Source organism: Podarcis liolepis (genome assembly GCF_965112155.1).
Source record: "Podarcis liolepis genome assembly, chromosome: 3".
NCBI classification, from domain to species: Eukaryota; Metazoa; Chordata; class Lepidosauria; order Squamata; family Lacertidae; genus Podarcis; species Podarcis liolepis.
This window is the reverse complement of record NC_139557.1, coordinates 968,111-1,039,212: the sequence shown is the minus strand read 5'-3', so window position 1 is coordinate 1,039,212 and position 71,102 is coordinate 968,111. Positions and strand designations below refer to the sequence as shown.

The 71,102-nt window shown below is 46.7% G+C and overlaps 2 protein-coding genes across 10 annotated transcripts in view; both read right to left on the bottom strand.

Annotated features, from left to right (window-relative positions):
- SPATS1 (spermatogenesis associated serine rich 1) overlaps positions 1-20,611 on the bottom strand; it is a 24,591-nt gene extending 3,980 nt beyond the window's left edge. Inside the window, exons 1-6 of the mRNA XM_083495100.1 lie at positions 20,588-20,611; positions 13,754-13,938; positions 13,536-13,660; positions 4,705-4,866; positions 2,674-2,800; positions 1,007-1,069 (exon numbers count right to left, since the gene is read on the bottom strand). Coding sequence (XP_083351226.1) covers positions 1,007-1,069; positions 2,674-2,800; positions 4,705-4,866; positions 13,536-13,660; positions 13,754-13,938; positions 20,588-20,593 — 668 coding nt within the window. The 5' untranslated portion in view covers positions 20,594-20,611. The remainder of the gene's footprint in view (positions 1-1,006; positions 1,070-2,673; positions 2,801-4,704; positions 4,867-13,535; positions 13,661-13,753; positions 13,939-20,587) is intronic.
- Positions 20,612-24,431: 3,820 nt separating this feature from the next.
- On the bottom strand, positions 24,432-58,862 carry EVA1A (eva-1 homolog A, regulator of programmed cell death). 9 transcript variants are annotated; one of them, XR_014523929.1, is made up of 4 exons: positions 33,504-37,604; positions 32,242-33,168; positions 25,135-25,267; positions 24,432-25,041 (listed from the first exon to the last, which is right to left on the bottom strand). XR_014523929.1 is itself a non-coding variant. In XM_083495090.1 (4 exons), the coding sequence occupies exons 1-4, from the start codon at positions 58,194-58,196 to the stop codon at positions 24,909-24,911; spliced, it is 636 nt and encodes a 211-aa protein (XP_083351216.1). In that variant the 5' UTR covers positions 58,197-58,424; the 3' UTR covers positions 24,432-24,908. The 9 variants fall into 9 exon arrangements, 4 of the variants coding, with proteins under 4 accessions (XP_083351216.1, XP_083351217.1, XP_083351214.1 ...); XM_083495090.1 differs by lacking the exons at positions 32,242-33,168; positions 33,504-37,604 and adding exons at positions 47,776-47,940; positions 57,992-58,424; XR_014523930.1 differs by lacking the exons at positions 32,242-33,168; positions 33,504-37,604 and adding an exon at positions 31,874-32,021.
- Between the last annotated feature and the right edge of the window lie 12,240 nt (positions 58,863-71,102).

Genomic DNA, 71,102 nt, shown 5'->3' with positions numbered 1-71,102 from the left:
AGCAAAGTGGTACTGAGCTCATTGCATGGCTGGTGGATCAGATGAGGGGCCACACACCACCCAAAGTCACTCTGGGACACCCATCTCCAACTGCTGGCCCCACCCCCACCCCCGTCTGCTGAAAGACACCCCATGCCTGAGCCTAAGTTCCACCAAGACATGTAAACAATAAAGTTGTGGCCATTTGAATTCCAGATGGTTGTTTGCCAGAGTCTGTACTCTCACACTTTGCCTTGGAATGAGAGCAGGGAGGCACTGCCTGGTCCTTCTATCTGGCTGTTGAATACTAGGTTTTAATACACTAGTTTTTGGTTTTAGGATACTGAATACTTGCTTTTAATACTTTTGCTAATTTCCTTTGTTAGTTGGACTTCAAGATATAAATAAATCACCAACTGAATCACATACAGTACAAAAAAGTAAATAGTTACTTTCTTAGTTTTTCGTTGCAAGATTAACAGCTGGCTTGACCTCTTCATGTCATGCTTAAAATAAGCTCTTAAAAAATCTATTTACTAGAGTTGCAAGTGACTCTTAAGTGCTTCACCAAAAGCCCCTGGATGCTCTGTGACTTAGTTCTACAGATAAACGTCTGAACCAGGACAGAGGCATATCAAGTTCCCTTGCTGCCCTCTAGCTAGGGGCGGAGGCTAAAGTTTGCATTTAAAGGTGAATCTACTGAATTCACACTTTCCAATGAGAACCAAAACTCAGTCATTATGCAAATTTTGTACTTTCCCAAATTTTGCAATTCTCCAACCAACCCATGCATTATATTAGGAGAAATTGCTTGTGAAAATGTGTATATTAGTTGAAACTGCATATGAAACTGTGTTTATTAGGATAAATTAACATAAAGCGCTGAATGAAAAATGAGAAGCAGAGAGAACTGAAATTGGCATATCCTTCCCTATTCTCCAAGGGTAGGATTACTTTGTTTGTTTTAAAGCATAAAACAATAAAAGCATACAATGGCAGAGTATTAAATGAAATACTAGATACATACCAAGGAACTCCTGGCAAGTGCTGGAGAGGAATAAACGTATCTGACTGCTTTATATACTTGGAACTATTAAAAAGAAAAGAAAAGCCATTTGGACTTAGGGAACAGACACATCATTGATTTTGATTTGATTTGGTTTGGCATTACATGTGCAAAATCCTAATGCAGTTGCTATGAGGTGCAAGTTCTTTCAATAATAGAACCCACATTTCTTGTTCAAGACTATAGAAGATATATGGATTTGTTTTTTCTTGATAATAAAATGAGTTCACTTGTAAAAATTGCCTCTGAGCTTCTACAAGTTTGGAAATTTCTCTATATAAATCTATGGCTTTTTGCTTTGGTTCCAGAAAGTCACATACAGGTCACATAGACATCAAATATTTCTCACAATATATGTACTTAGGAAGACTGCAGATTGTTTTTTAGAAATCTCTATTGAAAATAGCAAAACAATAGCATAAATCCTAGCAGCCACATGAAACGTCATTATCGCAAAATCTCTAGCTTCTTAAAGGGTTTTGATGACCAAGAGTGGCACAAAAGGCACGTGTTAATGCCCATAAGACAACTGTCGTTCTGATGGCAGGAAATCTGCGTTAAACAGTGTAAAGACAGATCTGTGTCTCCTTTGGGAAGACAAAGATTTACAGGAGCAGTCTGGCAATATTTTATTCCATTATCAAGCTGTAATTTCCTCTCCAAGATCCTCTTCCCATTGTAACCTTAAGTTTATGAAAGACTTGTGTATTAACATCTAACATTAAGCTATGCATTTTTGAAATGAAACTTTTGCTATGCTGAACAGGGTCTAGAATAAAGGATTCAAAACAATAGCTTGGGCCTTAATAGAGATGTAGGTCATAAAGTATGATATGTGGTGGGGTTGCACTCCAGTGACCTCTTGCCTGCTCTGTAGTTGAGGCCCACTTAGAGCCATAGGCCGAGTATAAAAGGTTGGCATGAAAAACAAGCACTGTGTTTTCCAAGGTGGAAGATACAGATATTTGTCTAAAGAAAAAGGATGGTGAAGCAGTAGTCACAAAAGGGAGAGACTTGAAGAAAGTCTAGATCAAGGTGGAGAACCTCCATCCTGCAGCCATAGTTACAGCTGGTATGGGTCCCAATTTGGGTTGCAAAGGCACACCTGACACTGTGCGTCACCATGTGCTGGACAGGAAGGGATTCAGCAGCCAAGGAACAATTTGGAGTCTTAGAATTATGTCATTTTATTGAGATCAATATTTTAGTCATGTTGGACTCAGGTGCTGTATCTTATTGCATTTGTAGTTTTGTATATGATTCACTTTTTATTAATGTGTGTACGGTCATACCTTGGTTGTCGAATAGAATCCGTTCCGGAAGTCCGTTTGACTTCTAAAAACGTTCAAAAACCAAAGCGCAGCTGCTGATTAGCTGCAGGAGCTTCCTGCGCTCAGACGGAAGCTGCATCGGATGTTTGGCTTCCAAAGAACGTTAGCAAACTGGAACACTCACTTCTGGGTTTGTGGCGTTCAGGAGCCGAAATGTTTGAGTCACAAGGCGTTTGAGAACCAAGGTACGACTGTATATTGTTTAGAGAGATTTATTGCTTAATTGTGTCACTTTAAATGTGGAATGTGATGGTCACTGTTATCATCAGCCATCACAGGGCTGAGTGTGGAACTTGCCTGCCAAAGTTCACTGGAGGCAGGGTTGGTCCCAGTTTGTGGAAGTCTTTGCTTTGTTCTGGATAGGCATAAGGGTGGTCTCCCAGTGTCACCAATGGAATACCATTTCTGGAGGCCTCTTCAGTCACTGTGATGACAAATAAAAACACAACTAGATAGGACACGGGGGACAAAAGTTTAGTTTCTACCATTTGAACCATAGAAAAAGATCCATTTGAGTCATGCACATAGATAACATTAATTTAAAGCTATGTATGCCACTATAACCCCTTCATGGATCCCTGCCTTGTTGTGGCGAAGGGGCTTGAATAACCCCAAGAAGCTCTGAGCCATGCCGTGCAGGACCACCCAAGACGGACAGGTCATAGCCGAGAGTTTAGACTAAATGTGATCCAACTGGAGATGGAACTGGCAAACCACTCCAGTATTTTGCCAAGAAAACTCCATGGACATAAAAAAGGAGACGCTTTGAGAAGGAAGCGAGTTTCCAAGACATGCTCTGGTTCATAGGGTCACGGAGTGTCGAGCACAACTAAGACGACTAAACAACAAATGCCACTATAAACCTAAAACCACTTTCTTAAATTTTAAATAGAAGCATCTGCAGTGAAATTTATGGTGAAATCTACACACATATAAAAACGCTGTGAAAATGTTTTTTTTAAAAAAAAAAAGTTTTGAAAAATACATTGAATTTGGCATAGGTCACTGTCGCCGTTTAGTGTCACATTTGTATGTATTGCACTTTACAACACATTTAAAATGTTTTATTTGCAGCTGTGTAGATGAGTCCACAGTCACACTCTTGAAATGCTACAATTCTGACCCATGATGCATGCTGTCCTTCTTTAGGAGAGGGTCGGGGGGGGGGGGCAAGGCAGTTGCTCTTGTGTGATCTCTTAGTGGCCTTTGATATCTTTGATATCTTGGTGGCATTGGATCTGCAACCAATCAGGGCAAGGAATAACACGGAACTAGGCAACAAGTGGCAGGTTTTTGGAAACCTTTCAGTAAACATTTCAGGCCCGCCTTCTTGATCACAAAAATATTCAAGCCAAAGCATTAACATATCTATACCCCCATTTTCACAGAGTATAAAGCACCTCACACAACTGAAAACAAAATTTAAAATAACGTGAATAAACAAAAAGCAATGTTAAAAGAGCAACAGATTTTCAGAGCCTTGGAGGCAGGGGGCAAGGCTATAGGTATGGGGGAAAATGATAATCATCTATACCAGGGGTGACTAACCAAGGACTTGAAAGTGGCACCCAGTCCCCTAAGAGATGTTGTGGCCCCTGAACCATCAACATTTCTCATTTGAAGATGGCTTTATTCTAACAAGTGTTGAGTGCTCCGGTGGATCCACAGCGGTGACAATATGCTGTCAAATGGATGTGGGTGGGTGTTCACTTCCAACCCCATTTAAAAATCACTAAAATGTTTTAAACTATTTTTTAAAAAATGCTTTTAAAAAATGCTCATTGTTCCCACGTCTCCCATTGCGATATTGTGATTCCAGAGGTTATATACGTGTGTGTGTGTGTGTGTGTGTGTGTGTGTGTGTAATGGCACCCACCCCCCCACCCCCCGCACATGCACACTGTAATGCCAGTCAGCTTTGTGGCTTCCCAAGGAGCCCCAAAGTGGTACCGTTTGAAATGTTTTAAATTATCTGTCTATATTTACAGACCACTCTTGTGGGCCCTGATGCAATTTGGTGATAACAAAATGTTTTGTGACATCCCTCCCCTCATTCCTCCTTTTTTAAAATGGCAAATTTGGGGCACACACACTTTGACATCCCCACTTTCAGCTGTAGCTCACAGAGATTTGACCTCAGTGCAGTTTTTGGCCTGAAAAGTTGAGTGACCTATACATTGAAAAATGAAAAGGAGACAAAACTCACATGTGGCTGATTCCACCTTGGAAAATGTGGATGAAAACATGAGAACTGAACCTCATAGTTTTGGTAGCCCAAAACTTTAAGATATTAAGATAAAGAATTAAAAGAGGTTTCTGTGGTGTTACCATATTTTTTCTTTCCAAAGCACATTTCCACTGTCCTTTCAGATGTTGTGGTTTTGCTTCTGAGGTGTACACCCTCAAAGAAACACTTTTTCCCAGTGTGATAAGTGTGACCAAAGGAACTTGGATAAAATGTCCATTCTGTGTCTGAATCCTCATTATCTCCTAAAGAAGAGAGAGAAATTGTAAGAATGGCTGAGCTTTCTTTTCTTTTTATCTATTTATAGTAATTTGAAAAATAAAGAACAATTCAACATTTCAAATTCAACATTTAGTCATTCAGCCTAGGACTCCATGGTTCCCCCAAAATTCCAACTCCTGCTGCGTATTATACCGGTAATTATTCTAAGTCTTCACTTCTTCCTAAAAAATCCCTCCAACGCCCTCCAACGATCTCAAACGCCTTGGCTCCCGAACAAATCGGCTCCCAAACAGTCAAAACCCGGAAGTGAATGTTCTGGTTTTTCGAACGATTTTTGGAAGCCGAATATCCAGCGTGGCTTCTGTGGCTTCCGATTGGCTGCAAGATGCTCCTACAGCCAATCAGAAGCTGCGCCTTGGTTTTTGAATGGTTCCAGGAGTCGAACGGACTCCCAGAACGAGAAACAAGGTACGGCTGTACTTTGCACTGCTGCCTTTTCTCAAATCCTACTTGCGTTTTATCAGGTTTCCATGGAGTTTTCCAGTAATCTATTGCAAATGTATACATGGTTGCCATGAGGTAGACGACATCACATACTCTTCTGCTGATTTGCCCCCTGTACACAACGCCTAGAGGGAAATTTATATTTCTGATTCTTAATTGGCTTCCAGGTTGATCCACACAGGAAGTGCCTGTTGAACTCCTAGCAGATTAATAATAATAATAATAATAATAATAATAATAATAATACAGTGGTGCCTCGCAAGACGAAAATAATTCGTTCCACGAATCTTTTCGTCTTGCGATGTTTTTCGTCTTGCGAAGCACGGTCCGTCGCAACTGCGCCTCTTCAAGCGGCTTTTAAAAAAAGCGCAAGACGTTTTCGTCTTGCGAAGCAAGCCCATAGGGAAATTCATCTAGCGAAGCAACGCAAAACCGAAAAACCCTTTCGTCTAGCGAGTTTTTCGTCTTGCGATGCATTCGTCTTGCGGGGCACCACTGTACTTTATTTATACCCTGCCCATCTGGCTGGGCTTCCCCAGCCACTCTGGGTGGCTTCCAACAAAATATTAAAATACAGTAATGCATCAAACATTAAAAGGTTCCCTAAACAGGGCTGCCTTCAGATGTCTTCTAAAAGTTTGGTAGTTGTTGTTCTCTTTGACATCTGGTGGGAGGGCGTTCCACAGGGCGGGTGCCACCACCGAGAAGGCCCTCTGCCTGGTTCCCTGTAACTTGGCTTCTCGCAGGGAGGAAACTGCCAGAAGGCCCTCGGCTCTGGACCTCAGTGTCTGGGTAAAACGACGGAGATGGAGACGCACCATGTGGCCAAATTTGTGAATTTATTTTTATGTTGTAAATTGTTACAGGTTGCGTTGTACGATTTTAGATGAAAGTTTCCTTTGTCATCTATTGTAAAGGCCTTTGGCTATAAACAATAAAATTGATCGAATGAGCTTTTAAATAATCCACAAACATTTTTCAGTCCTCCTTAAAGTCTGTCTCTTTTTTATCTCCAATTTAACAAGTCAAACTTGCCAGTTCTACATATTCTGTCAATTTCAGCTGCCATTTTTCTCTAGTAGGTAGCACCTCTTGACGTCATTTTTGAGCTTACAATATTTGCACTTCCGTTATTGCATAAAGAAATTGATTCACCTGTTTTGGAGCAACATCTGTTCCAGTTATCCCTAATAAAAAGGCCTCTGGTCTTTTTGGGACAGTTAGTTTAAGTATCTTTTTTATCTCATTATAGATCAGCTCCCAAACGTCTTTAGCCACTTTACATGTCCACCACATGTGGGAAAATAAACCTTCTTTACACTTCCAACAGACATCTGGTGCTGATTTAGACATCTTTGCCAATTAATATGGTGTTAGTGTTGGGATATTTCCGTTCCACCTTAAAAGGGAGCAGGCTTTTGTAAGCAACAGAGTCTGCGCATGTCCTATTCACAGGATGTTTATGCTTGCTGTTTTTCCTTTCGTTTTCTCAGTCGGCCAGAGATGCTGACACAGAACGGTCACGTTTTCTTTTGTTCTGTTAAACGCTAATAAAGTCTGTAAATTATGCTCTTCTGCGGTGCAAGCTTTTGGCTGTGCTTCTGCTGATAAAGAGGGTGCACCAAGCCCTGGAATGTGGCTAGGAATTTCTAAGGCTTTGTGCCCCTAACTGTTGGATCTGCGTGACTACGGGAGGCCGATGGAATCTCCGAACTCCGGCTTGGGGGCCATGATGGACGTTATCTCCCTGGCAGTTTCCCAACAACAAGGTTATGGGCCCAGATTCACGGCACCTACAGGAGAGTAAAGCTGCAACAGACTGCGTTTAAGAGGTATGGTGGGAAAAGCGAAAGAAATGAGGGAGGCATTTGGCTTTTCTGTTTTACCTCTTTGATCTCCGGCAAGGCTTAATTGGCCTGGGAGCTGAGCCAAAAAGGCTTCGTGATTAATGGCTGCCAAGATAAGGAGTCTTTCAAGTTAAAAGAGACTCGCGGCTCAAGTAAAAGGCTGAGATGGATCTCTTACAGACCTCAGAAACTGCTCCGTGTCCTAAGTTGGATGGGCAGAATTATGAACCCTGGGCAAAATGGTGTGAGAGTTTACTGCGTCAGTTTGGGGTGTGGCATGTTGTTTCTGAAACCCCCCCAGTTCCTCTGACAGAGAAATGGAGATCAGCTGATTCGAGAGCGATGGACATAATAGTCCTATCCGTATCTCTTGAGGAAATTAAGATGCTGGCTGGCAACACCACTGCACGTGCAATGTGGTATGCTTTGATGAAAGCTCACAAAGCAAAAATCCCAGCCCAGAGTTTGACTGCATCGGAGGTCCTAGCTGTTTCCCAGAATGCGATTGAGTGCAGGGATGCTGAGGGCACCGGTTGCAAGCTGCAGGGGGAGCTGACCGTCACGTCGTCCCAGGCAGCATTCCAGCCTCCAGAGGGAGCCAAGGAGTCGGCAGCTGAGAGCTCTGGTTCTCGTGAGAACCAAGGTCATCGCCTTTGCAGAGGCCGGAAAGGCAAAGGTAAACAGATGCCTACAGATGGCCAGGAGCAGAGGGAGGGTGAAGAGCCCGCGCAAGGGGAAAACAAAGCATTGTTTGCTGGCACGGCTTCACCAAAGGCTACAGGCACGTCTGCTGGCCAGGAGCAGCAGGGGGGCAAGCTGCAAAAGCCCAAACCGCTGGAAAACAAGGGTTTGCTTGCTGTAAAGACTGCTCCAACTGCCAAAGGCAGGTTTATTGTGGACTCAGGTGCCAGCCGCCACGTTTCCAAGGACAGGCATCTCTTTATCTCCTTCAAGCCTCAGGAAGGTGAGATCCACCTGGCTGATGGAAGGACGTTGCAAATTGCAGGAGAAGGGACTGTGAAACTTGCAAGTTTGCACACAACCATCAGCGGTGTACTATATGTTCCAGGCGCTGCAAGCAACTTGTTGAGCGTCCCACAGCTTACTGGGCGTGGTTTTCAGATTTCCTTCAAGAGGAGCGTCTGTGTCATCAGTAAAGGCAAAGAGGACTATTTGCATGCAAAGTTTATGGATGGTTTGTTCCATATAACTTATGAGGACACTGCTGTTGTGTCAAATGCTGATTCTTGTTGTGTTGCACAAACTAACAAAGTTCTTCATGCAGGTTGCATTCATGATGCGCATCGAAGGTTTTGTCACCTCTCTTGGAAGGCACTGGCCAAGATGCCAGAGGTGGTTGAGGGTTTGAACATCAAACCTTGTAAATTTCACATGAAATGTGTATCTTGTGCAGAGAACAAGGTGAAGGTTGCTCCAAAAGGCAAGGAGTCTAGCAGGCAGGCTTCCAAACCCTACCAGCTAGTGCATGCGGACCTGGTTGGTCCACTTGCGCCCTCTATAGGAGGAGCAAGGTACTTCATGATTCTGATTGATTCTTTTTCCAGGTACATTCATGTGTATTTGCTTGAACAGAAATCGCAAGCGTTTCCAAAGTTTAAGGCATTCTGTGCTTGGTTGGAGAATGTGCACGGTAAACGTATTTCTTGTTTTTTTACTGATCGGGGCGGGGAGTTTACTTCTCAGCAGTTTGAAGCTTTCCTGACTGAGAAGGGAATCCAGCATGACATGTCAACGCCCAGATCGCCATGGATGAATGGGCTTGCGGAGAGAGCAAATCAGACATTGCTGCAAGGAATCAAGACCTTGTTGCATGATGCCAATCTCCCTGATAAGTTTTGGGGGGAGGCTCTGGGGAATTTGGTTTACACCGTTAATCGCAGATTGTCATCACCCATTGGTTGTACCCCCTATGAGAAGATGTTTGGTAAGAAACCCAACACCAAACACATGAAAATATTTGGTTCGGACATGTGGGTACGCACACAACAAACCAACAAGCTTGGGAAGCGTGGGGCACATGGTTTGTTCATGGGGTACGAAAAAGGTGCATACAGGGTATGGATGACTAACTCTAAGTCCATTAAGTTCACAAGGAGTGTTGAGTACAATCCTAAGTGGGGGGAAAATGTGGGAATTTTCCAGTGTTACCCAGAAGAGGATGAAGGTGCTGTCAAGCAAGCAGCTAAAGCTGAGGAAGCTGCTGCTGATGATGAGGATGAGGATGATGATGAGGATGAGGATGATGATGATCAGAGTTCGGATTCCAGTTCAGTGGGCGGCGCTGCTGCTGCTGCTGCTGGTGTCAGTGACAGTGACGACACAGCAGACTACCAGAGCGCAAAAGCCTCAGTCAGACCATCTGATGCGTCTGACAATGAACTGGAAGAACCACTGTTCACCATTGGTCACTTTTCTCCTAAGAAAGAGGAGATGAGTCCAGAAGACTTGCGTCTAGTACGCAGATCTGAAAGGGCGACCAAGGGCAGACCTCCAAAGAGGTATGCTGATGAGTTTGCTAAGACAGCAACTGCTGTTCTTAGTAGCTCAGAGAAGGTATGGGAACCTTCAAGCTTCAAAGAGGTTCAGGAGTTGACCTCTAAAGATGCTGAGCCTTGGCTTAATGCCATGAAGGCTGAAGTTGATTCCTTGAACAGGAACCAAACTTGGGAATTGGTACCGGTAGTCCCAGGAATGAGACTGGTTGGCAGCAAATGGGTCTTCAAGGCTAAGACAGACCAGAATGGCAAGGTAGTCAGACACAAAGCCAGATTGGTTGCCAGAGGTTTTTCACAGGTACCAGGACAGGATTACCACGAGACCTACTCACCCACAGTCAAATATGAGAGCATTCGGCTGATGCTCAAGGTCGCTGCGGAGGAGAAACTGCATGTTTCCCACCACGACATTAATACAGCTTTTTTGTACGGGATTTTGGGGGAGGAGCTGTTCATGCTTCCACCTGATGGGATGGAGATACAGAAGGGTATGGTCTGTAAACTGCGGAAATTCTTATATGGTCTCAAGCAGAGTGCCAGGTGTTGGAACACAAAACTCACTGAGACATTGCTTTCTCTAGGTTTTCACCAGGGCAAAGCTGATCCATGTGTGTTTGTCAAGGAGGAGGGGCAAAACAAACTGTATTGTTTATGTTTTGTTGATGATCTTCTGATGTTTTGGAAGAATCAGGCTTTTTACCAAAGCACCCTAGCTCAACTGAAGGAGCACTTTGACATGAAGGATCTTGGTGAGGTATCCAACTATCTTTCTCTGCAGGTGGAGAAGGACCAAGCAGGTAATTTTCTGGTACACCAAACACAGAAAATTGCTGATGTATTAACCAGGTTGAATTTGGTTGATGCAAACCCAGCAGACACACCGATGGTGACAGGTTACCAGGTAGACAGTACTGCTGAAGCGTTTTCTGACACAACGCTATACAGATGCATTCTAGGCAAGCTGAATTTCATTGCCAGATGTTCAAGACCTGACATAGCTGTAAGCTGTAATCTGCTTAGCAGACATGCCAACAATCCTACGGTTCAGGATTGGAAAGCTCTGAAGCGCATAGCCCGCTATTTGAAAGGGACTATGCACTACAGACTGAGGTTCACCAGTCAGAAGACTGGAGGTCTTGAAATCTTTGCAGATGCAAGTTTTGGAAGTGACACCACGGATGGTACAAGCACTTCTGGAGTATGCTACATGTACAACCACTGCCTGTTTGACTGGTTGTGCAAGAAGCAAACAACAGTGAGCCTAAGTTCCTGTGAAGCAGAACTCAATGCTCTGTCATTTTCACTCATGGATTGTGAATGGTTGATGCAACTGTTTAAGGACATCGGGGTTTCTGTGAAATGTCCTATACAAGTGTATCAAGACAATAGATCTTGTTTGGCTTTGCTGAACTCGGAGAGTTGCAAGCAGAGAACCAAGTACTTGCAGATTAAGCTACATCGTGCAAGAGAGTGTATTCAGAAAGGACTGATTCAGGTGTCCTACATGGCAGGAAATGAAATTCCTGCTGATCTGTTGTCTAAGGTTGTTAACAAAGAACAACTTAAGGTTTATGTACAAAGGTTGCAATTGGGTGAACCACAGGTACAACAGGTTACACGGAAAGGGGGAGGATGTTAGGATATTTCCGTTCCACCTTAAAAGGGAGCAGGCTTTTGTAAGCAACAGAGTCTGCGCATGTCCTATTCACAGGATGTTTATGCTTGCTGTTTTTCCTTTCGTTTTCTCAGTCGGCCAGAGATGCTGACACAGAACGGTCACGTTTTCTTTTGTTCTGTTAAACGCTAATAAAGTCTGTAAATTATGCTCTTCTGCGGTGCAAGCTTTTGGCTGTGCTTCTGCTGATAAAGAGGGTGCACCAAGCCCTGGAATGTGGCTAGGAATTTCTAAGGCTTTGTGCCCCTAACTGTTGGATCTGCGTGACTACGGGAGGCCGATGGAATCTCCGAACTCCGGCTTGGGGGCCATGATGGACGTTATCTCCCTGGCAGTTTCCCAACAGTTAGGTACCACCTGTATATCATTTTCAGGAAGGTGGGCAAACCATACTAAGACCATGGACTTGCTCCAGGGCATGGGAATTGGGGCCACGGTCTTATAGGACCAAGTCCAGAGAGGGGCATTGGGAGAGGGCCTCTCAGCTATTTAATACCTTTATGAAGCTGCTGGGAGCTTTATCAGCAGTTTGGGGGCAAGGTGCCATCAGCTTGCTGATGACCCACACATGAATCAGGAGAGACCATGCACTCCCTGGACACAGGGGTGAAATGGGTGAGGAAAAACCAGCTGAGCTTGAATCCTGGCAAGACAGAGACACAATGGTTGAGTAGCTCCCATGTCTGAGAAACTGGTCAGTTGCCTGCCCTGGACAGGGTTGCAGTTTGGGGGTGCTTCTGGCACCATTTCTGTCCCTGAAGACTCAGGCAGCTTCATTGGCTAGAAGAGCCTTTTATCAGCTGCAACTGGTTGGGCAGCTGTGGCCATTCCTGGACCCGGAAAGTCTTACAACAGTACTTCATGCATTGGTTATTTCAAGACTGGATGACTGCAGTGCACATCATGTTGGGCTGCCCTTGCACCTGATCCAGAAGCACAATTGCTGATAGGAGTGAGGCCTTGTCTGTGTATGTCACCTGTGCTCAGAGAGCTGCCCTGGCTGCTGGTTTGCTACTGGGCCAAATTCAAGGTAAAGTCCATAACAACTTGGGACCAATGTAGCTTCGAGATCCCCTCACTCTACAGTGCCACTTTGATTGGCAGAATTGGCACTAAAACAGGTGCCAGATGACACACACCTGTTCTGCATTTGTAAGAACTCACTCATTTCATACAGCAGCAGCTGCACTCTGGAACTCCCTACCTGTTGAGGGAGTTTGCTGTACAGATACTCGTTTTGGCTCCTGCTAAAAACATCATTGTTTAGACAAGCTGACCCAGATGCTTAGAAAGTTGAGGTAGCTTTCAACTTCAATACATAACATTAACTTGTGTATTAAGCCAAGGGTAGGCAACCTAAGACCCGGGGGCCGGATGTGGCCCAATCGCCTTCTCAATCCGGCCTGCGGACGGTCCGGGAATCAGCGTGTTTTTACATGAGTAGAATGTGTGCTTTTATTTAAAATGCATCTCTGGGTTCTTTGTGGGGCATAGGAATTCATTCATTCATTTATTTTTCAAAATATAGTCCGGCCCACCACATGGTCTGAGGGACGATGGACCGGCCCACGGCTGAACAAGGTTGCGGAACCCTGCTTTAAGCCCAAATCCAATTTGTCGTGGCCAGTGGCTAGTACAAGAAAGTTATTTGGATTTGGCTCTAAGTATGGTTGTGATTTTTTCTTGATTTTATTGTCTGAACAAAGAAACACTTTGAGGTATCTTACAATCAAGCGGTGTATACATTTCCTGAAACAAATAAGATGTAGACTAGGAATTAATTCTCTGAGAGGGGGAGACGTGGAATCAAGGACCCCAAATCACCAGCAATTTCCCACACAGGCCACCACTGTAATGCTGCCCTCAACGGTCATGTCGCCTCCTGTGTTTTGGCTTCCACAAGGTGCTGGAGGAAGCCGGTGACAAATGTATTTGCCATTCCAGCCTGCTAGGCCTGCAGTCAGGGGCCCTGCAATGCCTCTGGGGAGCAGCCGTGAAGAGGGGTGTCGCAGTGCCATCTGGGAGTCATTTGCGCGTGAGCTGCTTGGACCTTTGTGCACATTGGGGTGGCTTTATGACTGGAGACCTTGGCAGAAACCTCTATGCAAACTGCCAGCATTTCATGGCACTATTTCTTCAGCGTTACTCACGAGAGGACTTCTTCTGCAGTTGGACCTCTGCAAATTGGTCACTTTCTTTTACCAGATTTGCTTTAGGTGGAGGTTCACTGGAATGCTTAGGAGAGGCAGAAGAGGAATTTTGAGAAGGATCATGCCTGACAAAAACAAAATGGAAGGAAAGGATCACTTACTTATTAGTTGTCAGAATAAACCAATACTGGCTGAATATGTATGCATCTGGAACCTACCCGGAGGGATCTGCTTCTTGGGAGGGCTTACAGGATGCGTCTGGATTTTCTTGCCTGCCATCGTGATGGAGGGATGTTAATATTGTGTCTTGTTTCTGGGGCTCAGTGGATTTTCTTGTTGCGTTGCTTAGTTCTGGAAGGCAAGCAGCAATAAATAAACTTCCTCTGAAGTCAGCTGAAGATGCCTAGACACATGGCAAATAAACAAAAAAACACTTCTGACTTTGCAGGATCCTGGTATTATACTTGCAGGAAGAAAACACCCTTTTGTGGAAACATACAAGACTACAGCTCTTTAGCCATGCCTTGACCAATTGAATCATAGAATCATAGAATCATAGAGTTGGAAGAGACCACAAGGGCCATCGAGTCCAACCCCCTGCCAAGCAGGAAACACCATCAGAGCACTTCTGACATATGGTTGTCAAGCCTCTGCTTAAAGACCTCCAAAGCAGGAGACTCCACCACACTCCTTGGCAGCAAATTCCACTGTCAAACAGCTCTTACTGTCAGGAAGTTCTTCCTAATGTTTAGGTGGAATCTTCTTTCTTGTAGCTTGGATCCATTGCTCCGTGTCCGCTTCTCTGGAGCAGCAGAAAACAACCTTTCTCCCTCCTCCATATGACATCCTTTTATATATTTGAACATGGCTATCATATCACCCCTTAACCACCTCTTCTCCAGGCTAAACATGCCCAGCTCCCTTAGCCGTTCCTCATAAGGCATTGTTTCCAGGCCTTTGACCATTTTGGTTGCCCTCCTCTGGACACGTTCCAGTTTGTCAGTGTCCTTCTTGAATTGTGGTGCCCAGAACTGGACACAGTACTCCAGGTGTGGTCTGACCAGAGCAGAATACAGTGGCACTATTACTTCCCTTGATCTAGATGCTATACTCCTATTGATGCAGCCCAGAATTGCATTGGCTTTTTTAGCTGCCGCGTCACACTGTTGGCTCATGTCAAGTTTGTGGTCAACCAAGACTCCTAGATCCTTTTCACATGTACTGCTCTCAAGCCAGGTGTCCCCCATCTTGTATTTGTGCCTCTCATTTTTTTTGCCCAAGTGCAATACTTTACATTTCTCCCTGTTAAAGTTCATCTTGTTTGTTTTGGCCCAGTTCTCTAATCTGTCAAGGTCGTTTTGAAGTGTGATCCTGTCCTCTGGGGTGTTAGCCACCCCTCCCAGTTTGGTGTCATCTGCAAATTTGATCAGGATGCCCTTGAGTCCATCATCCAAGTCGTTGATAAAGATGTTGAATAAGACCGGGCCCAAGACAGAACCCTGTGGCACCCCACTAGTCACTCTTCTCCAGGAAGAAGAGGAACCATTGATGAGCACCCTTTGGGTTCGGTCAGTCAGCCAGTTACAAATCCACTGAGTGGTAGCATAGTCAGGACCGCATTTTACCAGCTTCTTTACAAGAATGTCATGGGGCACCTTGTCAAATGCCTTGCTGAAATCAAGGTAGGCTACATCCACTGCGTTCCCTTCATCTACCAGGCTTGTAATTCTGTCAAAAAACAAGATCAGGTTAGTCTGACATGACTTATTTCTCAGAAATCCATGCTGACTATTGGTGATCACAGCATTCCTTTCTAGGTGCTCACAGACTGTTCGCTTAATGATCTGCTCCAGAATCTTCCCTGGTATTGATGTCAGACTGACTGGGCGGTAATTATTTGGGTCCTCTCTTTTCCCCTTTTTGAAAATAGGGACAACATTTGCCCTCCTCCAGTCTGCCGGGACTTCGTCTGTTCTCCAGGAATTCTCAAAGATGACTGCCAGTGGTTCTGAGATCACATCTGCCAGTTCTTTTAATACTCTTGGATGCAGTTCATCTGGCCCTGGAGACTTGAATACATCTAAACTAGCCAAGTATTCTTGTACTATCTCCTTAGTTATTCTGGGCTGTGTTTCCTTTGCTGAATCATTTGCTCCAAATTCTTCAGGTCGGGCATTGTTTTCTTTATCGGAGAAGACTGAGGCAAAGAAGGCATCGAGGAGTTCAGCCCTTTCTGTGTCCCCTGTTTGCATTTCACCGTCTTCTCCTCTGAGTGACCCCACTGTTTCTTTGTTCTTCCTTTTGCTACGGACATACCCATAAAAGCCATTTTTGTTGCTTTTAACCTCTCTAGCAAGCCTGAGTTCATTCTGTGCTTTAGCTTTTCTGACTTTGTGTCTACATGTGCTGGCTATTTGTTTGAATTCCTCTTTGGTGGTTTCCCCCCTTTTCCATTTTTCGTACACATCCTTTTTTAATCTTAACTCAGTTAAAAGTTCTTTAGATAGCCACCCTGGCTTCTTTAGGCACCTTCCATGTTTCCGTCTCATTGGTATTGCCTGACGTTGTGCTTTTACTATCTCCCTCTTAACAAACTCCCAGCCATCATGAACTCCCTTTCCTTTTAGTATTACTGTCCATGGGATCTCACCCAGCACTTCCCTAAGTTTTATGAAGTCGGCTTTCTTAAAGTCAAGAAATTGAGTCCTAGTATGCTTGGCTGCTCCTTTCCGCTGTATAGTAAACTTCAGAAGAGCATGATCACTCGCGCCTAATGATCCTTCCACTTCTACCCCACTAACCAGGTCATCAACATTGGTTAGGACCAGATCTAAAATGGCTGTTCCTCTTGTTGCTTCTCCCACTTTCTGGACAATGAAGTTGTCTGCAAGGCCAGTGAGGAATCTGTTTGACCTTATGCTCTTGGCTGAGTTTGACATCCAACAAATATCCGGGTAATTGAAGTCCCCCATTACTACTACATTACTACATTACTCTGTTATTCTTCTCTCCCTTAATTTTGACCCAAATGCTTTCACTTTGGCTTTGAGGTTCTAAATCTTGGATCTCTTCACAGGTATACACATCCCTGACATATAACGCCACTCCTCCTCCTTTCTTGTCTGGTCTGTTTCTCTGAAATAGATTGTATCCCCCCATTATTACATTCCAATCGTGGGACTTATCCCACCAGGTTTCAGTGATGCCTATTATGTCATATTTAGTTTGCTGTACCAAGAGCTCAAGCTCATCTTGTTTATTTCCCATGCTTTGCGCATTAGTGTACAGACATTGAAGTCCATTAATCATTCCCCCGTGTCTCTTATTTAAGGATTTTTTCCTCCCACCACTAGTTCTGCATGCTGTTTGCTCCATTTGGTCTATGACATTTGGATGATCATCTTCATCAATTGATAGACTCCTACCTTCAGGAGCACTGTCTCCCTCCCCCACATTAGTCAGTTTAAAGCCCTCCTGATGAGGTTTCTGAGATTTTTGGCAAAAACATTTCTCCCAACCGTTGTGAGGTGCAGCCCATCACTTGCTAGAAGTCCATCTTCAAGAAACTGCAGTCCGTGATCTAAGAATCCAAACCGTTCCTGTTTACAACATCTGCGAAGCCAGCTGTTCACTTCCACTATTTTTCCCTCTCTCCCTGGGCCACGTCGTTCAACTGGGAGGACAGATGAGATGACAATTTGTGCATTTAGTTGCTTCAATTTCCTGCCGAGAGCCTCGTAGTCTCTTTTGATCTTCTGGAGGCTATTGCTTGCAGTGTCATTGGTTCCCACATGAACCAAGAGGAAGGGGTATTTGTCAGTGGGTTTTATGATTCCTTGCAGTCGTTCAGTTACATCTTGGATCTTAGCCCCGGGGAGACAGCACACTTCCCGAGACATCTTGTCAGGTCCACAGATCACTGCTTCTGTTCCCCTCAGTAGGGAATCCCCTATCACCACTACACGCCTCCTCTTAGGTTTGGTCGGGGTTCTTCCATGAGCTGTCCGTTCCAAGGTCGCCTGCACATTCCCTGAGGACTGACTTTGCTGCTCGTCTTCATATACCTGATCGACTGAAATGAGGGAGAGATCCTCAAATGGAGTCTGCTCTTCGTCTTCCATGCTAGGGGAGAGGACCTCAAAGCAATTGTGTATTTCTAAACAATCAGAGCGAACCCTGGGCCTCCTACTTCTTTGAGTCACGTTTCTCCATATATCTGGCTCCTGTGTTGGTGAACTAGCCTCCTTCTCAGGGGAGTCCCCTGTCTCCTCCTCGGTGGAGACAGTGTGCTCTGTTGCTTCCAAGAAGAGCTCCAGCTCTCTAATTCTTTGGAGCGTAGCTACACATTCCTCCAGTTGCTGGACTTTGTCTTTTAAGAGGGCAATCAACATGCAATTGCTGCAGGTAAAGCTGCCTGCAACCTTTGGCAAGATGGCAAACATTGCGCAGGAACCGCAGGCGACTGCAGCTGTTCCCTCCCCCTCCATCTTGAGAACGTGTCGTTGGGGGTGGCTACAGCGGTCCTCCATCATAAAAAGTGTGAAGACAGGACAAATAACTCCCCCCACAAAAAAACCTAGGTCTCCCCCAACAAACGTTTGAGACTAGCTCCCCTAAATCTAAAAGATGGATCAAACTGCAGCTGCTAATCAGCCACAAAGAAACACACACACACAAGAAAACCCTTTTTGCTCCTTCTTCAACTGCTGCCCTGCTAGCTCTGAAGAACCAGAGTTGTACTTCACGTTAAAAGGCTACATGTTTCCCTTTACACGGAGGCAGCTACTAATGGCTAATTATTTACACCTGTTTACACATATCCAGATGGACATGACTTTGTGGGCTAACATAATAAAATCAGCCTCAAGGAATCTAGATGGGATTTACTTACTACTTAAGGTAAAGGTAAAGGAACCCCTGACCATTAGGCTCAGTCGTGGCCAACTCTGGGGTTGCGGCGCTCATCTCGCTTTACTGACCGAGGGAGCCGTCGTACAGCTTCTGGGTCATGTGGCCAGCATGACTAAGCCGCTTCTGGCGAACCAGAGCAGCGCACGGAAACGCCATTTACCTTCCCGCCGAAGCAGTACCTATTTATCTACTTGCACTTTGACATGCTTTCAAACTACTAGGTTGGCAGGAGCAGGGACTGAACAATGGGAGCTCACCCCGTCACGGAGATTTGAACCGCCGACCTTCTGATCAGCAAGTCCTAGGCCACCCGCGTCCCACTTACTTACTGGCAGCTAAAAACATATACAATATATTAGTTTAAAAGTAATTAAACTATAATAAAATTAAAATTAAAATCAAAACAAACCAATAAAATACAGAGAGTAACAACTGCACAGCACAATTCAAAGCCCGTTCCTTCAAATCAGTTGGTTCCCCAAAGCCTGCCAGAATGATACTGTCTTCCCCTGCAGGTGGAAGGACCGTGAGGAAGGAGCTGGCCTGGCCTCCAAAGTCTGGGAACTGCTACCAAAAAGGCCCTCAGGTGAAGCCCTCCCCCTCTGTGCCTCTGCATGAGGTACCTCTGGAATTTGTTTTGATTGGTTCATGACGCGCTCTGCTTTCTTTTAATTGCACAAGAGACTTGTGTCTCTTAGCATCCAGCAAATTTTCTTTGCCCTGTGTGACATACCCTCCAACATTTCTGCGATGAAAATAGGGATGTCTCTTTCCATAATCATAATTTTACTAATTATACCCCACACATCTTACTGGGTTGCTCCAGCGACTCTGGGCAGCTTCCAACATATATTAAAACATAATAAAACATTTAAAAAAAACCTTCCCTAAACTGGATTGCCTTCAGACAGCTTGGGGTTTGGATAACTCCAGATTCTGCCCAAATACCTGTTTTCCAGCTTTAGCTAGCCTCTTTTCCTTGCTATTTATTTATTAATTAAATTTGTATACTGCCCTTCATTCATAGATCTCGGGACAGTTAACAACATAAAAACACAAAATACATAATAAAAAGCACAAGCACACATACACACAAAAGCCAACATCCCCCTCCCATAAACACATTTTAAAAGGGCATTGGACAACAATATGTCAAAGGCCTGGTTAAAGAGGAACATTTTCGCCTGGCAACATAAGGTGTAAAAAAAGGTAGGTAAAGTTAAAGGACCCTTGGACAGTTAAGTCCAGTCAAAGGTGACTATGGGGTTGCGGTGCTCATCTTGCTTCAGGCCAAGGGAGCTGGCGTTTGTCCACAGACAACTTTTCGGGTCTTGTGGCCAGCAGGACTAAACCACTTCTGGCACAACAGGACACCAAGACAGAAACACAATTTATCTTCCCACTGCAGTGATACCTTTTTATCTACTTGCACTGGTGCACTTTCAAACTGCTAGGTTGGCAGGGGCTGGGACAGAACAACAGGAGCCGACCCCGTCGCAGGGATTCAAATTGCTGACCTTCTGATCAGCAAGCCTAAGGGGCTCAGCGATTTTAACCACAGCACCACCTGCATCCCTAACTTATTAGCCAGGTTGTAATGAAATGTGAATCACAGCCGACAGAGTTTGAGTTTTTGATAACATGATCACAAAATGAACAGCTACAAGGCAGTGAATCCCTTCCCTGCAGATGGCACAAGCTCAGAGGAATATATCTCGTTCCAAGTCAGAGCATTTCTCACTTTAATTCACTTGTTAAATGTAGCAGTGCAGCGATTAAACATTAAGCCACGGAAGGCACAGGAACACAGGAAGTTGCCTTACGCTGAGTCAGACCAGGGCTGTCTGCACTGACTGCCACGGCTCTCCAGGGTTTCAGGCAGGAGTAATTCCCAGCCTTTCCTGGCAATGCTGGGTTCAAACCGGGGACTTTCTATACAAAGCATGAGCTCTGCTGCTGAGTTATGGCTCCTCCCAAGTCCTAAAGGCAGGCAACAAAATCATTCTGATTCAAAATTTAGCCTTAGACTGAGTAACAATCCATTACCAGCAGCCCTCCCCATGCTTGCTATGCTCTGCACTCATTTGACTCTGAGCTGCAAGGGCCCAGGGGTCTTTGCACCAGGGAGTTTCAGTACAAACCCCCATCTGCGCCCGCCATCCTGCTGTCGCCTGGGTGCCAAGGAAACAGAAGCAAACAAAAGAAGGGAATTCCAGTGAGATTGTCTGCTCCCTACTTAGATTTCTCAAGGACTGTTGTCATTCAACAAGGTCAGGTTCATGACTTTGTTCCTTCAAACACCCTGAAAAATAGACATCCTGTAACTAGATGCAAAATTTACAAAAACCATTCATCAAAATCTATAAACAAATCCAAACTTAGGATTTTAGCATAAGGTAAATCCATACACAAACCTTTGGCCACCACAGTCCTGAGGAGTCACTGCTACTAGGCGTTGGCTGCTCTGACCTGCTTTTGTGCAGCGAACAAATCCGTGGCCCTCCCGGTGCCTCCAAGCCCAGAAGCTGAAATGGGGAAACGTGTCTAAGGGCAGAGAGGTTATGGCAGCCTTTGACCCAGCAGATCATGGCATCTGTGCAACATAGCCTGGGCTGAGCTGGGACCTGTCCAGCGAGCCCTTCACCCAGCGAGTGTCCTGTCCACGGTCGGCGGCTCGTTCGGCCCCTCGGGATCTTCAGGGGAGGCACCTCTCGAGAAGGCTTTCCTTGGGAACTAGGGATCGGGATCAGCCTCTTGCTCCTGACCAGAGGCAGGAATGGGAGCGAAGCACCCTTGAGAGCCTGCCGACGGTGCACATTCCCCGTGCCGATGGGCCCACGTCTCCTGCCGCCGCTTCCCAAATGGGTCTTCAAGGCTAAGACAGACCAGAATGGCAAGGTAGTCAGACACAAAGCCAGATTGGTTGCCAGAGGTTTTTCACAGGTACCAGGACAGGATTACCACGAGACCTACTCACCCACAGTCAAATATGAGAGCATTCGGCTGATGCTCAAGGTCGCTGCGGAGGAGAAACTGCATGTTTCCCACCACGACATTAATACAGCTTTTTTGTACGGGATTTTGGGGGAGGAGCTGTTCATGCTTCCACCTGATGGGATGGAGATACAGAAGGGTATGGTCTGTAAACTGCGGAAATTCTTATATGGTCTCAAGCAGAGTGCCAGGTGTTGGAACACAAAACTCACTGAGACATTGCTTTCTCTAGGTTTTCACCAGGGCAAAGCTGATCCATGTGTGTTTGTCAAGGAGGAGGGGCAAAACAAACTGTATTGTTTATGTTTTGTTGATGATCTTCTGATGTTTTGGAAGAATCAGGCTTTTTACCAAAGCACCCTAGCTCAACTGAAGGAGCACTTTGACATGAAGGATCTTGGTGAGGTATCCAACTATCTTTCTCTGCAGGTGGAGAAGGACCAAGCAGGTAATTTTCTGGTACACCAAACACAGAAAATTGCTGATGTATTAACCAGGTTGAATTTGGTTGATGCAAACCCAGCAGACACACCGATGGTGACAGGTTACCAGGTAGACAGTACTGCTGAAGCGTTTTCTGACACAACGCTATACAGATGCATTCTAGGCAAGCTGAATTTCATTGCCAGATGTTCAAGACCTGACATAGCTGTAAGCTGTAATCTGCTTAGCAGACATGCCAACAATCCTACGGTTCAGGATTGGAAAGCTCTGAAGCGCATAGCCCGCTATTTGAAAGGGACTATGCACTACAGACTGAGGTTCACCAGTCAGAAGACTGGAGGTCTTGAAATCTTTGCAGATGCAAGTTTTGGAAGTGACACCACGGATGGTACAAGCACTTCTGGAGTATGCTACATGTACAACCACTGCCTGTTTGACTGGTTGTGCAAGAAGCAAACAACAGTGAGCCTAAGTTCCTGTGAAGCAGAACTCAATGCTCTGTCATTTTCACTCATGGATTGTGAATGGTTGATGCAACTGTTTAAGGACATCGGGGTTTCTGTGAAATGTCCTATACAAGTGTATCAAGACAATAGATCTTGTTTGGCTTTGCTGAACTCGGAGAGTTGCAAGCAGAGAACCAAGTACTTGCAGATTAAGCTACATCGTGCAAGAGAGTGTATTCAGAAAGGACTGATTCAGGTGTCCTACATGGCAGGAAATGAAATTCCTGCTGATCTGTTGTCTAAGGTTGTTAACAAAGAACAACTTAAGGTTTATGTACAAAGGTTGCAATTGGGTGAACCACAGGTACAACAGGTTACACGGAAAGGGGGAGGATGTTAGGATATTTCCGTTCCACCTTAAAAGGGAGCAGGCTTTTGTAAGCAACAGAGTCTGCGCATGTCCTATTCACAGGATGTTTATGCTTGCTGTTTTTCCTTTCGTTTTCTCAGTCGGCCAGAGATGCTGACACAGAACGGTCACGTTTTCTTTTGTTCTGTTAAACGCTAATAAAGTCTGTAAATTATGCTCTTCTGCGGTGCAAGCTTTTGGCTGTGCTTCTGCTGATAAAGAGGGTGCACCAAGCCCTGGAATGTGGCTAGGAATTTCTAAGGCTTTGTGCCCCTAACTGTTGGATCTGCGTGACTACGGGAGGCCGATGGAATCTCCGAACTCCGGCTTGGGGGCCATGATGGACGTTATCTCCCTGGCAGTTTCCCAACAGTTAGGTACCACCTGTATATCATTTTCAGGAAGGTGGGCAAACCATACTAAGACCATGGACTTGCTCCAGGGCATGGGAATTGGGGCCACGGTCTTATAGGACCAAGTCCAGAGAGGGGCATTGGGAGAGGGCCTCTCAGCTATTTAATACCTTTATGAAGCTGCTGGGAGCTTTATCAGCAGTTTGGGGGCAAGGTGCCATCAGCTTGCTGATGACCCACACATGAATCAGGAGAGACCATGCACTCCCTGGACACAGGGGTGAAATGGGTGAGGAAAAACCAGCTGAGCTTGAATCCTGGCAAGACAGAGACACAATGGTTGAGTAGCTCCCATGTCTGAGAAACTGGTCAGTTGCCTGCCCTGGACAGGGTTGCAGTTTGGGGGTGCTTCTGGCACCATTTCTGTCCCTGAAGACTCAGGCAGCTTCATTGGCTAGAAGAGCCTTTTATCAGCTGCAACTGGTTGGGCAGCTGTGGCCATTCCTGGACCCGGAAAGTCTTACAACAGTACTTCATGCATTGGTTATTTCAAGACTGGATGACTGCAGTGCACATCATGTTGGGCTGCCCTTGCACCTGATCCAGAAGCACAATTGCTGATAGGAGTGAGGCCTTGTCTGTGTATGTCACCTGTGCTCAGAGAGCTGCCCTGGCTGCTGGTTTGCTACTGGGCCAAATTCAAGGTAAAGTCCATAACAACTTGGGACCAATGTAGCTTCGAGATCCCCTCACTCTACAGTGCCACTTTGATTGGCAGAATTGGCACTAAAACAGGTGCCAGATGACACACACCTGTTCTGCATTTGTAAGAACTCACTCATTTCATACAGCAGCAGCTGCACTCTGGAACTCCCTACCTGTTGAGGGAGTTTGCTGTACAGATACTCGTTTTGGCTCCTGCTAAAAACATCATTGTTTAGACAAGCTGACCCAGATGCTTAGAAAGTTGAGGTAGCTTTCAACTTCAATACATAACATTAACTTGTGTATTAAGCCAAGGGTAGGCAACCTAAGACCCGGGGGCCGGATGTGGCCCAATCGCCTTCTCAATCCGGCCTGCGGACGGTCCGGGAATCAGCGTGTTTTTACATGAGTAGAATGTGTGCTTTTATTTAAAATGCATCTCTGGGTTCTTTGTGGGGCATAGGAATTCATTCATTCATTTATTTTTCAAAATATAGTCCGGCCCACCACATGGTCTGAGGGACGATGGACCGGCCCACGGCTGAACAAGGTTGCGGAACCCTGCTTTAAGCCCAAATCCAATTTGTCGTGGCCAGTGGCTAGTACAAGAAAGTTATTTGGATTTGGCTCTAAGTATGGTTGTGATTTTTTCTTGATTTTATTGTCTGAACAAAGAAACACTTTGAGGTATCTTACAATCAAGCGGTGTATACATTTCCTGAAACAAATAAGATGTAGACTAGGAATTAATTCTCTGAGAGGGGGAGACGTGGAATCAAGGACCCCAAATCACCAGCAATTTCCCACACAGGCCACCACTGTAATGCTGCCCTCAACGGTCATGTCGCCTCCTGTGTTTTGGCTTCCACAAGGTGCTGGAGGAAGCCGGTGACAAATGTATTTGCCATTCCAGCCTGCTAGGCCTGCAGTCAGGGGCCCTGCAATGCCTCTGGGGAGCAGCCGTGAAGAGGGGTGTCGCAGTGCCATCTGGGAGTCATTTGCGCGTGAGCTGCTTGGACCTTTGTGCACATTGGGGTGGCTTTATGACTGGAGACCTTGGCAGAAACCTCTATGCAAACTGCCAGCATTTCATGGCACTATTTCTTCAGCGTTACTCACGAGAGGACTTCTTCTGCAGTTGGACCTCTGCAAATTGGTCACTTTCTTTTACCAGATTTGCTTTAGGTGGAGGTTCACTGGAATGCTTAGGAGAGGCAGAAGAGGAATTTTGAGAAGGATCATGCCTGACAAAAACAAAATGGAAGGAAAGGATCACTTACTTATTAGTTGTCAGAATAAACCAATACTGGCTGAATATGTATGCATCTGGAACCTACCCGGAGGGATCTGCTTCTTGGGAGGGCTTACAGGATGCGTCTGGATTTTCTTGCCTGCCATCGTGATGGAGGGATGTTAATATTGTGTCTTGTTTCTGGGGCTCAGTGGATTTTCTTGTTGCGTTGCTTAGTTCTGGAAGGCAAGCAGCAATAAATAAACTTCCTCTGAAGTCAGCTGAAGATGCCTAGACACATGGCAAATAAACAAAAAAACACTTCTGACTTTGCAGGATCCTGGTATTATACTTGCAGGAAGAAAACACCCTTTTGTGGAAACATACAAGACTACAGCTCTTTAGCCATGCCTTGACCAATTGAATCATAGAATCATAGAATCATAGAGTTGGAAGAGACCACAAGGGCCATCGAGTCCAACCCCCTGCCAAGCAGGAAACACCATCAGAGCACTTCTGACATATGGTTGTCAAGCCTCTGCTTAAAGACCTCCAAAGCAGGAGACTCCACCACACTCCTTGGCAGCAAATTCCACTGTCAAACAGCTCTTACTGTCAGGAAGTTCTTCCTAATGTTTAGGTGGAATCTTCTTTCTTGTAGCTTGGATCCATTGCTCCGTGTCCGCTTCTCTGGAGCAGCAGAAAACAACCTTTCTCCCTCCTCCATATGACATCCTTTTATATATTTGAACATGGCTATCATATCACCCCTTAACCACCTCTTCTCCAGGCTAAACATGCCCAGCTCCCTTAGCCGTTCCTCATAAGGCATTGTTTCCAGGCCTTTGACCATTTTGGTTGCCCTCCTCTGGACACGTTCCAGTTTGTCAGTGTCCTTCTTGAATTGTGGTGCCCAGAACTGGACACAGTACTCCAGGTGTGGTCTGACCAGAGCAGAATACAGTGGCACTATTACTTCCCTTGATCTAGATGCTATACTCCTATTGATGCAGCCCAGAATTGCATTGGCTTTTTTAGCTGCCGCGTCACACTGTTGGCTCATGTCAAGTTTGTGGTCAACCAAGACTCCTAGATCCTTTTCACATGTACTGCTCTCAAGCCAGGTGTCCCCCATCTTGTATTTGTGCCTCTCATTTTTTTTGCCCAAGTGCAATACTTTACATTTCTCCCTGTTAAAGTTCATCTTGTTTGTTTTGGCCCAGTTCTCTAATCTGTCAAGGTCGTTTTGAAGTGTGATCCTGTCCTCTGGGGTGTTAGCCACCCCTCCCAGTTTGGTGTCATCTGCAAATTTGATCAGGATGCCCTTGAGTCCATCATCCAAGTCGTTGATAAAGATGTTGAATAAGACCGGGCCCAAGACAGAACCCTGTGGCACCCCACTAGTCACTCTTCTCCAGGAAGAAGAGGAACCATTGATGAGCACCCTTTGGGTTCGGTCAGTCAGCCAGTTACAAATCCACTGAGTGGTAGCATAGTCAGGACCGCATTTTACCAGCTTCTTTACAAGAATGTCATGGGGCACCTTGTCAAATGCCTTGCTGAAATCAAGGTAGGCTACATCCACTGCGTTCCCTTCATCTACCAGGCTTGTAATTCTGTCAAAAAACAAGATCAGGTTAGTCTGACATGACTTATTTCTCAGAAATCCATGCTGACTATTGGTGATCACAGCATTCCTTTCTAGGTGCTCACAGACTGTTCGCTTAATGATCTGCTCCAGAATCTTCCCTGGTATTGATGTCAGACTGACTGGGCGGTAATTATTTGGGTCCTCTCTTTTCCCCTTTTTGAAAATAGGGACAACATTTGCCCTCCTCCAGTCTGCCGGGACTTCGTCTGTTCTCCAGGAATTCTCAAAGATGACTGCCAGTGGTTCTGAGATCACATCTGCCAGTTCTTTTAATACTCTTGGATGCAGTTCATCTGGCCCTGGAGACTTGAATACATCTAAACTAGCCAAGTATTCTTGTACTATCTCCTTAGTTATTCTGGGCTGTGTTTCCTTTGCTGAATCATTTGCTCCAAATTCTTCAGGTCGGGCATTGTTTTCTTTATCGGAGAAGACTGAGGCAAAGAAGGCATCGAGGAGTTCAGCCCTTTCTGTGTCCCCTGTTTGCATTTCACCGTCTTCTCCTCTGAGTGACCCCACTGTTTCTTTGTTCTTCCTTTTGCTACGGACATACCCATAAAAGCCATTTTTGTTGCTTTTAACCTCTCTAGCAAGCCTGAGTTCATTCTGTGCTTTAGCTTTTCTGACTTTGTGTCTACATGTGCTGGCTATTTGTTTGAATTCCTCTTTGGTGGTTTCCCCCCTTTTCCATTTTTCGTACACATCCTTTTTTAATCTTAACTCAGTTAAAAGTTCTTTAGATAGCCACCCTGGCTTCTTTAGGCACCTTCCATGTTTCCGTCTCATTGGTATTGCCTGACGTTGTGCTTTTACTATCTCCCTCTTAACAAACTCCCAGCCATCATGAACTCCCTTTCCTTTTAGTATTACTGTCCATGGGATCTCACCCAGCACTTCCCTAAGTTTTATGAAGTCGGCTTTCTTAAAGTCAAGAAATTGAGTCCTAGTATGCTTGGCTGCTCCTTTCCGCTGTATAGTAAACTTCAGAAGAGCATGATCACTCGCGCCTAATGATCCTTCCACTTCTACCCCACTAACCAGGTCATCAACATTGGTTAGGACCAGATCTAAAATGGCTGTTCCTCTTGTTGCTTCTCCCACTTTCTGGACAATGAAGTTGTCTGCAAGGCCAGTGAGGAATCTGTTTGACCTTATGCTCTTGGCTGAGTTTGACATCCAACAAATATCCGGGTAATTGAAGTCCCCCATTACTACTACATTACTACATTACTCTGTTATTCTTCTCTCCCTTAATTTTGACCCAAATGCTTTCACTTTGGCTTTGAGGTTCTAAATCTTGGATCTCTTCACAGGTATACACATCCCTGACATATAACGCCACTCCTCCTCCTTTCTTGTCTGGTCTGTTTCTCTGAAATAGATTGTATCCCCCCATTATTACATTCCAATCGTGGGACTTATCCCACCAGGTTTCAGTGATGCCTATTATGTCATATTTAGTTTGCTGTACCAAGAGCTCAAGCTCATCTTGTTTATTTCCCATGCTTTGCGCATTAGTGTACAGACATTGAAGTCCATTAATCATTCCCCCGTGTCTCTTATTTAAGGATTTTTTCCTCCCACCACTAGTTCTGCATGCTGTTTGCTCCATTTGGTCTATGACATTTGGATGATCATCTTCATCAATTGATAGACTCCTACCTTCAGGAGCACTGTCTCCCTCCCCCACATTAGTCAGTTTAAAGCCCTCCTGATGAGGTTTCTGAGATTTTTGGCAAAAACATTTCTCCCAACCGTTGTGAGGTGCAGCCCATCACTTGCTAGAAGTCCATCTTCAAGAAACTGCAGTCCGTGATCTAAGAATCCAAACCGTTCCTGTTTACAACATCTGCGAAGCCAGCTGTTCACTTCCACTATTTTTCCCTCTCTCCCTGGGCCACGTCGTTCAACTGGGAGGACAGATGAGATGACAATTTGTGCATTTAGTTGCTTCAATTTCCTGCCGAGAGCCTCGTAGTCTCTTTTGATCTTCTGGAGGCTATTGCTTGCAGTGTCATTGGTTCCCACATGAACCAAGAGGAAGGGGTATTTGTCAGTGGGTTTTATGATTCCTTGCAGTCGTTCAGTTACATCTTGGATCTTAGCCCCGGGGAGACAGCACACTTCCCGAGACATCTTGTCAGGTCCACAGATCACTGCTTCTGTTCCCCTCAGTAGGGAATCCCCTATCACCACTACACGCCTCCTCTTAGGTTTGGTCGGGGTTCTTCCATGAGCTGTCCGTTCCAAGGTCGCCTGCACATTCCCTGAGGACTGACTTTGCTGCTCGTCTTCATATACCTGATCGACTGAAATGAGGGAGAGATCCTCAAATGGAGTCTGCTCTTCGTCTTCCATGCTAGGGGAGAGGACCTCAAAGCAATTGTGTATTTCTAAACAATCAGAGCGAACCCTGGGCCTCCTACTTCTTTGAGTCACGTTTCTCCATATATCTGGCTCCTGTGTTGGTGAACTAGCCTCCTTCTCAGGGGAGTCCCCTGTCTCCTCCTCGGTGGAGACAGTGTGCTCTGTTGCTTCCAAGAAGAGCTCCAGCTCTCTAATTCTTTGGAGCGTAGCTACACATTCCTCCAGTTGCTGGACTTTGTCTTTTAAGAGGGCAATCAACATGCAATTGCTGCAGGTAAAGCTGCCTGCAACCTTTGGCAAGATGGCAAACATTGCGCAGGAACCGCAGGCGACTGCAGCTGTTCCCTCCCCCTCCATCTTGAGAACGTGTCGTTGGGGGTGGCTACAGCGGTCCTCCATCATAAAAAGTGTGAAGACAGGACAAATAACTCCCCCCACAAAAAAACCTAGGTCTCCCCCAACAAACGTTTGAGACTAGCTCCCCTAAATCTAAAAGATGGATCAAACTGCAGCTGCTAATCAGCCACAAAGAAACACACACACACAAGAAAACCCTTTTTGCTCCTTCTTCAACTGCTGCCCTGCTAGCTCTGAAGAACCAGAGTTGTACTTCACGTTAAAAGGCTACATGTTTCCCTTTACACGGAGGCAGCTACTAATGGCTAATTATTTACACCTGTTTACACATATCCAGATGGACATGACTTTGTGGGCTAACATAATAAAATCAGCCTCAAGGAATCTAGATGGGATTTACTTACTACTTAAGGTAAAGGTAAAGGAACCCCTGACCATTAGGCTCAGTCGTGGCCAACTCTGGGGTTGCGGCGCTCATCTCGCTTTACTGACCGAGGGAGCCGTCGTACAGCTTCTGGGTCATGTGGCCAGCATGACTAAGCCGCTTCTGGCGAACCAGAGCAGCGCACGGAAACGCCATTTACCTTCCCGCCGAAGCAGTACCTATTTATCTACTTGCACTTTGACATGCTTTCAAACTACTAGGTTGGCAGGAGCAGGGACTGAACAATGGGAGCTCACCCCGTCACGGAGATTTGAACCGCCGACCTTCTGATCAGCAAGTCCTAGGCCACCCGCGTCCCACTTACTTACTGGCAGCTAAAAACATATACAATATATTAGTTTAAAAGTAATTAAACTATAATAAAATTAAAATTAAAATCAAAACAAACCAATAAAATACAGAGAGTAACAACTGCACAGCACAATTCAAAGCCCGTTCCTTCAAATCAGTTGGTTCCCCAAAGCCTGCCAGAATGATACTGTCTTCCCCTGCAGGTGGAAGGACCGTGAGGAAGGAGCTGGCCTGGCCTCCAAAGTCTGGGAACTGCTACCAAAAAGGCCCTCAGGTGAAGCCCTCCCCCTCTGTGCCTCTGCATGAGGTACCTCTGGAATTTGTTTTGATTGGTTCATGACGCGCTCTGCTTTCTTTTAATTGCACAAGAGACTTGTGTCTCTTAGCATCCAGCAAATTTTCTTTGCCCTGTGTGACATACCCTCCAACATTTCTGCGATGAAAATAGGGATGTCTCTTTCCATAATCATAATTTTACTAATTATACCCCACACATCTTACTGGGTTGCTCCAGCGACTCTGGGCAGCTTCCAACATATATTAAAACATAATAAAACATTTAAAAAAAACCTTCCCTAAACTGGATTGCCTTCAGACAGCTTGGGGTTTGGATAACTCCAGATTCTGCCCAAATACCTGTTTTCCAGCTTTAGCTAGCCTCTTTTCCTTGCTATTTATTTATTAATTAAATTTGTATACTGCCCTTCATTCATAGATCTCGGGACAGTTAACAACATAAAAACACAAAATACATAATAAAAAGCACAAGCACACATACACACAAAAGCCAACATCCCCCTCCCATAAACACATTTTAAAAGGGCATTGGACAACAATATGTCAAAGGCCTGGTTAAAGAGGAACATTTTCGCCTGGCAACATAAGGTGTAAAAAAAGGTAGGTAAAGTTAAAGGACCCTTGGACAGTTAAGTCCAGTCAAAGGTGACTATGGGGTTGCGGTGCTCATCTTGCTTCAGGCCAAGGGAGCTGGCGTTTGTCCACAGACAACTTTTCGGGTCTTGTGGCCAGCAGGACTAAACCACTTCTGGCACAACAGGACACCAAGACAGAAACACAATTTATCTTCCCACTGCAGTGATACCTTTTTATCTACTTGCACTGGTGCACTTTCAAACTGCTAGGTTGGCAGGGGCTGGGACAGAACAACAGGAGCCGACCCCGTCGCAGGGATTCAAATTGCTGACCTTCTGATCAGCAAGCCTAAGGGGCTCAGCGATTTTAACCACAGCACCACCTGCATCCCTAACTTATTAGCCAGGTTGTAATGAAATGTGAATCACAGCCGACAGAGTTTGAGTTTTTGATAACATGATCACAAAATGAACAGCTACAAGGCAGTGAATCCCTTCCCTGCAGATGGCACAAGCTCAGAGGAATATATCTCGTTCCAAGTCAGAGCATTTCTCACTTTAATTCACTTGTTAAATGTAGCAGTGCAGCGATTAAACATTAAGCCACGGAAGGCACAGGAACACAGGAAGTTGCCTTACGCTGAGTCAGACCAGGGCTGTCTGCACTGACTGCCACGGCTCTCCAGGGTTTCAGGCAGGAGTAATTCCCAGCCTTTCCTGGCAATGCTGGGTTCAAACCGGGGACTTTCTATACAAAGCATGAGCTCTGCTGCTGAGTTATGGCTCCTCCCAAGTCCTAAAGGCAGGCAACAAAATCATTCTGATTCAAAATTTAGCCTTAGACTGAGTAACAATCCATTACCAGCAGCCCTCCCCATGCTTGCTATGCTCTGCACTCATTTGACTCTGAGCTGCAAGGGCCCAGGGGTCTTTGCACCAGGGAGTTTCAGTACAAACCCCCATCTGCGCCCGCCATCCTGCTGTCGCCTGGGTGCCAAGGAAACAGAAGCAAACAAAAGAAGGGAATTCCAGTGAGATTGTCTGCTCCCTACTTAGATTTCTCAAGGACTGTTGTCATTCAACAAGGTCAGGTTCATGACTTTGTTCCTTCAAACACCCTGAAAAATAGACATCCTGTAACTAGATGCAAAATTTACAAAAACCATTCATCAAAATCTATAAACAAATCCAAACTTAGGATTTTAGCATAAGGTAAATCCATACACAAACCTTTGGCCACCACAGTCCTGAGGAGTCACTGCTACTAGGCGTTGGCTGCTCTGACCTGCTTTTGTGCAGCGAACAAATCCGTGGCCCTCCCGGTGCCTCCAAGCCCAGAAGCTGAAATGGGGAAACGTGTCTAAGGGCAGAGAGGTTATGGCAGCCTTTGACCCAGCAGATCATGGCATCTGTGCAACATAGCCTGGGCTGAGCTGGGACCTGTCCAGCGAGCCCTTCACCCAGCGAGTGTCCTGTCCACGGTCGGCGGCTCGTTCGGCCCCTCGGGATCTTCAGGGGAGGCACCTCTCGAGAAGGCTTTCCTTGGGAACTAGGGATCGGGATCAGCCTCTTGCTCCTGACCAGAGGCAGGAATGGGAGCGAAGCACCCTTGAGAGCCTGCCGACGGTGCACATTCCCCGTGCCGATGGGCCCACGTCTCCTGCCGCCGCTTCCCGCAAAGAACTGCACGTGTTTTCAGTTGCATCGACTAAAGCAATAGCAGCCGTGGCGTTTCTAAGGGCAAGGGCACGCGGGGTTCGTCCTGGGAAAAGTCAAGCCGGCCTCAAGGACATCCGGGCACCGGGATGGCAGCAGAACTGGCAGCGTTGGTCGGAAAGGGACGGGGTCTCCACTCAGAGAACGGGACCCTCTGCGCAGACAGCGCCATCACAAAGGAAGGTTCTGCACATCTGGGAGCAAGAGGGTGCAGCGCCTCAGCAGGCCAGCGCGGCCGGAACAGGGGCCAGAGGTTCCACTTACCAGCGTCCAACAGACCAGGCACCGTGGCCCATGCCAGCATCTCTGCTCGGCGGGTCAACTTGGCTAGAGGCCTCTCCCCATCTTCCCCCTTTTTCTTCCTAATTTAACACTAACGTCTCGCAACAAATGAAACTGATTTGTAGAAAACGCAAGTTGAAAAAAGAGACATTGCACATACTTTTGTAAACTGAAATATACTCAGAGTCGCAAAGTGATTTCATGCTCTTTATTCAGCTCATAGTGGTGAGGAGGAATGAATGGAAGTCCCCTCACAGTATCTGCTTTATATACATTATTTACACAATGGGCTGCACATGATTGGCTAATTCCGGAATTCTACTGTAAGCCAATCAGGTTGTGGATTCACTTCTATGTGGAGCAGGATTGGGTGGTTCCTGCCAACCAATCATACTGCTGCATTGTTCTAGGACCAATCAGACTGCTGCATTCTGAATCCTATTGTTCTAGGACCAATCAGACTGCTGCAGTTTGGATCCTATTCAACTCAGTACATAACATAAACCAAGAAATCTTAAACAAACAAACAAACAAACAAATAAAACTTGGCCGGAGGTTTCCAAGTGCCTCCTAGATTTGGGCCGTGTAGCAGAGATTGAGGAGGCTTTTATCCCTGGACCAGGATGCTGAGGTTCGGTCCGAGGTCTCTGCTCTGTTCCAGTGATCCAGAGCTCCAGTGAACCTGTACTCCAGAGATCCTGTCTGCTCCAGTGATCCAGCTCCAGAAGTGCATGCATAATGTTGCAGCTGGCATCGTTAGAGTGAATAACGTAGCGTGCTATATTGTACATCAGTTTCCCAGCAGTATAGTGAGAGGATGGAATTCATGGAATCTTCTGCCCCCACAAGGACCAGTTATTTAGAAATAGGAAATCTGTGTATTAGTATTAGGTAGAAGGAATAACAATGCTGCTCCCTTAAGAAAAGGTTTGGTCTTCCCCCCTTTTTTCTACCCCAAGGCAGGCTGGGAAATGTAGGCACAGCCACGCGGGAGAAGCCTCCCTTCCTGCCTGGGCTCAGTCTCCCGCTCGCCTAAGCAGGGAGGGGGCGAGCGAGCTCCTTCTTGCCCAGCCCCACAAGGAGCGGCATCCAAAGCTTCCAGCCACTTTCGCTCAGAGCCCAAGAGCAGCCTCTTGGAGTGTCAGTGAATAGCTCAGGGGATGAGAGCTTCGTGGAGGCTTGTTGAAGGCTCTCCAGATTGAGAGAGAAGCCTCAGGACCTTCTAGCATCCAATCAGTGACATAACTTGCAGGTCTCCATCACAGCAATCCACCACTAGGCAAGTAAGTGCATACTGTATAGGGATGTGCTAAAACAGTGATTCATCCCAGAGTTTGTGGAATTTTTGTCCCCTCTCCAAATTTTAAATTATGATGATCAGTCCAGAAAAATTAAAAAGAGAATAGATTCAAAAGGAATTGTTTAGCTGTGATTCCTGCACGACAGGGGTTGGACTAGCTGACCCTCGGGGTACCTCTAGAATTCTCCGAGTCTGTGATTCTCAGTTGGCCCACTAGCAAAAGCCAGTGAGAGAATTCACACCAGTGCAATGGAGCTTTCCCCTCAGGGTCCCCCCACTTCTGTCCTCCCCCCATAAAACACTCTGCAGAATCAGGAGAACTATGCAGGGGAAATGCCATTGAGAGAGAAAGCAGAATTGCTCAGCCCCTACTTTGCCATTCTTCCATCTGGCAAGCAGAAATGTTTGTGCTGGCTGAACAGTCCTCAGAGTGCAATGGTGAATTCCACCCTTAATTTTCAGTTCTAGCAATTTGTTCTTTGCCATTCCTCTTGGATATATTTTTGCAGTTGCAACTCCCCCACCCCCACCCCATTTCCCTTGTTGCACATTGAGAGTCTTGGCCACCACAGTGGGGGTTCCTTTGCACCCATCAAGTATTTCAGTCGCGCTGAGAGTTTTCCAATCATCTTCAGACGATGTTCTTTTGCTTGCTTTTCTCAAAAGGTACTGAGCCATTGCCCCCTTCTTACTGCAACCCAGCCTCATTTGCAAATGGGTGATAGTCTAGGGTAACCATTGATTAATCTTGGGGGAGTTCTCCAGGTGCCGTGCACAAATCTTCAGGGCTCTAATGCGTCTCCCTTTCCTGCTCAATCTGTACGTCAGCCAGTTCAACTGAGGTGCACAGCTTTTAAGATTATGCAACTGAATTATTTCAGTTTAATTTGACTGTGGTTCAGGCTGCAAGTAACAAGAGCTGTCAGCCTTAAGTAGGTCGATTTATTTATTTAAGCCAATATATTTTCGGCATTTTACAACTGATGGCTAAAACAACAAAAATGTACCGAGTGCTACTCACACCCACCCACACACCCTCAGCATAACTATGTACTGAACAAACCTGGAGGTAGTTTAAGTCTTAGTACCTTGGCTTACTTGTAAAGCACTCTTCATAAAATGTGGTATTTTCATAATCATGACTACAGATAAACCATACCAGGCATATTGCAGTTCCGCTAATAGTAGGATTCATCTAAATATGACGAATCCCACTCATGTCTTTTCTCTTAGAATAAATGTTAATCACAGTACACACATGTGGGGATGGTGAGCAACAGTGACCTGACTAAAAATTATGTAACTGTCCCAGAAATTAAATGAGAAATGGCTTTGTGACTCCTCCGCCAATCTTCCTGCCACTGCCATTTTCACAATCCATTGTATTCATCAGGGCATTGACTGAGGAGTAAGTCTGCTGGAACTCAGTGGACCATTCTGAGTCAAAATAAACACTATCATTACCTGATTTCTTTCATTCCCCAGAGGGGGAAAAACACTCCTGGGCAGAGCTTTCCAAGCCACCTGCTGCCACTGGCAAGAAGAGGCAGAGCTTCTGTTTAATCTGTTTATTAATTTTCAATTATTAAAGTCCAATATAAACCACATTTTATCAATGTAAAATTACAATTCATATTCAAATATACAGTGGTACCTCAGGTTACATACGTTTCAGGTTACAGTCTCCCCTAACCCAGAAATAGTGCTTCAGGTTAAGAACTTTGCTTCAGGATGAGAGCAGAAATCGTGCTCTGGTGGCGCGGCAGCAGCAGGAGGCCCCATTAGCTAAAGTGGTGCTTCAGGTTAAGAACAGTTTCAGCTTAAGAACGGACCTCCGGAACGAATTAAGTACTTAACCTGAGGTACCACTGTATATCAATTATAAAGCCAATTATACATTTTGTTACTTTCCACATGCTAGATTTCTAGGTGAAATGATTAGATTTCATCCTGCTTCCAAGTTTTGATTAATCCCATTACGTTCAGTCTTGATCTTAGTCCTTTATCAACAGCTACAGAGTTTTTGACTTCCATTCGAAAAACACATTTAATAAAAAGAAATCCTGCAAGAAGAGTTCTGTATCCCAAATGTTTCCTGCGTGTGACGTTTATCTCATCCATGCTGTCTTCATTCTTCCTGTTCTCCATCTGTTTTGCGCAGCATCGCTACTTCCGCTCTTTCACTCTTTCTTTTCCTTTGTCCCCAGAAAATGAGACTGTATTTTCGACTGCATCACATGCCATCTTTTTTTGTTTGTTATTGTTTGAGTCTAAATTAAGAGTGAACTGGCATCCCACCAACGCTTTAACAAGACTCCAGTTTCTCCTCCTTGGTCAACTCCCTCAATAATGATCTGGTGTCCCGCCAAAGCCTTGGCGGATCTTCAAAGCCCAAGTCCAGGTCCTCCCATAGCAGCACAGTGAAAGTTTGATGCTTTAAATCCCTTTCAATTTTCTCACACAGTTCTAATTTTCGTTGTAATCCATAAATATAATCCCATTCTCTTTTATCTCTTCTTGCCTTTTAGCTGTTTATTAGCATTCGGGGGGGGGGGAGTGTTGCTGAATCATTTATGTAGCAAAGGGTATACGCTTCCCCCCCCCCAGACACATACCATATCGAAGGAAGTCTTCTTTTCAATTTGAGTCATAACAACTTTGTAGCTGTTTCAGTTTGGCAGCTTGTCCCATCTATTCCAGCAAGCGTCTATATATTAGTTCTAATTTCACTCTAATACACAGAAGTGCCTCTGCTTCATTAATGGCTGCATAGGGGGCTTACTGAGAGGAGAAATGCTTTTGTACTCGGCGTCTCCCTGCCTCCCAAATTCCATGCCGGAGCGAGAGCCAGTACCGAGACAATCTGCAAGTGAAGCTCACTCCGCCGGCCCCTAGGGGGAGCTTGCAAGGACAATTACCCTAAAATCACCCTTGTTTATCTTCGCCAACGGTCTCTGCTATCGTGGGAGCAGCATCCATAAGGCAGACAGCAACCGGAAGTCAGAAGAAGCAGATGTATAGTCTGCTGTTAGAGTGGGAAACTAAAGATGAAGAAGTTAAATCTGTAATGATTAAGTGGGCACAAGATATGGGACATAATATACAAATGAAAAAGTGGGGGAAATTAAGGAAAATTGATTTAAAATTTACGGATTGTGTAATTTTGAAACAGAATTATATGAAAATGATGTATCGATGGTACATGACTCCAGTTAAATTAACCAAAATGTACAAAACAATTTCCAGTATATGCAGGAAGTGCAAAAGAGAAAGAAGGGATGTTTTACCACATGTGGTGGAAAAGATGTTTAAAATAACATTTAATTAAAAAAACAGAAGCTTATTAGGCATTACAGAACAAGAAATACCAAAAGAATTCAAGGACTTATTTATGTATGCCACAACGGCTGCCAGGATCCTTTTAGCCCAAAGATGGAAGGACAACAAGATGCCAACGAAAGAAGACTGGCAACTTAGATTGATGGAATATACAGAAATGGTGAAAATTACAGCTAAATTAAGAGATAAAGATAATAGAGAATTTTAAAAAGACTAGAATGCATTTACATTATAAAGTGGTACCTCAGGTTAAGAACTTAATTCGTTCCGGAGGTCCATTCTTAACCTGAAACTGTTCTTAACCTGAAGCACCACTTTAGCTAATGGCGCCTCCCGCTGCTGCCACATCGCCGGAGCACAATTTCTGTTCTCATCCTGAAGCAAAGTTCTTAACCCGAGGTACTATTTCTGGGTTAGCAGAGTCTGTAACCTGAAGCATCTGTAACCTGAAGCGTATGTAACCGGAGCTACCACTGTATATGCAGAAATATTGTTTTTTTTTTAAAAAGGCTCATTAGCAGGGTTTGAGTAAAATAGAATGTGAAAGATGTAGAAGAATGATTTGAAAACAAATAGATAGAATATGGGATTTTAATGGTTTGGTATAAAATTTGGAAAAAATAGAGCATTTAGGCAAAGGAGAATGATATTAAGATATTTTAAAATATGCAGAATGAGAAAATATTTTTTAAAGATCCAAAAGGGGAGGTTGAGGGAAGTCCCTGGGTGGGGGGAAAGGGGATGTATGTTTATTGCTTTGTGTGATTTATGTTGATAGATTATGTTGATTAAAATGTCAAACTTAATTTTAAAAACTTTTTTTTTAAGGAGCAATTTCCCACTTTCTGAGAGAGGGAGAAAAAAAACATTTAAAACACTGGGGAGAGAAAGAGAAAACCACTTTTTAATACATGAAAATAAAAACATTGTTTAGGGAAAAGAAAAAGACTTTGGGCTCTTCCACTTTCCACTTGACCCGTGCCTAGAAAGAACAGGTCCCAGTGGTTTCCCATTTGGCACACTGCTTTCCCCAGGAAAACCCGCTCTTTAGCATGGAATCGGAGCAAACGACAATGCGCAGAAAATCTGATTGTTGTTTGCTCCAATTCCGCAGGAAATAGAAGGTTTTCCCAGGGGTAAGCAGTGCCACAAGTGAAGTCTGGTGGAGCCCTTTGTGGGGAGGTAAATGTATAGCAAAGCAAGTTGTTGTTTTTTAAAGCTGTATTTCATGAGTCATGGGAATATGGGACAAGAATTCGCTGAAATATATTTAATTGAAGTAAGAAAACAGGAATACTAGCAGCCCTACTTGTCAGCAGGGAACCTAGAAAGAGAACCTAAGAGACCATTCTTAGCAAAAGAACATTAGCAGGTTTCCAGGAGAGAAAAAATCCATCACCCAGGCCTGGACTCTCTACTCTGGAAGAGCGCCCGGACAGTGCTAAGTTCAAAATATGGCTTGTGAAATGTGCTCTAATTGTGGCTGCCATTTGATTCCAGGAAATTTCACAAAATCTGTAGACACGAAGAAACAAATAATCCTAAATATCTTTTAGCGTCATCTTCTACAATTTAATTTCCATTTTTCCTTCATGGTCATCGATCCATGGCAACTCATCTCCTGGTTGGACCCCCCTGGGTACTTCTCCCTGCCACACTGGAGCTGAGAGGCAGGTCAGTCACAGATTTTATCTCCAGTTTAGAAATCGTCAGAGGCAGCAAGCAAAGACAGCCGTTTACATGAACCAGTCTACTTTAAGATAATACTGTTCCGGTAGTTGTTAAGGTCTTGGACTGAGGTGCTTACGTTTTCTTCGTGTCCTTGGAAGGGAGGAAGAGGAGTACCAAAAGATGGCCAGCTCCACCTACCACTGGCTGTCCTGCTCTCTGCCCTCAGTTCTTCCCGTCCAGATGGACACCAGTCATCACTGCTGAGTGACATTTTAGTTGCATAGGCTTTTAACTTCAAAAGTAAGATGGCCAAAGGCCTGTTTGACTCTGCAGTCACCAGATGCTGTGGAGGCTGCATACTAAAAAGCGCCAGCAGGAGCAGAGACAAAAATGCATGGGTAGTTCGTGATCTAAGGGCACAAAGACAGAGAGACATAGCTGTCTAGACCTACAGGAAGAGTGCTAGCAGAACAGACTTATAGAAATAGTTAACCTAAAGTTTAGAAACGGCTGAGCATCTATCTGAAGGTCTGAGGGAAAATGTCAGCCCCTTGACACACACTTCACATGCCAAGGACCCAGTGTTAAATGGCTTGTTTTTGTTTTGTACAATTTTATTTGTGTGCAGCAGAAGACTAACTAGCAGCACTGTAGGTTCGGGAAGAAGGAAAGGAAGCCTTATTAACTCCTTGGAACTCCTTGTCAGGCAGAAAACATTTTATCACCTTTAATATATCTAAGGCCACTGAGCAGTTTCACATCCGGGATCCGTGTGTGCAAACCAGCCAACAACTTCCAGCAGAAATGACTTGAACCGGTTATAAAAGCAAGGAGCCTAGTTCATGTTTACAGGATCAGGCCCGCTCCGATCCTGCTGAAAGCTTGGGCTGTTCCTTCTGGGAATGCTGGGCCACCGAGGAAGATTTTGGTTGTGTTCAGACCCTAAGGCCAGGTGAACAGGATGAAACAGCTGCTTTCAAGGGCCTTGATTTTCCAGGGACCATCCTGGAATTACAAAACCCGGCTCCTGATTTGATCCCAGAATGTCCCTATTCCCCCCCCCCCTCCGGTGGTGGTGCTGCTGCTGCTGCTGAGCTGGGGGAGGAGGAGGAGCTGGCGCTTGTCCTGAGTGATGGGGGCTGCAAGGGAGCACCCCATGGCCTCTCCACCCTTGGGCAGCTTGTAGTGGCTGCTGGAGAGCAGGTGCAGAAGAGGAGGAGAGGATGCCGCCACCAGCAGAGGGGCCCAGCCCCACACAATGCCCTGGCTCTGAGGGGCAGGCAGAGGGCAGGGCCACCCTGGGTGGCAAAGCGCCTTGATTTTTTTTAAAAAAAAATGTTTAGTTCATCCATGTCTAGCCTTGCTCCCTTGTAAAATTTAGGTTTCGTGTGTGCTTTTCTTGTTGTAAATCTAGCAAAGAATAAAACAAAACAAAATCAAGATTAAGGGGTTTTCTCAGGGCGCTGGAGGTGCGCTGTGCCCTGTTGGCTGAGGGGTGACATCACTCGCCTTACTTCGGACAGGAAATGCTCTGGAGGGGAGCAAAAATGGGAGGGAGGGAGAAATGTCCCTATTTTCATCTAAGGAATGTTGGAAGGTCTGCAGTTTTGGGGAATCTACAAAAATCATTTATGTTCTAGTGCATTTACCAAAAACAGAAGATAGATTTAAAAAAAAAAAAAATTGAAGCAAGTAAATTCATCCGTGTGTGGTTTTTTTAAGCCACACTTGCTCCCACTGTATTCCTGCAATGCAACTGTGGAAAAAACTATTTTTGGTGGGAAAGGGGGAATATAATACTGTATATGAAATATTTATGCATAACTGCTAATAAGAAAACTACAGTTTAGTATCAGTAAGGCACTGCACAGCAGTGTGTGTGTGTGTGTGTGTGTGTGTGTGTGTGTGTGCATGCGCGCACTCTCACGAACACTCACAAAACCTTTCAACCTTTGAGGTTTTTAACAGTTTACTCACCACTGACAACTTCTGCAATAACAAGCCCCCATGGGAAAAATATTGGATGGGGGGAAAGGATGGGGGAACTTGTATTGGGAGAAGGATTTTATCCCTGAGATAACAGTTTTTTAAAAAATTGCTGCCACTAAAGCAAGATTTAAAACAGCCTTAAATAACAAGACAGAATATTGAGCATCCAAGCACCAAGATAGTTTCATAGTGTGAGAATACTCAGTTCTGAAGGTTTGGATGGGTTACATGGGTTAATTCCACAATTTCCCAATGTTGCAAACCTTATCATGACTTATTCAACTCAGTACATAACAGGTTCCCTCTTCACCAACACTGCATTTTAATCACCTCTAGGCAGAGTCATAGCCAGGTGATCTTGCGCCCCTGGCAGAACCATCCAAATTGCACCCCCAGCCATGGACAAATTAGCTCTTCTTCCCTCCCCTCTTCCAACCCGACCCCCCCCCCATTCAATTCACCCTCTATTTAAAACCATTTCTTATGAGGTAATAATCAAGATTTATATTTATGGACATATTTTTCAGACGATTTTGTGCCCCCCAATTGCCTGTGCCTCTGGCGGAGGCCCACCTCACCACCCCCTAGCTACAGCCCTGCCTCTAGTAGGATCCTGGTTGTTAAAACAATACACAAGCAAATCTCATCCTTGCCAGGTATGTGGTAAAAAAAATCCATGATATAGATGCTTTCAAATCAATATAAAGTGAGTTTTTTGTCTGGTATGTCCCCTCTGCTCCAAAAAAAAACAACAGCAACAGCAATAGATGTCTGTGAGCAAATCCCTGATGGCAATTTGCTGGGGAAAATGGAGGCAAAGCTTAAGGTTAGCTTGCCTTGGGAACTCTTGAGTTTCCCCTCTTCCCTGAGTAGCAACAGGTTTAGAGGATTCTATGACTGCTGGACCAGGTGGTAGCAGTGGCCAGCTGTTAGTAGTAACGGTTTAGGCTCCTGGTCCCTGGGATATCTGGCTGCCCATTCATCCAAATCTCTCGTATGATGCGCTCCCTTTCTTCCAGCCTTTGAGCTCGCTCTAGCTCCTCTGCCGAGGTGAAAACGTTCATATTCAGTGTTCTTTCAAACCTGCGGTGCCGTCGAGCAGACAGGTCGGACGCAGTGTCTGAGTCATCGTCGCTGTCACTGCCATTGGTGTCACTGTCCCGCGATGGCTTTTTGGTTTGCAATGGTTTGCAATCAGTTTGACAGGAGATTCGGAGTACTAAAACCAGCAAGGTCAGGAGAAGGCCTGCACAAATGCCAGACACAAAATACAAAGCAGCTCGCTCAGGATTTTCTGAAATGTAGAAGAGGAAATTTTTTTTAAAGAGTGCAGAGGGATGAAATGAAATGCCCAACAAAGAAAACATGAATTTTAAACAGCTTTGTAATCCTTTGGCTTTCCACCAAACAAGGGGACAGAGATAAGTTTGAGCCTCAGAGTAGGGTGGAGTGGGGAGGAAAGGGATGTGAGGCTCATATTAAGAAAATGTAGATGAGGTGATCTAGTTGAGACACAATCTGTTGTGGGAGATGCAGTGGGGGACTGAACACACGCCTGGACCTTCGAGGTGCAGGATAAAGAGAACGAGGAGAAAGTCAAAGGAGTAAGTCATTAGAGAAGGCAGTGATCTAGTTAGATGGTGACACACTGAGGTGAGAAATTAAAGCGAGACATGCAACTAAAATATTTAATATGTTTGGGAAAAGTAAATCCTCAAGGAGTGCTTCCAGGGCCAAGTTGTACACGAATGCATCTCATCTGGGGGCCTCCAACGTTAGGAATACAATTTTGGATTTGCTACACTGCATTCACCCCCTTTTTATGGGACTCCACGTGATGCTATCATTCAGTCATTGTTATATTGTGACTGGACTAGAGTGTTATAGCAATGCTCATATAATGAATTATAGCAGTACGGCGTGATGTTATAATGCTATAATTCTTCCATTGAAAGAAAGAGTGGTGAGCATATCAGAAAAGCATTTTAGCAATAATTAAAAGAATGATTTAAATATGAATGATAATGGAGGCGAAGTCATAAAATGGCACCATCCACAGAGGTTATACTGAATGTGTCCTGAGCTTCAAACAACCCCGGCCGCTATGGCAGACCTACTGCTGTGGGCAGGACACAGGACAGAGGTACCAAACCCATACTATCGGCTTCCCTCTGCACCAGATTACTTGAGGGCCAAAGTGAGGCTGCGACCCAAGACACACACCCCCACACCCCCAACCACGCAGCCAAAAGCTGCCCCCTGGCCCACCATGCAGGGTCAGCACCCAAGAGTGCAGGTCCCCATTGCAGCTGCAGGAAGGTTGACTGAGGGAGCCCCATGAGCAAAGCACCGCAGAAGCACCCACATGGGGGAGGGACCAAGCTAACCTAGGATCTGCTAGATCCTGAGCTGCCTCAAAACTGTCACCTGTCAATCGAGGCACAGTTCTTCCACCAACCCCAGGCTGGGTCTTTTAATTTAGGGGGAAAGTGAGTATGAAGTGACTTGAAAGAAGTTTATAAAATCATGTCTATTGTGGAGAAGGTGGGTAGAGAAGTTTTCCTCCCGGAATTTGTGGGCATCCAATAAAGTGGAACGTTGGCAGATTCAGGAAAGCGCATGGTTCCACAATGGAACTGGCTCTGGGGCAGTGATGCCTGCAACTCGTATGGCTTAAAAGAAGATTAAACAAGATTCACCAATTAAAAGAATTAAAAGAAGATTAAACAAGATTCTCTGTTTGAGATGGCAAAAGGGTGAGGCTCTGAAATATACTCAGAGTCGCAAAGTGATTTCATGCTCTTTATTCAGCTCATAATGGTGAGGAGGAATGAATGAATGTCCCCTCAAAGTATCTGCTTTATATACATTATTTACACAATGGGCTGCACATGATTGGTTAATTCTGGAATTCTACTGTAAGCCAATCAGGTTGTGGATTCACTTATATCTGGAGCATGATTGGGTGGTTCCTGCCAACCAATCATACTGCTGCATTGTTCTTGGACCAATCAGACTGCTGCAATTTGGATCCTATTGTTCTAGGACCAATCAGACTGCTGCAGTTTGGATCCTATTCAACTCAGTACATAACAGGCTCCTTCCTCCAAAGATAAAGCCAGAGTAGAAAGTGAGAAGAAATGTGATCTAGAAGCTTGGTGTAAGGAAGAGGAGTAATAATATGATGGGCAAACACAGCAGTAAGCAGGAGAGTCAGAGCAATGTTGGAGAGCAATGCTTGAGGTCTGTATGAATCCAAAGCTGGGGCTATGGGAGAAACAAGACCCTTTGGGGATGCTAATGCTGGAAACCCCTCCAAAAAAGGCTCACATTGTGTCTATAAACTATATATCCTAAAGACGCCACAGTTTCTGCTGTGCCTCATTCCCAAAGGAAACATGAACTCTGGAGAAGCACCTGGAACCCCTGGAATCTTGCACCACTCATGGTGACGGGGGTGGCAGGCTACTTTCTATTTTTACCCATACCTTGAAAAAAGTTATTGTTTTTGTTTAAAAAAGAGTGAAACTATAGGGCCAGCTTTAGTTTTAAAAGATAGAATCCTCACAACACTGTGCAACCTATTTATATACTAAAAGAATAAGAATATACTGTATTAACTTGAAGCCTAGAAGTTAAAAGGCTCCTTGCTGTGGCACTGGTGCAATTCAGCAGAGAGATTCTGTTTTTTAAAAGCCAAAGTAATAGGCATTTCCTCCTTTCATAGAAACAAGACTTTGTTTGTTTTCTCCTTGGCAGTGGGGTAGAACCCAAGAAAAAACAGGAAATAATGGAACAGAATAATGGAATAAAACGGGGCAATCTACTCATCCCTAGCAAATTCCAGTCCTAGCAAATTTAAACATAGGTATGAAACCCATAATTCCCATGTTGCAAAGGAATAATTATATGGGGAAAGGAACTGAAAGATATCATGCAAGGAGTACAACACAAGGGTAGATGAAAGATAAATGTTGTAACCCGAGGAAACATTTATTCAAAATTGACATTCCATCAATTACTTCATTTTCACACTTCAGTTGAAGAGAAGCCAAGTTTTCTTGAGCTGAGTAAATATACCTGTATCATTAATTCTCTAAATTACAGGACAGAGAGTTGGCTCCTCAGTGAGGAGGTCTTTAATCTTAAGAATGAAAAAGAAGTATTTGCCACTTTGAAGTTCATAAAGGGACGAACTTCAAATAAGAGCACATTAATAAATTGCTGCTACTACTGAAATAACACGGCAAAATAGAGTAGCGTGATCAACCCCAGCCTCCAGGCACTTTCTCTGTCACTGCCACCCAGGGCCTGGGTAAATCGATGGGTTTGGCCTGGCATCGTAAGCCCAGTAAGGTAGCACCCTCGTCGTAAGAAAGGGCCATCTTCCAGCAGGACAGCAAAGGGGGTCCCTCTGCCCCTCTCAGAGCCCAGTTGGCTAATACTGGAAGAGGCCCTCTATTGGAAACATGGGCCCCAAGCCATCTAAAGTTTCCTATATCAGCATTAACGCCCTCAAGGGGGCCCAGGAACCAAGGAGCAGCAACATGGTTCCCCCCAGGTGGGCCGGGGAGCATCTTTGTGACCATATCCTGCAGCAGCTTCCAGGGTAAACCCGCTTCAAGAAGGAGGGGATCAGAACAGAGGAGGCAGCACAGCAGCTGGGCTCTCTTCTTCCAACTGGTGAACCAGCCCCAGCTGCTAAAAATCCTTCTCTGGCCAACACTCCGCCAATCCTAATTCAGAAGTATTGCTGTGGCACAGAGATGTTGTGGTGTCGCCACCCCTCACCCCCCGCCCTGGTACATCTGAGGTGGAAGCTCAGCTACTGGCTTGCGGTTTCTGCTTAAATATTTTTGAAAAAAATCAGTAAATGTATAACAGATTACCTACTGGCTCCTTTGTCTCATAGGGAGAATCTCCACCACCCTTTTTACTTTTCATTCCTTTCATGTGAAACGATGTAAATGATATGTGGCTGATGATGAATGGGGATAATTAATTGAAGGGGAATTTATTTTGGACTCTGGGTGATAAACTAATGGAAGAATTGCTGGGGATAATATAAGGTGGGAAAATTTAATAGACAAGATTGGGGTGATGTGGTGGGAAACTGGCTGACTTGTTTTATGTGAAATTTAAATCACGATTACTTTAAAATTTGCATATATACATATCAATTAGCACCATGCAAGTTCTATGCAAGTGTGAGGCCTCTTCTGTCCTCTCTTTTGGTGGAGCAGAATTGTGCACAAAACACAATGAGCTAGCAGGGCATCAGAAACCACAGAAAATACACACAACGCTCCCTTTTCTGGACTCCGTTGGTTCTCTGGTTGGCAAAAACAAATCAAAAAGCTTTAATAATAATAATAATAATAATAATAATAATAATAATAATAATTCCTCCAGCCTTGAAATGTGATATTCAGATACCCTGATACAGCCTCATGAAACATCCAGTAAACACAGGGGTCGGCAAACCAAGATCTGGGGACCGGATGTGGCCCCCCAGGCTCCTAAATCCGGCCCGCGGACCCTGCTGCCTGCTCGGTGAGTCCCCACATGCTGAGGACGCCTTGCCATGCGGGGACTGACTTCCGCGATGCTGGCATGGCTTGTGGGCGGGCGGCAAGGCTGGCACAGCTTTGGATGGGCTTCAGGAAGCTCCTGCAGGCGGCTCTGGGCAGGGGGCAACGCTGGCACAGCTCTGGAGTTCCTGCAGCTAATCCGAAGCCTTGCTGCCCGCGCACCGTGGTAAATGGCCTTGGACGGAGAGGCCGGCGGGTCTGGGTCGTGCCACGGGCATCGTGACGGGTGTGTTGCGGGGCTTCAGCCGGAGCTTGGCGTGCCTGCTGGCCCTGCGCCTGGCGCCTGGCTCACGCTGCTGCTGGAGCAGCTGGAGGGCAAGCTGCAAGCTGCCTGCCTGGCGCTCCGCGTGCGCGGCCTGCCCCTCCGACCTGGCCTCAGACGACGGGCCACAGCGCCTGGTGCCAGTGGCGTAGCGTGGGTTGTCAGCACCCGGGGCAAGGCAAGTAATTTGCGCCCCCTAACCCGTGGATTTGCGCCCCTAACCCGTGGATTTGCGCCCCCTAACCCGTGGATTTGCGCACCCTAACCCCCAGATGTTGCGCCCGGTGCGGCCGGCCCCCCCTGCACCCCCACGCTACGCCACTGCCTGGTGCATGCCGCCTGGGAGCTCTGCGGGGACCGGCTGATGGAGCGGCTGCTGCTCATCAACAACGCCAGTGAGTAGGCAGTGCCGAGACGTGCTCCTGAGCACGTGCAGAGTGCGTTCCTCCTCCAGGTCCGGAGGCAGCTGCGGGACCGGCTTGCAGGGTATTTATATTTTTCAAAATATAGACCGGCTCCCCACAAGGTCTGAGGGACAGTGGACCGGCCCCCTGATGAAAAAGATAGCTGACCCCCTGAGCAAACAGAAGTGGTGGCCGGGGGGGGGAGCCTACCTGTGACAAAGGAATAGGCTGCCAGGACGTTGCTGAGCAAGGCCATCTTGGTCCCCGTAGGCTCCATTGTCTGGCTGAATACTTTCCTGGGTGCCTCATTGACAGGAAGGAGGACGGTCTGGGTGTTTAGTGGGCAAAAGGCAGCATGACTCCCTTTCTTCTTTTCTGTTTTGGAATACAAAGCAAATGGGGGTGAATCACACCTGCTCCTAGGCCCGCGGTTCAAGCAAAGTCTTCCTTCTGCCTTTAGACACCCGCATTTAGGAACTAAATCCGTGCTGTGAAATGCTTTGGGGTGAAGTCTGCTGTTTGCCTTTAATCCTCTGCTCAGGGTCTGTGCTTGTAGCTGCTTCGTTCAATTTCAGTCCCTCGTGAAACACACCTGAATGATTTACAGCACGTAAATAAACAGAGGCCCTTTTTTTCTTTCCTTCCTCTTTTCAGATCAAAAAATATGGTCATGGGAGCTGAGTTCCCTCAACCTGGTATAATTCAGTGCTGCTTTAGAAATATCAGAGAGGGCAAGTGGTGCTCTTCTTGCAATTGCAATGGCAATTCTATAGTTTGAGATACACCTGGCAGATCCCTTTCCCTCCAGCCCATATTAATCCGAGGGAGAATCTGTAACACCCAGCATGGCTTCCTGGGGGAGCCGGGATTCTTAATGCCTCCCCTTGAGCGCAGAAGAAGAGGGCAGTGGACATACATTTTGTTTTGTTTTGTTTTGTTTTGTTTGAAGGTGGTTAAGTCTTTGATCCTGAAAGCCAACCTTTTTCATCTACTCAGATCACTGCTGATAACCTACTGCATCTTAGAATCATAGAATCATAGAGCTGGAAGAGACCACAAGGGCCATCGAGTCCAACCCCCTGCCAAGCAGGAAACACCATCAGAGCACTCCTGACATATGGTTGTCAAGCCTCTGCTTAAAGACCTCCAAAGCAGGAGACTCCACCACACACCTTGGCAGCAAATTCCACTGTCAAACAGCTCTTACTGTCAGGAAGTTCTTCCCAATGTTTAGGTGGAATCTTCTTTCTTGTAGTTTGGATCCATTGCTCCGTGTCCGCTTCTCTGGAGCAGCAGAAAACAACCTTTCTCCCTCCTCTATATGACATCCTTTATATATATCTTGATGTCAGGGGTTCAGGAGCAGAGACGCAGAGAAGGGAGGAGACAGAGAGCGAGGGGGAGGAATACGAAGGAAGGATGAGTGGGGATGACGACCCGAGATCACCGAGCCTGTCTAGCGAGTCCGAGGATTCCCAGAAGGGAGCGCCAGCAGCCAGAGCAAGGGGGGAGAGCAGGGGGACACCCCAGGAAGAAGGGTCCAGAGAGGGATCAGAAAGCAGCAGTTGGAGATCGGGACCCACGTTCCCAGCCGGGAGCAGCGGGGAGAAAGGGGACCAGATATCGGGCTCCGGAGACTTTCAGAAGGAGGGAGGGCATGAGTCAGGAGTAGTCACGCCCACCTCGGGGAGCGAGGAAACGATCAAGAGGAAAGTGGAGAGTTGGGCGCGCGCGCCAAGTTCAAATGTAACGGAAGCTGGCGCAGCCAGCAGCCCAGAGAGTGAACCGAGTCCCAAAGCCCGCCGCAAGGAGGCGGAAGGGTCAGGGGGGTCCGCGTCAGAAGAGAGTAGGAAAGGAGAGACCCAGGGGGGCAGGAGGACCCAGAGACGGAAGGAAAGGCGCAGGAGGTGGAGCAAGGCTAGGGTATTAAGCTGGTGCGCTAGAGGCGGAGACTCAGACGGGTCTTCGTCGTTCTGACCTAGAAGAAGTAGGGCTGCACGTTGCAGTTTGGAAATGGAACCTGTAATCCAATAAAGACTCTTTGAAACTGAACGCTGGCTGACTTGGTCCTATGTGAGCTGGGACTGGGCGGCAGCCCTGACACTTGATTATATATCTTGATTGGTTTGCTGACAGCCCAGCCACCTGGGGAAACCGCAATCATTATAACACACGTTAGACAACCAGGCTGGTCGCCTATCCCCCAAAAGAGGGGCGGACAGGGTCCAAATATGTAGGACAGAGAGCCTCATAAGGTGGTTTGTCAAAAGGCCCTTGTTTCAATAGCTACATACGTGCACTCAAGGAACCAACCGTATGTTGTCCTTTGGTCCAATTTCTCACAGAAAGATGACAGATAATTGATTGCAAACAACTGACGCTAGAGGTGTGCAGGGAATGCAGAAGATTGTGAATCCCAAACTGGTTGATTTAAAGCAGAGGTCGGCAACCTAAGGCCCATGGGTCAGAAGCGGCCCACGAGGGTCGCTTAACCGGCCCATGAGCCACCCCCAAACAGAGCCGCCCACTCAGCGAGTCCCCACACGCTGCACTAAACCAGCACAGCACAGCAGCAGGACTCTTTTCCGTGGCGCCGGAAATCACTTCTGCGCATGCCCAAATACTGGAAATCACATCTGCGCATGTCTGCGAAACCGGAAATCACTTTTGCACATGCCCAGGCGCCCAAAATTGCTTCTGCACAGGCGTGATTTTCAGCATCTGGGCATGCACAGAAGCGATTTTCGGCATCACACTGCGCTAGCCCAGCCCACGGAGGATCTCCGCGGGAGTGATCTGGCCCATGCCCAGTAAGCCTTGCTGACCCCTGACTTAAAGGGATTCTGGGCTCGTCTCAGGCAAAGCACGATCCATATGAAGCACCCCAAACCAGAGTGGGAACCCCAAAGCACTTCATGATGCCTCAGAAATTTGGACATTAAAAATAAAAACTTGCAAGTATCTGCTGAAAGCGACACCAATGTCTGTAACCTTACCATAGAAAGAAAACACCAGGGTGGGGAAAGATCCATTGTGACTGACAGATTTATTTTGTCATCACAGAGGAAAGCCAAGGCACAGCTGTGGGAGAGCCCTCCCCCAGGCATGTGGTCAGAGAAAGCCTTGGCAAAGTCCTTCCCTGATTGGAAGCCAGGGCTGTCAGCCACAAGATCACACTGCCCTCCTGCCCCTTCTCCCTGTCTGGCATTTTCTTTCAGGAAGAGTTTGAAGGTCTCTGACTGAAGCTGCACCCCCATGGCAGAATATGTCCATGGCCTGCTAACAGCACTGTAGACGGTGCTTGGAGCCAAAGCTGAACCTCGTGGAGGAGCTCCCAGTAATTCTGTGCCACATTTCTCACAACTACATGCATTCTCCATTCTCCTCGTCCCTGGGCTGTAGCTCTTGGACACAGAGTAAAGGAAGCCTCTCTGTTTTGGGATTCTCTCCCCGCTCTCTGTTTCTGGAAGGAGACCTGCTTACAGCCCTGCAAGGCCAGTCTGGGTCAGACAGGCAAAGAATTCTCTCCCCCTTGCCTTGGTTTTCCCTTCGCTCCTCTGCTATGGTTATTTATTCCCCCTCCCAGCGCTGCAGTCTTGTGTTTCGACAACAGTCCTTCAAGGTTGGTCTCATCCACTTGCACACATTTGGAGGGAAAGACTCATTCCTCTCCACCCAAAGCCCTGTGTGGACACATTTTGGCCTGCATGCTGATGAAGGGGACCGTGCGGTGATTGATATATCGTCATTTATCGTTATTTACCCTTAAGTAGTAGCAGTTGCCAGGATGTTACCTTGTTTGCCTCTGCATAATTCCATCCTTATTTCAGACATCATGATATATTGCAATGTTTTGCTGGTGATATATTGCAGTGTTGAAAACCAGATATCACCCAGTCCTCACACACGTTGTGATTCACGATATATTGCCAGGTCAGATATTATGAAACAGTTATCATGAAGTAAAATTCAAGCCGGTTTTTGACAATGTATCACCTAGCTCTAGTGTCAACAAATCCCACTTGCATTTCCACAGAGTAAATCCAGTTCTGACCACAAGCACATAATCTGAACTGCGGTGGTTTCCCTGCCTGCTTCCTTTCCCTTTCAGTGCCACTTGCCAAGGTGCGCTTCTGAGCCCTCCTTGCTTCACACTCTCCTGGTGCATCTCTTGGCCCAGATCTCCCAGTAGGGCGGCCAAGGTGGTTTCCGTGCCACAGTGAGGCTGAAGGCGAGACTGGAAGCAATATTGATCATCCGTTCCACCCAAAACCTCTTCAAACTGTGCCACAACCTCGCTTGCACACATCCCGGCTCAAAACAGACGGGTCCAGAGATTTTTCTTTCAGTGTCAAAGTTATGGAATCCTCTCCTTACAGCTGCCAACCTGGGAACCAGTCCTGGCAAGGGCTGGGCCACTTTCACAGTAAAATCCTCTGGACAACTAGCATTGATTGAGGTATTTTTAAATCATTAAGTAGCGGGTTAAGCTAAGAAAAGGAAATGTTAGCAATTGAATTTTAAGACAACAACCACACAGAACCATGTGAGGAAACAACTCTTCCTCTCCTCAAAGGACAGGCACCTGCATATAAATCCTGCTGGGCAGAGAAGCAAATCTGTGCCGTTAGAGACAAGCGGATTGTTTCCGTGCGCTTGGTAGGATTCTTCCAGTGGCGCATTCATGCGCGCGTAACTGCTGCTGGCATTGGCAAACAATTCCTGAGCACGACGACAAGGACAGAAACACTTTGTGACAGATCTAACTAGAACACTGTAGTTTCTTGAACAGTTAAAATATATGTTCCAATACAGTAGAGCAGCAGTCCAATCCTATACATGTCTACTCAGAAGTAAGCCCCACAGAGAGTTGCTTTGGGATTGTAGACTTTGCTGCAAGTGTACTTTGCATTCAGCAATAAATCATGATGTGTTTTCCCTTATTTAGCCTTTTTGTAGGTTGGGGTCATTCAACTGAAAATAATTAGGGATGGCTGAGCCAGAGGCTGCTGGAGCTGGAAAAGAATTAGGGCTGCCTTAGACATCAAAACGCCTGGAGGGGGATGAACACTTGTCTGGCCATGCAAGGGGTCCCAGTTCTGCTGGCCAGACAAGAAGCTCTCCTCTTCTGAGCAGCCAGCGTCAAGAGAGGAAAGGCAAGGCCAGCACCCTCTCTTTTTCCGCTGGCATGCTTTGGTGGTGCTGCCCAGCTTGCAGGCATTTCTCATCTATGCCAGCTGTAGCTTCTGGTGAGATTTTGCCAGCGCTGGTGGAGGGAGTGGGGGGAGTGATGAGCAATCTGTTGGGGGGTCAGATTGGCTGGCTGAAGTGGACTGCTGTGTACTTGTTTGCCCAACAGACTGGCGTCTCTATAAATTGAGGTACAGAAGGGAGGTGAGTTCAGAAGGAGTTCAGAAGTTTGAGAAACTCTGACTTCGCCCACAGAGGCATGGGCTGGTTCAGAAAAGCCCTCCACAAGGCCCAGAGACCCAAAGACACAAGCAGCTAGACAGCTACTGATTCCTCTGGCACCCAGGCTATGCCTACTCGGCAGGAAGCCTGGCTGAGACCGAAGAGAATAGGTGAAACAATAGCCCCATAAACCTGTTAAGCCTAGTAATTTATAAACAGACATTTTCAACAGCTCCTACATCCTACCAGCAAAGTTGTTACTTGTCAAAACAAAACGCTTAACTGAAAAGTTCTCAGAACAAACTGTAAGTTTAAGAAACTTGTTCGCTGTTCTTTCCTTTCAGAACCCAGCATGCCCTAAACACTCCTCATTCACTGCAGTCTCTTAACATGTTGGATCCTGCCTTCCGCCTGCCAACAATGCCAGATTGTATCACACTTTGAGCTAAAACTCCTAGCTGGCACCTTTGCTTATTTTCCATTCCCACCCCACATGGGAGGCATGTACACAATGATCACATACTTTTCTATAATGCCTTTCCCCCAAAAATGAACCACAGTGAATGTGCCTGTTGCCACACTGACCCATTTTTTTTAGTCTTTCCTATAGGTGCCCTTTCAGTTTACTTCCTGTTTCTGGGTTTATGCTAATTAATGCCAATAAATATTTTTACTAGGTAAACGTGGCCTAGTGAGGCCCTGATCCCTGGTGGCAGCTACAGCCTCTACCTCTCCACCCAGACAGGCTGACTTTCTCTTGGGCATGATGACAAGTCTTCAGCTTGCCAGCTCCTTCTAACTCCTTTCCAAGCCTCCAGGTGCAGACAGCAGGAAAACAGCCTTGCTCAAAGCATTTGAGGATAACTTCCAGATCACCCTTTGGAGATAAAGTGATTAGCAGTCAGACGATTATCAGTCACCATGTAGTTATCTTCTGTCAACAGGAGCAGAGAGACAGTCGAACATCCATTTCTATACTAATTATTCAACAAAAGTCTAATATTCAGCTACATTTTTGGTATTTATTTATTAATTAAATGTCTATACCATACTTTATTCAAAAATCACAAGGCAGTTTACAATGTAAAAACACAAATATATATATCATAGTAACGAACAAAAGCAATACCACCACCAACCCCCCAACCCGTTTCAAAAGCCATAGTCAAAGGCCAGGGAGAAGAGGAATGTTTTTGCCTGGCACCTAAATATGTGTAAGGAAGGCGCCAGGCGAGCCTCCCTGGGGAGAGCATCCAGCAGAGAGCCCTATGTCTACTCTGAAGTAAGCCCTATTGAATTTGATGGCACTTACTCTTAGGTAAGCAGGGTGTGGGCTGTTACAGAATAAGCAGGGCATAGTCATATTAGACCATCGAAGCAGGTTTTCTTCACTGAGCCCTTCTCAGATTGCATCGGGCTGATGAAGCAATAAGAGGGACATCATTCTAACCAGATTTCGGCTGACTGAGGAGAAAGACACAACATTCATCAGGATGTGGTCCAAAAAATGAGGCTGTCAAGAAGATTGTTACTCCTTGCGCTATAGAGGAGGAGGAGCTGGAATAAATTGTGCTGTCCTCTTTTAGGTGCCTTTCGAAAATTTACTATAGATATGGGGTTCCCAATTGGTCTTGCTCAAAGCATGCAAGGAGGGGAGGTTTATTTCTTCTTGCCCATTGAAGAGGTTGGGATGAAAACACACCCACCCCTTGCCTGGATGCCTCTGATACCTAATGAGGATGGGAGAGGAGAAAGAGGGGGTTTTTCTTAGAGGGGGAAAGAGAGAAATCTCCCCTCTCCACAAACTTAGATCAAAAGGGAGCCCCTCATCAGCAAGGAATTTTCTTTCCCCTATGTTTGGGTATTTTCAAGTTGCTCTGGGAATGCCTCTTCATTTCTTACGTTACCTCGATCACAAAGGGTTCTTGAGTCTAAAGCCGAGCAATATTCCAATTCTTTGTCTGAAACCAGTATGAAGTTCAGATCGTGATACCAGTTTCAGACTTCTTGAGCTGGCAATATTGCTTTATTTGATTTAAGCTGTTTATTTTAAAGTTATTGTGACTTTTTGTGTTGGATCAGAATGTTATTATGTGTGTGATCTTTGCTGTCTATTTTCTTGTTTCTTCAGCTTGTAAACCACCTTGAGAATAGTTATATAGAAAGGTGGTATACAAATTAAAAGTGAAAATGCAATTATTTGATCCCAGAATGTCCCTATATCCCCTGCCAGTGCTTTTTGTAAATCTACCAAAGAATAAAATGAAATCAGGATTCAGGGACTTTCTCAGGACAGTGGACGCTGTGTGCTCTGTCCCATTGGGGTGGTGGTGGTGGAAATGCTCTGCAGCAGGGGGATGGACAAAAAATGGTGGGTCAAGGAGGGTCAGCTGGCAGGGAGTGAGAAATGTCCCTATTTTCATCTGAGGAATGCTAGAGGGTATGCATTCAGCACAGGCTCTGAAGACCTGTCCAAAACGGTTACCATGCCAAAAGGCTGCACTGGCCTGAATACCTGGCCACAACATCTGTTTAACCCAATGCCTAAAAAGACAACATGCCAACCGAGTAAGAGTCCGCAGCTGGCAGCCCCTGACCCACATCTGCTTCCCTAACAGGGTGGGGGAGCTCTGGTCCATCAATTGCCAGTCTCTGGGGGAAGTGGGAGCTGCAGAAGTGGGACTGTAGGGGTGTAACACATGGGCACGGTGGGGGGGAGCAGGGGAGGCAGCTGCCTCCCCAATAAAGTAAATAAGTAGAAATACTTAATTAATTGACCATTTGCATTGCAGATAACTCGGTTCTGCCTCCCCCTAACAAAAAGCCTGCCCCCCCAAATAAATGCTGACTATGCCCATCCTGTAGCAAGTGCTAGAGATTTTCATGAATGCCTCTGTTTGACTACTCATGAGTAGATGCAGGCTAAGAAGGACCCTACTCCTGGGTTACAAACAGGGCCTGCTCAACTTATAGCACTTCCTCCTTCCTATGGTTTGCGTTCATATAGAAAACCAGGATAGCAAGTCACAAACTTCTTTCTGGCATGCTTGAATTAATTACCAGTTGCTTCTGAAACACAGCTGGCCCAATAAATTTTGGCACCTGAGGTGAACCACCAAATGGTGCCCACCCCCATCCCCCCAGCCAAGGAATAAGGGGTGAGTGAAGATCTCAATCTATGTTGAGAACAGGTTCGGAATCAAATCAACCTGACGACGACTGAACTGAGAATCCAAAGGGGCCCTCTCTGAATCATGCTGGGCAGGTGCAGAGCCCAGGAGACCCCAGAGGGCAGCCCCTGCCTTCTCCTGCCTAGTGGTGGAAGGAGCTCAGCGCCCCTGATTCACCAAGAGGCCATGGTATAGGTGGTATGGGGGGGGGCTGCTGAGGAGGAGGAGGGGCTGTAGTCATTGCTGCCACTGCAGCAGCAGCAGGAGGGGCAGGTGATGCTTCCCTTGGAGGCCAGAGCTGCTGCTCCTGTGGATCCTGCCACCTCAGGCAGTTGCCTCCCCTTGCCTCCTGGGTGGGTTGGCCCTGCTCAGAAGGCATCTCAACCTTGTGAGCCGCTTCTGTATGTTTCTACCATTGCTCCCTTTTAATGTTCTGTTTGTCTACAAAACAACAGGAATGAGAAAGAGAAATTATGCATTTTCCTCTTTTTTACAGTTTATATTTCTACAAGGCATTTTAACTTAATTAAAAACTCAAAAGTCTAACACAAGTAATAGAAACTGCTGGCTGTCCGGCACCTCTAGAAATAACATTAATATTAGCAGATAAACTGGTTTAGGACTTAAAGTAACCCCCCAAAGTGTTTCAGAAAGGGAGTGCAGCAGTCAAGATCAGGAAAATAGGGGAGGTAACTGTAGATACATTTTCGAGAAAGAGAGATGGAGTCAAGAGACTCTGTTTCCTTTAAATTAAGAGGAATGTCTTATGGTGAAACTGATGCTTGACAAAATGCTGGGAAGGAAGAGAAGGAATCATTACAGAAATTGACATCCACTTGTGAAAAACAGCTCTAGTGCAGCGATGTTTCAGACGGAGGACGGGGGCCAGAGGCCACAAGCTTTTCGTGCTGTCTCCGGACCTCCGGACCTCGGCCTTGCTTTGTTTAGCAGGGGAGCTGGGCACACTGCCAGGAACACAGCTGACAGCAAAAACCACCGCTTGTTTGTTTTCCCCCATAAAAGCACCCCAAATCTGCATCTTTATATCTAAATTAGCATATGCCTATCTTATGCAAATTTCTGTCCTGGGCATGAGCCCTGAGTATTTGAGGTGCCTAGCAATGTCCCTGTCTTAGTGCTGCGCTTTACGGTTATGTTGTATGCAGCAGGATATGAGTGTATTTCTAGTTTTAGCAGTATGTAATGAAACAGTGTGATTATTAAAATTAAAAACAGTATCGGTTTTTAAGAGAGAGAACTTCACGTCTATGAACGTACAACTTCTTTGCTACTTCTGCGAAAACTAAAGTAGGTCCATATACAGTATTCTGCTGGAAACAACCCTACACAGAAACTAAAGAGCACACATTTCGAGCGCCATGCTTGCTCATATTCACAGCTCCTTTCCAGCTCTGAATTGCTTTTCTCCTGAATTACTCTTTTCTCCAATTATTCCGCGGCTTGCCAAACAAACCTCCCCTTGGGGTCTTTCATTCTGAACTGCTGCCCTCAGCTTTTCCTCCTCCTAATACGAATGGAAAGAGCCAGTAGTCCGGAACCTGCTTCTGACCAGGCGGAAATTCCCTGGTTCTGGAAGCCAACTCCGGGCGCTCGGCAGCCCCTCTCCCCAGGGACCTCGGGCCCCCAGGGACCTCGGCTCCCCGGCCTTTCCTGGACCCGGCCCTTGTTCTCCTCCTCTACGAGGGCGCACCTGGAGCTGTCAAAGGTCCCGGAGGCTCCGCGGAAAAGCAGCCCCCAACCCGCCCCCCGCCCACCCCCGCTCTGCCAGCCTTCTCCTCCCGCGGCTTTGTTCTCCCCGGAGAGAAGACCTTCTCCTTTTTTACCTTTCGCGATTCCTCTGGGCGGAGCGGCGCGCAGCCCACGAAGCCCGGCCGGAGCCCCCCGGCAGGACGGCGAGCGCCAAGGGGGTCCTCGGCGCGCATCCCAGAGAGAGAAGAGAGAGCGGGAGAGCGAGCGGGAGCGCGGCCGAGGAGAGCCGGCGAGGTGGGTGGGTGCTGGGCTCGGGAGGGCAGCAACAGGAAATGACATGGAAAACTTCGCCAGCCTCGTCTAAGCTAAACTTGGCCCGACATGTCGGGGGGGGGGAGTCCCCCTTCTGCGTTAAGCAGGTCAAAAAGAAAGATCTGAAAGGAGCGCAGCCAGCCGCCTGGAGAGAGGAATGAAGGAGCCGAGGGAGAAAAGAGGAGACTCCGCGCGACCCCGGCCCAGCCCAGCGCAAAAGACAAGTTTGCCATCGCCGCCCCGCCACTCCCCCCCGCGCCAGGAGGAGCCCCGCCGAGAGCGCGCCCTCGCTGCCTCGCTTGCCAGGCGTGGGGGCCCAGACGCCGGACTTTCATCTCCGACGCTTTGGTCATCTAAAACAAACAAAAAATAGCAAGCTGTATTTGTAAAATTCTACTTGTGACAAAGAATTGACTTGTGAAAGTTTGCAGGAAACTCAGAAACTCTCTCTGGCGCGCCATGAACGGGTCAGAGATATTGGTGCACCATTTCAAAGCTGCTACAGAAAATTGGATGTGCTCACACTCCTTCCAACCCTAAAGACGTACTGCGTGCCCTATCTAAACACCGCGGCGTTTGGATGCAAATGTTAGTCCCTTGAGCCCCACACTGGGCAAAAGATCCCTGCACGGCAGGGGTTGGACTAGATGACCCTTGTGATCCCTTAAAACTTTACAGTTCAAACGAATTTAGGGCAGAATTCAAAGTATGTGTGTGCGCGCGCGTAATAATCATCATCATCATCATCATCATCATCATCATCATCATCTGCCACTGCCGTGGAAAATATGCAAAAGCAACCTTTGGCTGTGCTGTCAGAGCACTCTGGCCCTGCATCTTCTATGCCAACAAAGCGCCATCTGCAGAGCCGGCGAAATGGGGCAGAGTTGTGGGTGGGATATGGAAAGCAGAGAGACTTACCCCATAGCTCTATACTTCTCCCGAAGGTGAGGCCAGCAGAGCCAGAGAGCAGCCCCGGGAGGCTGCAGAAGAGGACTCGCCATCATCGCCCGCCCAGCATTTCCCTGCTGCTGCTGCTGCTGCTGCCGCTTTCTCTGCAAACCATCTAGCCTGGGGAGATGCTCTGAGCAACTCGGAGTGCAATGAGACCAGCACCAGAAACGTCGTTTATTGCTTTTTGCTCTGTACTTACGTACTTAACTCTAAATTATTTGTTTTGTATTGCTGAAATTATTCCATTTGCTGAATTGTTGATTTTGTCCTAGATACACAACTAATCATCTTCTTTTAGCAATTCAAGCAATTATACTCCTTGGTCCCATTTTCACACTTGTAAGAATAAACTGGTTTATTTTTAATCCAAATTGGGATTCAGTGGCTCTTGCTATGGCTTTGCTCTGGGCACAGATCTACGACTAGGAATGGAGGAATCTGTCAGTTTTGGATTCTTACAGTTTTTGGTTTCCCAACTGTAATCTCAGTTTACCCCATTTCTGCATCCCTTTCTCCTTATAACTTCCACATTTCTCCTTATAAATGAATGTTTATGCACAATTTTGCATAATGCTGTCATTTTTGCAAGTAGTTTCCTCCAATGCTGTGTAGTTTTGTACAGTGGTACCTTGGGTTACATACGCTTCAGGTTACATACGCTTCAGGTTACAAACGCTTCAGGTTACAGACTCCGCTAACCCAGAAATAGTACCTCGGGTTAAGAACTTTGCTTCAGGATGAGAACAGAAATCGTGCTCCAGCGGCAGCGGGAGGCCCCATTAGCTAAAGTGGTGCTTCAGGTTAAGAACAGTTTCAGGTTAAGAACGGACCGCCGGAATGAATTCAGTACTTAACCCGAGGTACCACTGTACTTTATGTTCACCACTTCTGTAGACACTTGGGTGGGAGAACTGCACCACAACATTCAGAAGAGTGCAAACTTCAAAGGTTAACTGTGTTTCAGTTCTTTTGCTATTTTGTGAAGTGTGAATTAGGTAGATTTGCATTAAAATGCAAACTGAATGAATTTCGCCCCCAACCCTGCCCTTGACACAAATTGTGAGGAATAACATCCTCGCCATGGAAGACGAGAGGCTTTCTACAGCCTGACACTGTTGCCTACATATGTTTACAGCATAGCACTAAGGCACTGACACTTTTCCTTAGCCCTTCAGCCCTAATCCTGTTTCTTTGCAGGTTGAGCACCTATTGAAGCTTGGATCAGTGCTATAGGAATGTTTAATAAAACATATGCTTTTAAATCCTATTCCCCGAATTCTAATAATCCACCTCTTGCATAGTTTACCGGTAGGTTAGGCAGCGAAGCATAATCCTATGAATATTTTACAATTTGCTCTACTGTGGTTATGAATTCTAAACCTTCAGTTCTAACAATTAATTATTGCAAACTTTAAACTGCTAAATACAATCCTGTACAGTTTTAACCAAAATGTGAAACCAATACAGGAAATATTCAAATTTATCAGAACTAGATCTGACCCAAGACTTAACATGAGATGCTACTAGTCTAGACTCCAATGTGCCACAGAACTCTGGCTCCATGTTCCATAACGTTCCAAGTGTTATTTAGCTTTTGATTGTGTTAAGTGACACACCAAAGTACCCAGTATTCAGCATACAGTGGTACCTTGGTTTACAACCATAATCTGCTCCGGAGGTCCATTTGTAAACCAAAATAGGTTGTAACCCAAGGCGCGCTTTCGCCAATGGGGCCTCCAAAAAACATTTGTTCATAATAAAAAAGGGGGGTTGTAATCCAAAAAAAGGTTGCAAACCGGGACACACACTTCCGAGTTTGATGTGCTTGTAATCCAAGATGTATGCAAACCAAGGTACCACTGTACTTTAATGCAAGTGTTGCGTGCCACCCCCATCTCTAAGCAGTGCGAGATTCCAGGGGTTTGAGGCATTTCCCAGGAATCTTTATGATATCTGGTTTATTTACACATATGTGCAACTTGAGGCTATGATGGAGGGCCCACAGCACTGACACCCCAGAAGGTTTTGCTTCTCCCAGAGTCACAGCCTTGGATTTGAGCAGAAATCAAGCATGGCTCTCCCTCTCTGGCTTCTTAGCCCAGCTCACACAACGTCATCCTGCTATTGTCTTTCTTACCACCTGCCAAGTGAGGGAGAGCACCCATCCATTTGCCCTCTGGTACAGAGCAACTTCTTTGCTTATACCATTATGGCTCTTGCCTGGCTACTTGAACCATGGGGTCCTCCCTTGGATTTTAACCCTTCCTGGGTCTACTTATGGCTTACTTCCAGTGGGCTTCTCTCTCTCTCTCTCTCTCTCTCTCTCTCTCTCTCTCTCTCTCTTTCTCAAGTGAATAGGAGGCTACATGAGCTGCTTAAACTAATGCATTACTCCTAACAAAATGTAATCTGCCTATAACCCTACCTGTTTCTACTGAAAGAAGAGCCGATGGGGCATTGAAACCAGGTGTGCACCAAGTTTCTGTTCAAACCTTAATTAAGTGATTTGGAAAACAGCCTAAATTGGTTGTTTAGAGGCAGCTTGATTTGGCTTGGAGTCAAAATCCTAATTTAGAAAAACAGAAGCTTCATGCATCCCCATTCACTGTTACAAGAAAATCTGAGAGCAGCTTTTCCTTTTTATGTCAGAATTGGATGGAATTTGAAGGTGTGGTAAAATGCAGCCAAACTGAATACCAATAGGTCCAGGATGTTTGCACCAGGCACCTTTAAAAACTGAGCTGCTTTTTTAAAGAACCATCTATTATTTTCATTTGCTGGTAGTTGGTTGGTTAGGTTGGTATCTGTCTGTTTTGGGAGACAGTGGAGGAGTGTGCCTTTGCGGGTGAGGTCAAGCTGTTAGATGGTTGCAGCTCCTGCTGTGACTCTAGAGACCGATAAGGGAGAGACATGTTTTGTTGCAGCTGGGGCAAAGGAAGGTGCCCGGTTGTGCTGAGACCTTGTATGGCATGACTGATGGGACCATAGGCTCCCTTCAGAAGTTAACCTAACCAATCTTTTATGTAATTAATTTTTTAAAAACTGTCAGATTTAGTCTCCAAATATTAGCTACAATCAAGCCAAAGTGTTCTTGTCCATCTTTGTATGAAGTCAGTTACCCGGGGGGGGGGGGGAGCCCCTCAAAGAAGCACAAGCTTTTTGTTTATTTGCATTTGGCAAGACAGAGTTACATGCATTAACTCAGTCACTCCACTGATCCTAAGGCCTATTCTGCAAGCCTAAAAAAGACTTGTAAGACACAAAGCACTTTTTAAAAGTCCACATTAATCAAACAGAAAATGAACAGCAAGCTTTCAAGCGATTCTGCCTGTTGTGCAAAGTATTGCCAGAAATACATTTTACCACCCTAGCCAGCCAGCCAAGCCTGAGGAAGGGTCCTTTCCCCTCAGCTTCCAGGGCCATTTTCTGCATGCAATCTACACACATTTGCAACATAACCTGGTTTTTTAAAAAAAGAATCTTCCTAAATCTTCTCTGTAAAATTGTATAATAAGAAAGTGCTGAATTTGGAAAAAAATTAAACCCCTGTATGTTTCAATACTCAGTCTTTTGTTGTTTTCTGAATGTTTCTCTGCACCTTTATCTTCCCTAATTGTCAGATTAGGAGTGAGATCCAACGCTCCCCTTTCATAGTGTGGCCATATAAAGTGAGTGGCATCATGAAGTGCAGTGCTCAAGTGAACAAAACCGTTTTTGACTTCCAGTTCACTTCCTTCCATGTTTCCTAACGCCACAAGACAGTATGATGTCAAAAACTGAATAAAAGGAAACGGAAGGAGGTAAATGTGTCACTTTTGCTTAACGGTTGTGCTAATAGATGTTGCCAAGCTCAGTAAGAACCAGATAAACCCAAAGGCCCTCTTATAAGGTAAGTGGGTGCACCAAGTCATTGGGGGCCTACAGGCTTCCTTTTCCAAAGCCACAGCCTCTTCTACAACCTGTGAGCTGTACTCACCTTGTCAACTGGCTTTTAGTAGCAAGTTTATAGACAACATCTGAATCATGAGTAGGTAGCTAAGCTCAGCTTTTCAGTTCTGAGGTTGCTCTTGCTTACGTACACACACACACACACACACACACACACACACAGAGGGGGGGAGGGAGGGAGGTAGAGGTTTTCAAGCAACATTTCATGCAGGTCCAGGCATATGTTCCATAAAGTCCAAAATTCAGGGGCATCCTTTCCCTGACCTGATGGCTTAAACTTAGCACAATAATTTTCAAGCATTTATTTTGGAAAGGTTAATAGGATTTTCTCCTTTAAAACACTCTAGCTGCTAGGGTTAAGTCCTCTTTTTAAACACCCAACAATTGAGCTAACTAGAGCTCTCCTCTAGATTAGAAGGGAATTGAGGAGCCTGTTGCTTTTTTGTTTCTTCCATTTCCCCCCATTTCCCCTAGTGAGGCATCAGGCATAAGCCTGCATTTTATTAATGTTTGATCAGGGCTTGTATATTAAAGAGAGGGCTTAGATTTTCAAATGTTTCATGCCAGGCAGAGAAAACCTTGGCCATTCTCCTAAGACAAGGGGCCCCCCCTTGATTGATAGCAGAAAACAATTCTCAAAGTCGTAAAAGCTGAAAATACAGACTAAGAGCAGGACATTGACCCTACATGTTACAGAAGATAACAAAGGCAGAGATAAATATAATTAGGAATGGGCAAATAGTAAAATGATACCATGGGCCTCTCTTAAACCTTGAGCTGTATTTTCTAAGGCCAGAGGCAAATGGGGAGAAGCATCTAGCTGACAGAAAAAGAGAGCATTTTTAGGAAATCTTCTAAAAACTGTTTCTTTCTTAAACTGAGAGAAAAGGCAACTGGCTTGGCTGGGGAAAAAGAAGCTTCTTCCTATTTTATTTTGAGGCTGGAAAGGAGGGTGAAAGGGGGAGGTGTAAACTAAAGAGCCTTCTTTAAAAACTGTTTTTTTACTGAGTTCCTTCCTTTCTACTTTGAGAAGCTTTATTCTTTTAAAAGGTTACCTATGATAATGTATGAAATATATTAGCTTAAATATATTGGTTTAAATGTAACTATGCAAAGGATTTAGAAAGTAACAAATTTAGATGTTAGATTCTTATTTCATAGAATCATAGAGTCCTAGAGTTGGAATAGACCACAGGGGCCATTGAGCCCAGCCCTCTTGCCAGACAAGAAGACGCCATCCAAGCAGTCTTGATATATATAGCTGTCAGACATTTGTTTAGAAACCTTCAAATGAAGGAGATCTTTCAATGTTGATGTGAAACTCAAGATCCTTGACATATGTTTAAGATAAAAATTTAAGATTAACCATTTGTTTTAGAAGGCAATAGGGCAAGGAGGGCAAGAGGTGAGCTGGTAATTAAGATTCCATGTAAGATATATTATTACTTATTTGTCATTTATATATAGCTCTTTGTCCTCCATATAAGGACAGGAGGATATGGGTGTATCTTTTTGTGATTGGTTCTAGCAATCAGCCAATAGGAAATCTAACCAGGCTGATTGGACAGAGGCAGCCCAAGGAGGAGCAAAGGGGGCTGGATTAAGGGAATATAAGTGCTGGCCATAATGGCAGGAGGCCAGGCCAGAGCTTGGTAACCATATACCACTGTGCCTCTCATTTATTTGTCTGACAAATAAATAATTATTTTAATTTCTCTATTGCTGCGTTGAATATTTCATTCCAGCTAAGCGTTAACCACAAGCAGGGTGCTACATTTTATGGTGCCCTGTGACTCGGATAAGTGGTCTGCTGGAACGCAGCCCCTTCGCTCTACTGAGCAGGGTACAAGAGAGAGGATCTCTAAACTGCTTACCCAAGCGCGCACTGGTAAATTTTTCCAGGGGGAACGCAGAAGTCTCGTCTGTCTGATACCCTGCTCACTGGCAGCGACGGACCGGGGGGAAACGGAACCAACCAAGGGTAAGTGCACAAAGGGATTTTTGGCCCTCCAATTAATTGGGAGGAAGAGAAGTCTTGATCAAACTTCTGCGTCTCAGTAAGTGGGAACTGAGTACGCTAGGTGGTTGGGTACATCAGGTGGTGATCTGGTGTAGGGAAAAGGGAAAGTTGGGAGGTAGTGTGTGGTGAAGTATCCAGCGCATTGTATGTGTGAGAAAGTACAGAGCAATCTGTAGCTGACCTGAGTGTGGAGTGGGTAGTACTTCGGTTCCCAGTGAGGCGACTCCATCTGGGCAAGGAAACCCATGAAGCGTGTGTGTGAGTGACTGAGTGGATACTTCACAGGGCCATACAATGGGAGTTGGGGGTTCAAAAGGGGAAAATACACCTCTTGAATGTATGTTAAATAATTTTAAGAAAGCCTTCTCAGGGGCGTATGGAGTCAAAATGACGCCAGAGCGCTTGAGAACGTTATGTGAATTAGAGTGGCCGAAGCAAAATACTGAATGGCCATCTCAAGGAACCTTTGATATAAATTTAGTAAGCAAACTTTGGTCTAACATCGCCAAAGAAACTGGAGGGTGCCCAGAACAATTTTCATATATAGATTCCTGGCTGAGCACATTAAATAAAAATCCTCCATGGATAAGGGAATGCAAAGTCCAACGATGCAAATTATTGGCTGTAAAAGCCGAAGCTAGGAAAGGAATCTTGCCAAATAAACTCAAACCCATTTTTGAGGGACCAGAGGAAGAGCTGCTTCCACCTCCACCCTATGCTCCACATCGAAGGGAGCCTAATCCAAACACTCCACCAGTTGTAACCCCAAGGCAAGAAAGTGGAATGAATAATGGGGCTGGAGTCATAGAACTTGATTCCTTGATAGATTATGAAAAATATCTTCAGGAGGCATTGGAGGCCTATAATGAAGCCCAAGCAGAAGTGGTTATTCCATCTGTGAGTCCCAGTAGAACTCCATCTACAGTCTCTTTTAGTGGAACAACTGATTGCCTACCCCAAACTCCTGTACATCCAAGTCCTAGAGAATTATTACAGAAGTTACAGGGAGACCTTAATCGGTCAGCAAGCAATACAGCCAGGCGTATAAGGCTGCTAAAAGAACGCCTTGGGACAAATACCATCCCCTATGATTTGAGGCCCCTAGAGCAAAGCGAAGAGAAAGATCACGTAGTAGCCCCTCTCAGAAGAGTATTTGATGCACTTGAGGAGCCTGTGCTGGTTAACGGGCAACTCGGACCACGGCCACCTCGAACTTCGACCCTCCAGTACATTCCATTCACAACTACGGATCTGATGAATTGGAAAACACACACCCCATCTTTTGCAGAAAAACCTCAGGCTATGATGGACTTGGTGACTTCAATAATAAATACTCATAGTCCTACTTGGACAGATTGCCGCCAGCTCCTGAATACTCTGTTCACCACTGAGGAAAGGAGAGACATAATTGAAAAGGCACAGATATATTTGCGTGAGCAGGCCAGAGTGGGAAATATTTTTAATATTGACCGTCATCTCCAAGACAACTTTCCCTTGGAAGATCCTAATTGGGATCCAAACAATGCAATTCACCTGGCCAGGCTTACCACCTATCGCCAGACGCTTGTGCAAGGTATCTGCAGGGCATGCCAGAAGCCCACTAATATGTCTAAAGTCTCAGAAGTAGAACAGAAACCAAATGAGAGTCCGGGAGACTTTTTAGAGAGGCTGCAAGAAGCCTATCGTATATGGACTCCTTTTGACCCTGAAGTGTGCTGGTCCCAGGGGTAAGGTACCGTGAGTGTAGCAGAGTCCACACGAAGAGGGGCGAGGTCCGATGCAGAGGGCCGGGCGGGGAACAGGAACACTGGAACAGAAGGCGGAGCAGGTAACAGGAACGCCGGATGGTCGGGGACAGGAGGCCGAGCAGGGAACCGGAGTACTGGATAGTCAGGAACAGGAAGCCGAGCAGGGATCAAGAACACAGGAAGGTCCGTAGCCAACAATGACGTTGCTCCCGCAACCTGGGGCCGGCCTGACTGGGCTTTTATCCTCTTCTAAGGTCAGGGGCGGTCCCAACCCCCAGGAGCCCCGCCTCCTCTGGCCTTAAGGCGAGCACTCCTCCTGGGGGCAACCAGTTCCCTTCGCCTCTCTGCCCTAAGCCTCTGCAGATCAGGAGAGGCCGAAGGGTTACTGGGCCCTGGAGGAGGCTCACCTGTGGCCACTGAGTCATCCAGCACCTCTGGGGCCAGAATGGTTTCACCTGGTGCCTGCTCTTGAGTTTCCTCAGCATCTAGGCCTTGCCCCAGTTCAGCCGGCCCTGGAGGCGGGGACTCCTGTGCCGGCTGGGATTCCTCCGGATCGCTCTCAGACTCGGAATCCCAGGCCATCACACCATCCCCCCTCCCAGGCCCCCCCCCTCACTTGAGGGTCCGGACCCGGCTTGCTGGGGTATGCCGCATGAAACTCTCGGATGCAGGCAGGCGCGTGGACGTTGGCCGCTGGTTCCCAGGAACGGTCCTCTGGCCCATACCCCTTCCAGTCAATGAGATACTGCAGCCTTCCCCTGCGGTATCGGGAGTCCAGAATGCGTTCCACCTCGTACTCAGGCTCTCCCTGCACCAAAACTGGCTGCGGTCGGGGACGGTTCGGGTGGAACTCGTCGGGTGGGGCCACCGGACTCAGAAGGGACCTGTGGAATACCGGGTGAACCTTCAGGTGTGCTGGCAACCGGAGACGGAAAGCCACAGGCGAGACCTGGTTCACGATAGGGAACGGGCCGGTGAACCGGGCGTCCAGCTTCCGCGAAGGTCGAGAAGGGTGGAGGTGGCGAGTGGAAAGCCACACCAGGTCACCGACGTGAAGTTCCGGCCCCACCTGGCGGTGGCGGTCAGCCTGGACCTTGTACGCCTCCTTGGCCTGGCGCAGCTGCTCCATCAACAGCTGTTGCTGGGACTGGAGCTCCTGAAGCCACTCTGTCACCGCAGGGACCGCAGATGTCGGCAGCACATCCGGAAACAACCGTGGATGAAAACCATAACTGGCTTGGAACGGGGTCTGCTGGGTGGACGCATTCACCGCGTTGTTATAAGCGAACTCCGCCAATGCTAGGTGGTCGACCCAGTCGTCCTGCTGGTAGCTGCAGTAACACCGGAGGTACTGTTCCAGCACCGCGTTCGCCCGTTCCGTCTGGCCATCAGTCTGTGGGTGGTAAGCAGATGAGAGACAGACCTCTGTCCCGAGGGCCTGGTGCAAAGCACGCCAAAACCGGGACGTGAACTGAACGCCACGGTCGGACACTACACGCTCAGGTAGGCCATGCAGGCGGAAGACATGCTGGAGGAACAGCTGCGCGGTTTCCTTAGCTGAGGGTACGGATGGGCAGGGGGCACAGTGCACCATCTTCGTGAAGTGGTCGGAGAAAACTAGAAGGCAGGTGCAGCCACGAGACGGGGGTAACTCCACTACAAAGTCCAAAGAAACCGTGTGCCAAGGACGTGGTGGAACCGGCAACGGCTGAAGAAGGCCGGGGGGTCGCCCGGTAGGCCCCTTGGCCCGCCTGCAGACGTCACAACCAGCGACGTAGCGAGCCACGTCGGCCTTCAAACGGGGCCACCAAAACTCACGGCTTACCAGATGGGTGGTCCGATACCGCCCAAAGTGCCCCGCCGCTGGCGCATCATGGGTCATCCGGAGAATCTCAGCCCGCAGCGGCCCTGATGGGATGTACAGGCGCCCGTGGTGCAGCAGAAGACCCTGATGCGAGACCAGCCCTGGATACTGAGGGCATGATCCTTCGGCCAGTTCCCGGAGTCGTTCCTGGGCCCAAGCGTCGACCCGCTGCTGTTCCCGCACCCGAGCCTGCAGTGGCTCAACCTCCTGGGTGGCCAGGAATGCCGCTGGTGGTAGGATCGTGGTGGGTGCTGCTTGCTGAACCGTGTCTACGTTGTCTTCGGGTTTCCGGGACAGGGCATCCGCCTTCTGGTTTTGGGAGCTAGGGATGTAGCGGATCCGGAACTGGAACCGGGAAAAGAACAACGCCCACCGGATCTGCCTTTGGTTCAGCTTGCGGGTGGTCTGGAGGTATTCCAGGTTCCGGTGGTCGGTTCTCACCTCCACCGGGTGTCGTGCTCCTTCAAGATGATGGCGCCAAACCTCAAAGGCCACCTTGATGGCCAGTAGTTCCCGCTCCCACACGGTATAGTTACGCTCCGCTGGGAGGAGCTGACGGGAATAGAAGGCGCAAGGTAAAAGTGGCGCTTCCGGTCCGTGCTGCTGAGACAAGACGGCACCGAGAGCCGTACTGGAGGCGTCAGTCTCTACCACAAAGGGTCGAGAAGGATCCGGATGTTGCAAGATTGGCGCTCTCTGGAAACAGGCCTTCAACCCTTGAAACGCCTCCTCCGCCTCCTTGTCCCAGGAAAACGGCGTCTTGGGGCGCAGTAGTCGGGTCAACGGGGTGGTGCGGTGAGCATAGTCCGCAATGAAAGTCCGGTAATAGTTGGCGAACCCCAGGAAACGCTGTAGGTCCTTGCGGTTCCGAGGTGCCGCCCATTCTCGAACCGCTGCCACCTTCCCAGGATCCATCTGCACCCCACCTGGTGAGAGTCGGTGACCCAGGAAGTCCACTGACCGCTGATGAAACTCGCACTTGCTGAGCTTTGCATATAGACGATGCTCGCGCAAGCGCTGCAGCACGGTCCGGACATGGCCTTCGTGGCACGCCGGGTCACGGGAGTAAACCAGAATGTCATCCAAGTACACCACCACGTACTTGTCTAGTAAGTCCTGGAACACGTGATTGATGTACCGTTGGAACACAGCAGGCGCGTTGCACAAACCAAAGGGCATAACCAGGTATTCGAACTGTCCGTACCGGGTCCCAAATGCGGTCTTCCACTCATCCCCGGCGCGGATCCGAATCAAATTGTAGGCACCCCGGAGGTCTAGCTTGGTGAACACCTGCGCCCCTTGCACCCGCTCCAGTAACTCCGAAATAAGGGGCAAGGGGTACCGGTCCGGGATGGTAATTTTGTTCAGGGCCCGGTAATCATGGCAAAGGCGGAGCTCCCCACATTTCTTTTTCACAAAGAGCACTGGCGCAGCAGTGGGCGAGGTAGAAGGCCTAATGAACCCACGCTCCAGGTTCTTGCGCAAGAAGTCCTGTAAAGCCTCGCGCTCTGGTTCTGTTAACGAGTATAAGCGACTCACCGGTAGAGGCGCTCCGGGCTGGAGGTCTATGCCACAGTCAAAGGACCGATGCGGCGGCAGCTGGTCTGCCCCCCGTTCCTCAAACACGTCGTGATATTCCCGGTATTCAGCGGGGAGCGTTGCAGCAACCTCCTCAGTGGGCGCAGCTGCTAGCATCTCAGTCTCAGCAGGAGAACTGGGGTCTGGGAAGTGTACAGTCCGTTTGACCCAGTCGATCCGCACATTGTGAGCCTCCAGCCAGTCCATCCCAAGCACCAGGGGGAACCGGGGCATGGAGGCAATATCCAGAGTTCGCATCTCACGGTGCTGCTGGAGGCACAGGACCAGGGGCTGGGTCTCCTGAGTGACGGCACCCGAACGCAGGGGCCGTCCGTCGATTGCCTCCACCTGCACCGGTTCTGGCTTGTTCCGAAGTGGCACCCGATGCTGGGCAGCAAAAGCAGCGTCCATATAAGAGCGGGTTGCGCCCGAATCCACCAGCGCATGGGTAAGAATCCATGGCCCTCCTGGAGGGTATAGATGTACCGGAACCATAAGGTGTTGTAATTCAATTGGTGTGGCCCCATTCTGTGCTGTTTGGGACCCCAGGTAGCCAGGGCCATCAGCTACTGGGGTTTGGTGGTTTCCCTGCGGCTGGCGTTTCTCAGGACAGGACCTTGCATAGTGTCCGCTTCCGCCACAATAGAGACATAGATTCCCCTCCCGACGCCGCGACTTCTCTGCGGGGGAGAGGCGTGGCCGCACTGCCCCAAGCTGCATAGGTTCCTCCAATGACTTAGCTGGGCCCGTGGGGCTGCTGGTAGACACTGGGGGCAAGAACTGGAGGTGCCGGCGGTCCCGAGCCTGACGCCGGTCCTCTA

Excerpts from the sequence above, each read along its gene's own strand:
- EVA1A (XM_083495088.1), bottom strand. The coding sequence starts at position 58,196 with ATGTCATTTCCTGTTGCTGCCCTCCCGAGCCCAGCACCCACCCACCTC. Across the intron at positions 47,941-57,991 it reads GCCCAGAGGAATCGCGAAAG|AAAAGAAGAAAGGGAGTCAT; the intron begins GTAAAAAAGGAG and ends ATTCCAAAACAG. Across the intron at positions 42,603-47,775 it reads AGCCTATTCCTTTGTCACAG|AAAATCCTGAGCGAGCTGCT; the intron begins GTAGGCTCCCCC and ends TCTACATTTCAG.